This window comes from Centroberyx gerrardi, chromosome 4 (genome assembly GCF_048128805.1).
Source record: "Centroberyx gerrardi isolate f3 chromosome 4, fCenGer3.hap1.cur.20231027, whole genome shotgun sequence".
Taxonomy (NCBI): Eukaryota; Metazoa; Chordata; class Actinopteri; order Beryciformes; family Berycidae; genus Centroberyx; species Centroberyx gerrardi.
The window spans coordinates 32,111,418-32,183,506 of record NC_136000.1 but is presented as its reverse complement, the minus strand read 5'-3'; the positions used below and the strand labels follow the sequence as shown (position 1 = coordinate 32,183,506).

At 40.5% G+C, this 72,089-nt stretch overlaps 1 protein-coding gene across 4 annotated transcripts; it reads right to left on the bottom strand.

The window, feature by feature from the left end:
• Window positions 1-14,840: 14,840 nt before the first annotated feature.
• On the bottom strand, window positions 14,841-71,757 carry LOC139927816 (A-kinase anchor protein 13-like). 4 transcript variants are annotated; one of them, XM_071920102.2, is made up of 38 exons: window positions 71,208-71,757; window positions 66,656-66,732; window positions 54,227-54,302; window positions 51,033-51,160; window positions 49,272-49,470; window positions 48,964-49,159; window positions 47,798-47,857; window positions 45,154-45,213; window positions 42,933-43,122; window positions 42,344-42,452; window positions 38,803-38,845; window positions 38,106-38,217; window positions 32,931-33,093; window positions 30,477-30,544; window positions 29,898-29,955; window positions 28,882-29,062; window positions 28,228-28,334; window positions 27,967-28,113; window positions 27,654-27,763; window positions 26,588-26,731; window positions 26,226-26,351; window positions 24,269-24,386; window positions 24,014-24,134; window positions 22,757-22,887; window positions 21,905-21,981; window positions 21,559-21,625; window positions 21,346-21,460; window positions 21,025-21,107; window positions 20,406-20,597; window positions 20,122-20,277; window positions 19,665-19,735; window positions 18,968-19,012; window positions 18,113-18,163; window positions 17,805-17,999; window positions 17,346-17,627; window positions 17,072-17,191; window positions 16,583-16,820; window positions 14,841-15,940 (listed from the first exon to the last, which is right to left on the bottom strand). In XM_071920102.2, the coding sequence occupies exons 1-38, from the start codon at window positions 71,671-71,673 to the stop codon at window positions 15,888-15,890; spliced, it is 4,935 nt and encodes a 1,644-aa protein (XP_071776203.2). In that variant the 5' UTR covers window positions 71,674-71,757; the 3' UTR covers window positions 14,841-15,887. The 4 variants fall into 4 exon arrangements, with proteins under 4 accessions (XP_071776203.2, XP_071776205.2, XP_078139108.1 ...); XM_071920104.2 differs by having other exon boundaries at window positions 18,113-18,160; XM_078282982.1 differs by having other exon boundaries at window positions 20,406-20,594.
• Between the last annotated feature and the right edge of the window lie 332 nt (window positions 71,758-72,089).

Genomic DNA, 72,089 nt, shown 5'->3' with positions numbered 1-72,089 from the left:
CCACCAAGTACACCCTAGCAACCACCTAGAAGCGCCCTAGCAACCACCTAGTACAGACTAGGAACCACCTAGAAACACCCTAGCAACCACCTAGTACACCCTAGCAACCACCTGCAAACACCCTAGCAACTGGTATAGCAAGCCCATGCATTTTCTCCAGGAAATGTATTGCAGTCTATATTTGGACTTGAGACTTGACTTGAGACTTTTGTCTCAAGACTTGAGACTGACTTGGAACTCGAGCAAAATTGACTTGGTCACACTTCTGGTTACTACAGATGAAAAGAAAAATATGCATATTACTGCAAAAGTATGAAATTATTTTCTTGATGTTTCTAGTTTGTGTTTCCAGTATGGTTCAAAAGGTAAAACCTCTTGCTCATGTTTGCAAGTGCAATTATCATCCTTAAAGTCACAATATTAAGTTCTGCCTTCACAAATGTGTGTTGAAAGAAACCCACGCGATTGGGGTTTGGGGAATAGAGGATAGGTATACAAATTTTCTATCTAATTCATATTATGCTTCTTTAAAAACAGAGTTTACAAAGCTTTACATAAAAAACTACAGGATAAAGAGAAAAAGGAAGGAAGGAAGGAATAAAAAAGATAGAAGACAAATTAACCAAACCACAGTCCTCTGTAAACAACTTTCTGTCAATGAGGGGTATTATTATTGTTATTATTATTAGACACATATTAGATAAAAACCTGTCTACAATGTGCTTATATATGTGTGTGTGTGTGTGTGTGTGTGTGTGTGTGTGTGTGTGTGTGTGTTCACCTCTCACGGAGCAGCCAGATGTTTATATGGAGCATTATCGGATGGATATATCTCCTCCAATCAAAGTCCTAATCCATCTCCATGACAACCACTTTATCACCCAGCCAGGGGTAGATCCAAGGTTGCCATGACCACCAAATTTAAAGAACAGGTTCAGAGTCAATAAATAAGGCCTTTTCAGCCTGGGACCCAAACTGAGTGAATGTAGTTTCTTACCTTGGGAGCCAGACACGTTAAAACAAACTAGTTGTAGTTATTTAGTTAGTAGCCTAACTCTTACCATGTGGGGACCAACCATAAATTGGCCTCAAACCCTTGCTGGGTCCCTAATCCATGGTTTAAGTATTATTAGGGGTCCATGGACCACAGTTGCTGGAACCCTATTGTTTTTTTTCCGGATTCCGGACAGCGAAGACATGCAAACAGTAAGTGAGGCAATTTCTAAACGCTTGATGCTTGAGCAACCAAACTTAAGAAACATATTTGCGATGGACCCCAAAGTGTGACAGTCCACATTTGGTCAACTTTACTCCCAAACCATGAGGCCTAGGATCAAATCTTTTCCCCCCAGATTTGGGCTCAACACAAATCCATTGGTTTTGATTTCAGCCTTGACAGTTTTCCATCATTTTGATTTTTATGCAAGACCTTTTTTTTTCCACTATTTCTCTTGATCCAATCTCCACAAAATTTTGCACACAGCATGTTGGGTGTCCTATATAATGGCTATTACACAGAATGTTGATACTAACCATTTGGGTGTGACATGAAAACAGGAAGTGAGGCAAAATTCCTAAACGCTTGATACTAGAGCAATCAAATTTCACATGCCTGTTTGAGATATGCCCAGAAATGTGTCAGACCACATTTGATCACGCTCCATAGCGTCACCATCCAGCCAACCTTGCAATAGATCTTTTTTATTTCTCCTACAAAGTTGCCTCAATCTCCACCAAATTGTACAGGTTTCAACTGCAATATCATCTTTGTATCACTGCATTTTGATACTTGTAACCGGCCGTGATGCACAAAAGAAGTTGACAGGGAAGACATGCAAACAGGAAGGGATGCATAATTCCTCAAAGCCTAAATGTTCGAGCAACTAAACTTGATATAAATGTTTGATTGAAAACTTGAAAATCATTGAGGCAACTTGTTTTGCAGGTTAAAAACACAGTTACAACAGTAACTTTCCCCCCGTCCAGGGCACAACATGAAAGGTGGAACCCTCCCTCCTATCCATGTAACCTAACAAAAGAAAAGAAACCAAAATTGGTATATGTTTATCTTACCTCCCAAACTAGACCAAAAACAGGAGAAACAGGATCAACACAAGTGGCAGCTTGCCCCTATGGTATCCAAACAAAGACATAACTGATAACAAGTCTGAGTGGTCAACAGGGAAGCAATTAAGAACCTAAATATATATTGATCCACAGGAGTGGAACATAATGTCTGAGTACTAGCAGCAAGAACAATCAGGCAAATGGGTTGGGAGCTGTGGAGGAAGAGTTCTGCTCCGATCTGCAGGGTGACTGGCACTCCTTTTATACTGCAAGTTGTCACCGGAGAGCCAATTGCCTGCAGACGCATCTCCGCCCATTTCCCACAATTTAGCCAGCCAGAGAACTCAGGCACACACACACACACACACACACACACACACACACACACACACAGATGCTCAGAAAGAGAGAAAAACACAAAAGAAAACAGATCCACTGACCACAAAATTACGGTCGTAACAGCAGACCACACTTATTTCAACATTCAACAGACAATCATATCACATGGGAAAAGTTGACTCACCTATTAAAATAAAATGCATACTGTACAGTAGCAATACAGTTTCAGAGTTTCAGTGATTTGTTGACATCAACCCTCAGGTGACACGCACATACTAGAAAGTGCATACAATACAACATGTGCATGTCAAAACATCATGAGCTTATTTGCGAATATTAAATCACATGGGATAGAAAATGGCTGATGCACTGCTCTCTATGGGTTGAAACTTTATGACAGTGCATGTTGCACTTCTGGCTGCACCCCAAGTGCAACATGCTTACACTTTCAACCCATAGAGAGTTAGAGTCTTCTGCACAATGTGATTTAGTGTTGATTTCACATCATCCTAACAGTATTACTGTTTTTTTGTTAGCTGGCTATTCATGACTTAGTGATGGTAGGTTGGGGACTTGAACCATAGGACCATACATATGTAGGCTACATATAAGCTCTGTTCGAAACCGTTCCCTATTACAGAAATAGTGCACTATATAGTGTGTCCGCCATTTTGTACTAGTGTCCAAATTGTTAACCGTTAATTTGATTCACTATATAGTTCAAAAAAATATAAAATACCCACAATGCACTGCAAATTGTAGTGAACAGACAATGTACCCTACAATTTCTCGTGTATACCACAATGCAAGGCGATCGTGCCTTACAGAAGAAAAATAAGAGTATCTAGCTAGTCGCTAGCTTGTGAGCTAGCTAACGTTAGCTCACAAGCTTATTGTTTGCCAAACTAAAACAGCTTGCTACCACATTAGGAGACAGCGCCGTAGTTGATAAAACCACACTTGTACATGATTAGAATTTCAACAATTTATTTGTAATTTAACATTCAAAACTTCCTAAAATATCGTTACCTGAGTACATTTCAACCATCTGTCATGATGCTTGGTTTGTTTATGAGATGTGGGGCGCGCCCAGGTGCGTGACACAAATATCCAACCCATTTTTTGAAGCAATGATGTTTAATGTAGTGTCCGAAACTTTGTTCGGTCGTTGCCCATATAGTTCACTATATGACAAACACTGCATAGGGAATAGTGAGTGAGTGAACGAGTGAACCATTCCGAACACAGCTATAGTGTCTGGCATGTAGATGTGCATTGTAAAATATACACATATATATATATATATATATATATATATATATATATATATATATATATATATATATATATATATATATATGGGGGTAAAAAAAAAAAAAAAAATGGAGGTACTGTATAAGGAGGTACTAGTGAAAACATGGAAGTACTGTAGGGAAAGGTACTGTACTAGAATAAGGAAGCACCGCAGTGGAAAACATGGGACTTACTGTGGGGAGAGGAAGCGCTGTAGTGAAAACATTGAGGTACTGTAGGTATGCGCCACTGCTGATCAGCGAGCGCACCTTTTAACTCTTTGGTCATAATTCACCTTGTAATGGACAGCACTCTGAAACTCGCCTCATCAGCACGGCACCGGATCAATTAACAGAGAAGAAAGAGAATGGAGCGGGGGAAAGAGGAACCGCAGGAGGGAGATGCAGCAAGTGACGGAGGGAAAGCTACACAGAAAGACAAAAGCTTGATAAAGATGGGAAGAGGTCCTCTGAAAGTGAAACGTGTTGATGCTTAGATCATGTGTGTGAGATAGATAGCGATTGAGAAACAGAGCAACAAACAGAGAAACATGCTGCAATTTGTTAGGGGTGTGTTCAAGGAGAGCCAGGACCCAGATGCAGAATCGAACAAAAACAGTTTCTTTTCAAAAGTTAACAGAAAATCACCTTGACGGGAAAAAACGAGACCATGAACAGGCAAAATAACTTAAAGTGTCCAGGAGGGAAAAAACTCACTAGAAAACTGGGACTGGAGTATCTACAAGAGATACGCTGAGGAAACACTACGACAGGAGATCGACAGGAGATCTTCACGAGAGCGAGGAGGCATGAGACACGAGCATGTGCGGGAATCATCTGGCACTGGGGAGAATTTGGAGCAGGCTTAAGAAGCCGGGCTGATTGCGGGATGAGAGACAGGTGTGCCTTGTGAGCCTCACTCCCGTGGAGATCGGCCCCGCCCCTCTGCATGTACCTGCTGAGGGAGAGGGAGAAAGGAAAAGGATTAGGTGGGCGGGCAAAACACAAAGAGCCAGATCATGACACAATTCACATCACGTGTGGACAAAAAATGAATGAAAAAGGTCAACAATACCAAAATTATAGAAATATCAAGCTATGCAATATATATATATGTAATAAAACATGAGAATATGAGGAGGAGGTAGTGTGAATTTACAGTATATATTCTACAGGATGTGCAATATGTGCATTGTACTCTCATGATACCTGAAAATAAATTATGTATTGTCCAGGTCGCCCCTATCCTTTCCATTATTCCTGGTTTGTCTGCACACAGTCAGCATAGTTGGAGATATCAGGGCTCGTTTTCCTTCCTTCAGAAGTGCTGCCATTCATTCTTGTACAGTTTGAAAAACAACTTCCTCAGCACCAGGTAATTCATCATAGTAAACATGAAGCCTTCATTCGATTTTGTCACATCCATGTCTTTTTATTTAGGGCATGTTTTTAGCTGGGACAGCAGTTACTTTCAAGCTAGGTTTGACATTGTAAAGCTTTTTTAAAAACGTCAATGAAAAAGGCCAACACACGGACAGAAATTAATTAGAACAGTTGGAAGATAGAATGTACAAAATCAGCCATGGCTCAGCAAGCAAATTTCTCCTCTTCTCCTCCAATCAATACGTAATTGCATTGATATTCACTGTCTCTTCGCCCTCTCTCGACCTCTCACTCCTTTCCTCCCTGTTGTGCGTCTCGATCCAAATCCATTTTATTACTAGAGTTTCATTACTTCAGGTATTGAATACCCTCTTTCTCCCTTGGTGTCCAGTGCTGAAGGAGGCGGTGGGGGTGCTGAATAACCCCAGAAGGAACTTGGAGTGTAGGCAGCGCGTGGACTAGCGTTGTTGATCTTGTTGGTGTTCACCTCAGTATGACCAGTTGAGCTGAAATGTCGCTGACCTCCTATGTTGCCCAGTCAGCTGTCCTTGCACAGAACCCAAGAGCGCAAGCAGCTACACTGGTTTTAACATGCTACCTGTAACTCATCAGAACCTCTTTGGGATATTTGAAGGTGTAGTTTTCTATGCTGAATGAAGGTGACTGGAGGTTTAATGTAGCTTACAATAACTGATGATAACAATGGGCTCAGGGTAAAGGTAAATTTTAATCGGTCTCCCCTTCACATTTTTTCATTTCAGTCAGTGGCTTCAATCAGGAAACTGAACTCTCGGCACAATAGAAAGGTGACTTTATATATTCATTTATAGGCACAGAGCTGACAAATCAGATAACAAACTAGGCTACAGAGCAATCGAACCCAGAGAAAAAAAGGTAGGTTAAAATACAACCTATCATCATTCATTCATTGGTTTCAAACGGGAAACTGAAAATTTGGCACAATAAATGAAGAGAACATATAATATATTGATTTTCTATGTGTATATCAAGTGGCCAACACCACGGGTGAGTTTTGAAGCCAATGCGGAAGTGGTGGCAGATGCAGTTCTTCTAATGTCCGCTAGAGTCTGGCTCCAGAAAAACTCGGCCCAGTCAATGGGACCACAAGAAGTTCTGGTCTCAGTAGCTAATTTCACTTCTAATGTGTTTCCTTCTGACGATTTTCAAAATAATTGTGCCATTAAAGCTGGGCTAGGCAACTTTCTTTTTGTATTATTTGGCGAATATTTCATAACACCTTTTCAGCTATCAGTAATTCAGATGGTCTGAGAGAAGATCAGGCCTCTGTGATCGCCCTTGCCTCTGTTCTCAGGCTCTCCAAAATCTCACCGCTCCCGGTAGGCCTCAACCAATCAGGTGAGCTCTCTGCGAGCAGGCGGCAATACTGCCTATCAATCACACGTGCACAGAGCTCAGTGTAGTCCTGAACACCCTGCAAACTGCAGAGAGAAACCTAATATATCCACAGAAGAGATGACACGAAACAGCCATAATCCAAACTGAATACTGGGACTGGAATAAACTTGTGTAAGAAAGCGAGTTATTTTTCCCACTAGGCAAGATCTCAACGCACAGTTGCACCTTGCAGATGAGGTTCCACCAAACACAACAACAGATGTTGGCACATGGCAAGCAGTATGATTGCTTGATTGCTCAAACAATCAAGAGAAGCTGAACGTTGCCCACATAAAGGCGTTCATGCGGACCATTTGACTTCGTCTGCGTAGCCTCTCCCAATTTAAATGAATGATTCTGTGTAATGCAGTAGGAGTACTTAATCAATAAAACTATCCTCCACCCTCCACCCCCTCTCATCAAATAAAGCTGCCTTTGTCTCCCTAACTGATATCCCACTGGTTTACACTTTTGAATGATCCCTCCCCACGTTATGTCCCGCCCTGATATCCTGTTTCAGCGGGAAATACATCAAATTGAGGAAGCAAGACGCTGTTTCATTGTGACTTTAAAGAGTAACTAAACCCCAAACCCAAATCTGTGGTGAAGCCTGACATCTAATGGTGAAAAGTAGGGTACTGAACTGACCATCTGCTATTGGCTGATCTTTGTGCCAGGTGATGTCCCCACCTGTTGTACTCTATAGAAGGTGACATCACCTGGCACAAAGATCAGCCAATAGCAGATGGCCAGTGCAGTACCCTACTTTTCACCATTAGGCGTCAGGCTTCACCACAGATTTGGGTGGGGTTTAGTTAATCTTTAAAGTTCAGACGATTGAAACTCCCACATATAGGCCACTGGCAGCAATGCCAATGATGAATAGTATCTCTCCAATGAGCCTGTAGCCTGATATGGCATGACTCATGAAATCAAACACACACACCACCATCCATTGCCTTCACTGACAGTGGAGCAGCTTCTAGTATTATCTCTTGATAATAGACATCACAGCTTATTGTCTTGCTTTTCTGGTTTCTGGAGTTTCTAGTGTGAGAGTTCTTAAAGTAGATTGATAGTAGTATTGATTGAACTGTCCGATATCACAGGAATAACAGGTACATTTTGTAGCATGGACTCCCTTCAAGCTTTAAACAATTTTTGGATGTAGCAATGCTAGTGTAAGAGGCAGTGAATAGTAACTCTCTGTTGAAGCTGAGCTTGTACTCTGATATGACATGAGTCATAATATCAATTTACACACTCAGCACTGGTGTGATAGCCTCAATGGGCTATTCTGTGACACAATGTGTGTATAGGGACTGGGTGTGGGTGTGTGTGTGTGTGTGCGTTTGTATGTGTGTCGGTCTTTTCACTGTGGTGTCCAAATCAAACATTTTGTTTCAAAATTAGAAGTACACCATTTCAAAAACGTAGCATCTTCTGTCAAAAAGTGGCTGCTGGTATAAAAATTTAAGTTATTAGACAACCTCAGTCATTTGCCTTCCAAAAATGATTTTTTTTTCTCAATATTATGACTTAGTATAGTATCTCATAATTATGACTTAGTATCTCATAATTATGACATATACTAAGTCATAATTATGAGATGCTAAGTCGTAATATTGAGAAAAAAATTCTTCATAAACACTTCATAATGAAAAAAATATATTTTTTTAACAGGTGGTGGAAATGGGCTTCTATACAAACTAGTCCATACCCGGGGATGGGCGCACTACAACTCCGCGCAGACTTGCCAAAAAGGCACATAAACAGCGTAAATTTGGGAAAATGGAAAAATCAGCTCCGTCAGTCCCTGCCTATGCCAATGCTCAATGCCCATGTGCAGTTTGAGATTGATTGGCCAACCGGTTGAGGAGCAAAATGGATGCGGACAGACAGACGGACAGACAGACAGACAGACAGACAGACAGACAGACAGACGGACGGACGGACGGGCGGACAGAGTGTTCCTCATTCTGTAGTAGGATGAATAGAAAATCCCAGGAAAGTTGTCACTGATGCAGATTGTTTTCCTCATTAGGTACAAAATAATGTACTTTTGTTTAGAATAAAGTAAGTTGCATAATTGCTTACTCACTTGCTTACTTACTCTAAAGAAGCCAGTGGTCACAATGTGCTATGCTATGACAGAATGTCACAGAATCTAATTAGTGTGCTTGCCGTAGGCATACTTAATATTATTTTTCTTCTTCTTTTTCTTCTTCCGGACAAAAGTTCTGCGCGCTACTCCTACAGTTTTTACACTACATAGACATATGAGACATCAAAACGTGCGGCTTATTGAGGAGAAGTGTGCTATTACTTTTCTAAGAGATTCGTCATGTAGTTTTTGCGATATTCACGATTAAATGCAATTTTTTTGGCCCATTCACTTACATGGGATTTTGCATAAAAGTATCTGTAGCTCAGAAACCATAAGAGCTACAGTTCCCAAACTGGGTAGATAGGTTCAAAGTGTCCCCTTCTACTCTGTTTAGGGTTAAAAAATTACACCAAACTAGATTTTCCGCCATTTTGAATTTTTCCAAAACAGGTTTTTCGCTACTCACATATTTTGTCCAATCTTCACCAAATTTGATACACAGCATATCTGGACCGTCCTGCACAAATGTGCCGATTTGTTTTTTGATATTCCGTACCGTTTTGATGTTATTGGCTTCCAAGGTTTGGTCAAATATTGTGGGCGGGGCCTATGTTTTAAAAATTGGTGTAACTCATGAACGCATCAGGCATCCAAATTTGGTACAATTCTGCACGTATCATGTCTCAGCCAACCTGTAAAATTTGGTGTCATTTCGACAATTGGGGGCGCTACAGCAACCTGTTACATTTTAAATGATCGTAACTCAGTGACTAAATCGTGGAAACACAATTCTTTTTTCCTTGGATTCTCTTTGTTCCATAGCACCCTAGCAACCACTAGTGACACCCTTTAACCACCTAGCAAAACCCTAGCAATCACCTAGAAACACCCTAGCGACCACTGGCGAAACCGCACCCGCAACTTAGCAGCACTCTAGCAAAGATCAATTCAAAGTGACTGCTGCTTGGACGGCAAGCACACTTTAAATTTTCTTCAGAAAATTTTGCCTTTTCTAGTTTGTGTTATCACAGAATCCAGTTTGTGGTGGAGGAACATCATTTTCACATAATTCGTGTCCACAGCACGTAAATATGCATTTCAGAGTTTGTGCTCATTTCATAATTTTTTATGAGATCACATTGCCCTGAAATTGCTGTCCACCCTGCATAATGAGGTAAAAGGTTAAAAAAAAATAATTTCTGCAATGATTTTACAACCAGCAGACTTTTCTTTCAGTGTACACTGTGGTAAGCTTTCATCATATTATGCTGGTAGTTGGTAGTGGCCCCATATTTCTCGCAATATCTCCTCATATTTCTCTTCCCCATATCTCTTTTCTCCCTCTTTACCTCATGCTTTCTTCTACCTTCTTCCGTTTCTCCCTCTTTCCTAAATCTTTCTCCCACTTTCCCACTCCCTCCTTTAAAAAGCACCGTCTTTCTTTTATTGCATCAGAAAATAGATCCACACAATATACCACAGTTGACAAACAGCCATAGTTATTTATTGAAGAGGAAAAATTACTGTACATTTCTAATATTTTTTATGCCTCCAAAACAAGGAGAGGGCAGATAAATAAAGCCTTATTATTTATTTATAAAAAAAAAAAAAAATCATTGATCATCCAACAAAACAAATTCCAATACTTTGGAAGTTCAAATTTGTACATAAAACATATTTACACAATTTGTTGCTTTGCCCTTTTTTTTCTTTGTACATGAAATAACGCAAAAAATAAACTTTGTACCTACTTGTTTTTAGTACAAATAAATTGCAAAAAGCTCTGGCATACAGTGCAAAACTGTAAGGTCTAATGTGAGTTTTTAAAAGCCGCTGTGAATAGTTTAGTAATAATCTAGTGCATTTTTAATGGGAACACAGACTAGGAGAGGAGAGATATTCATGTTTCACTTCCTGGTCAAACCACAAAACTCAGTGAATGTTCAACAGTTGACAATCATATTTTTTTTTATCTGTGATTGAGTTTATCTTGTCCCACGGACTCATATGGGAAGTTGTTGATTTAGTTTTGAATTGTCTAAACTGCATGTGGGGAGAGTCAAACCTTTCAATGAGAATAGTCATTCTTATATATTGTCTAACTGGGATAATTTCTAGTGAATTAAATTACAGTGAAATTAAACTATTCCTCATTTTTCTGAGGAACCCCTGGAAGCCACTGAAGGACACCACTTTAAGAACCACTGGCCTATGGGGCTATGGTTGTCTGGATCCAGGAGGAGGGATGGAGGCCACGTGTAAATTAGTCTTTAAAGAGTAACTAAACCCCGGCCAAATCTGTGGCGAAGCCTGACATCTAATGAAGTGAAAAAGTAGGGCACTGAACTGGCCATCTGCTATTGGCGATGATGTCACCTTGTTAAGAGTACAACAGGTGGTGACATCACCTGGCACAAAGACCAGCCAGTAGCAGATGGCCAGTTCAGTACCCTACTTTTCACAGTTAGATGTCAGGCTTCACCACAGATTTGCATTTGGGGTTCAGTTACTCTTTGAAGTGATCTCCCTCTTCGCAGAATGACTCTGCTAAATAATTCTGGCTAGAATGATTTGGCAGTAGAGAAAAAGTAAGTGCTGCTGTCAAGCAAACATCCCAATAGCTGATCATTCAGTTTTTTTTATTAGAGTGAAGAGTGCTGTTACTTTTTGGAGAAGCTGAATACATTCTGACTACTTGACAAAACCCGAGGAGCACTTCATCCATCTTAACGTCTGACTTTTGTTCGTCTTTCTTGCAAAAACCAAGAGGGGCAGGTAGTTTCAGGTAGTTTAAATCCAAAACCTAAAACCAAATCTAAAACCAGATTTACCAAACACGTGAACACAAATACATAACCTTGCAGCATTTGAGAAGAATACCAAGTATCTGTAGGGTTGTGTCATGGTTGGGTAAGCTAATGCTTTTCAAGTGAAGGATAAGAAAATGCTGACAATACGTCCCAATTCATATTGTTAAGACACTTTCAGTAAATGAATCAAAGGAGTGAATGAACTCATGAAAACAGTTAGGATACATAAAAGAGATTCATGTAATAAATTAATCGGGCTGATTAATGTAGCATCTAATTAGATATTTTTCTGGTAGCATCGTAGTCACTGGGACTTTCTGATCCATTCCACAACGTCGGGTCATAAATGGAAGGCTAAATCAGTATTAAGGCACAGCTATAACACAGTTCTCCCGTTCAATTCCTGCATAATACAGACAAAATATATTGCGATTACTTTGACATATTGCAGTTGCAGTGAGTGGTGATACATTAGTTAAAGTCCAGTTTTAAAACTAGTGGTTCAAAACACCAAATAGCTTACAATTGTAGGGGAAATATTTTCTTTATATTGTTCAGTCTTAATTCCAATGGTTTTGGTCAGTTCAGTCTAGATTTGGGCTTCTTCTCTAAAGCAAAACAAGAAACCAGAGAATTCGGTCTCTGTGTGGATTTTTTCTTTTTGGTCATTACAATGGAAAATTAAATGGTGGAGTAGGGCTAAACACTGCTGATGACCAAACAGAACAATACAGAGGGAATGAGAGAAGGAGAGATGGAAAGAGAAAGAAGAGAAAAGGGAGAGAGAGAATTGGAGTGAATGAGAGAGAGAGGGGAATGGGTTGCTGTGCTTTCAGGTTTTGGATAAATCTGCTCCTCTCAGCAGAAAGGCAGAAAATGACATGGGTGGGTTGAAATATTATTCTTTCGACTGCAGGCTCCTATGAATTGCGTCCCTGCAGAGGGCAGGGCGGAGAATAGGAGGAGAAAATCAATGTGGTGAAAATCTAGAGCTATGAGCTGATTATTCTGGATGGAGGATAGGGGAGGAACAGGAGCCTTGAGGCATCTACTGTGCGTTTGTGTTATCAATACTAGAGCAGGAGGAGGAAAGGGGAAAATACAAGAAAAGAGATGCAGGACTTTCATTAAGAGAAAGGATTTTGAGTTTTGAAGTCGTAAGTATTCAAGATTTGCAGCTGTTTTTGCTCCTTGACTCCAAATGGAATCCGGGTTAAAAATCAGTCGGATTTTGGTTGGAACTGATTTGTCCTATGCAGAGTTAGACACAATACAACTATGATATCTACAATGGCCAGTGAAATCAGAAGGCGGGCTAAAGCATCAAAAGAAGCTGCAGAGGGATTTGTTAAAGTAGAAGAAGGATTTGAGAATCTCAAAAAAGAGGAACTTTTCTTAAAAAGTACCAAAACGTTTGGTCTCTCTCATTTCACTCATCTATCAGCTCACTGGCTTAGTGGCTTATGAATTGGCTTTCCAATAAATGTAAAAAAAAAGCCATTTGTCTATACTCTGAAAGAATAGTCTAAAAAGTAGAAAATATTGGCATATACCAGACCTGGGTTCCATTCAGACTGAATTCAGATTGATTTTTTTTTTCTTTCTAAAATCAAAATATTGAAGGATTTTTGGCATGAGAAGGAGCCCTATCCAACATCTTCCTAAAAATAAACATGCTATGTACTATCATTTGTCAGAGAGTTGCAGTTTCTATCTATTATGATTGATATTGATTGAGGTGACAGTGAATTGACCACAGTATGGCTACACACAAACCCAACAGTATTTTTTTTCTCAATTAAAAAAAATGTGTTTAAAAACTTGCTTTTCAATGTAAACTCAATGATTGTCTCTAACTTTAACACCATCAGCATAGAAGACTTACTACAATATTACTACAAAGTCTATGTACTTCAAACATCTATCTAAAGTGCTTGTTAAAACCTTTCTAATCTAGATCCTATTGCGGTGCTATGGAAGAGGATTAGGGCCACATGTGAAAAATGTATTTGAGTTCTGAGTTTAAAGTCAGAATTCTGACAAAAAAGTCAGAAATCTGAGATTAAAGTCAGAATTCTGAGGATAAAGTCAGAATTCGGACTTCAAACACAGAATTCTGACTTTAAACTCAGAACTCAAATGATTTTTTCACACGTGGCCCTAATCCTCTTCTGTACGGTGCAGTGACTGAAACATAGAATCCAGTTACATTGCCCTGATTGTCACATCGAATCATACCGTACTGCAGTGATTAGGGATGCACCGATGTCACTTCAGTGCTTCTACCGCCTACAAGCACTACAGTAAGCTTTAAGTATTGAATGATACAGAGTACCACTCCTATCCAGTACTCATACTGGACATTGTTGACATACTGTAGGCCAGACACAGGGATAATTATATAGTAATAACCCATTTTTCTATATAATGGGGATCTAACATCCATCTATGTGTAACAAAGAAAACCAAGTCCGGTTGCTATGATTTCTGGCATGTTACATGTGGCTTTCAGTATTGGTTTATATTCTAAAATACTGACGCCCTCTTTGAACCTGGTATAAGCCTGGCATCCCATACCAGAATCAGTTTCATTTCATCCCTCATAGTGATTGTCACACAGGGGGGTGTACATTAATGTACTCTTGTTAGACTGGATTGTCAATACACTGAATATTTCACATTATTTTCTGTGATTGAAAGGTTATTCGAACTATGCTCATCCAATAAAGACCAATAATTATGTAACATTTCCTGTGAACAAACTGTATCTATGCACTGATGTTCAATTTTGATGTTTTTCTATTTATCTGAATTGATAGTTCGCATGGTCCTTCATGTACTGAGTACGTTTCATGACTGAAGGACATGGCTATCTATAATTCAGGCTGTTTTGCAGAATTCCTGAGAAGCTGGCTTTTTGGAGATAGGAGGTTATTATCTGACAACAGTACTATGGAAATTTGCTTTAAGTATGTATTTCATTCCACTGTCAAGCCATATGTCATTACATTCAACAGGAAAGTGGCCATCGGATACTTAAGGCACCAATACCACTGACTCTTTGGCTATCATTCCCACTCTCACACTGAAAACAGCTTTCTTTCACCAACTCTCTCCCTTTCTCTTCCCTTACCACTCGTCCATAGACAACGAGACAAACTCGTCTCTAGACTCAGCCATCTCTCCGGTGACTGACTTGTCATTGATTAGTCATGTCTGTGTGTCCATGGTTCATATCCTTTCATATCTGTCTTGCTGTGTACGCTGACGCTGCAGGTAAGGGGTTACGAACCGTTACAAACACCATGCCAAACAGCATTTGCTGCGCCCCCCATCCCCACAGTAAACCATCATGTCTTCTTTGTCAACTTGACAGGTAAAACAAGAGTTAAAACAAATGTAGGAAACAAAACATTGATGTCCAACTGAAAGAAAAATGTTATTTTTATGCAATTTCGCACAAAAATCACACTTCTGGCCAAGGGTTCCTCGACTTTTTCAGCCTGGCACCCAAACTGAGTAAATGTAGTCTTTCATCCTGGGACTCAGGGTCATTAAAATGTAATAGCCACTCATCATGGTGAGGTGGGGACCCCCCAGCACCATGAGCATTTAAAGTTAGCATCAGCAATATGACAAAGAAATAGCCCACTAGGTTATTATTGCTTCATTTTAAAGCTAAGGTTTGCTACAGTTCAAAAAGTCTAGAGGAGATTTGACTCAAAGCACCATAGTCTTCACACCAGAAGGACAAGTTTTAACGCATGTCCAAAGGTCTCTTATCTCTTCACGATAGCTGGAAGAAATCCAAAATCTCAAAATTTAAAAAATCCAAAATTTCCTATTGTATTCCACGCGTTGCCTTTGTTTGATCCGTCCCTCCTAGGCTTTCTCTTCGTATCTCTAACCCATAGTAGGTTATTCGATCCCTCAGTCACACAGCAAGGGATATTATTGGCACATTAGTTGATCAAAATCCTGACTGAACCGACGCCTCAAACTTAGTTCCGAGAGGGATCCGGCATCTAGTTGAGGAGATCATCATCATCATTGTCTGGGACTCATACAGGTAATTCAGTCTCTCGTCCTGGGAGCAAGGCTTATTAAAACATATCACTGCTCTTGCCATGTGGGAACCCAGCAGAAGTAGGCTTACCATCCATTACGGGTCCCAGCCATAGTTTGAGACCGGCTGTCTGACAGGAAGGCTTGGAGATTGTCCAGAGACAGGAAGGCTTGGAGATTGTCCAGAGACAGGAAGACTTGGAGATTGTCCAGAGTCCAGATTGTCAGTAAAGGGAGATGTGGCCATTTTGCATCCTTCTTGAAAGCGTGCAGTTTAATCCGACTGGAAATTCAAAATGGTGCCAGTGAAAGGATTAACTTGCTGCACTAGGTGGTTGCCTGGTTCCTTAGGAAGGTTTGAAGTTCAGACAGAAGATCAGCAGAAGATATTCCCACTGTCCCAAGTCCTCAGCAAAAGAAGATGTCTCCATCGTTCTGAGGATCTGACATCACTGTGCCTTCTAGAGAGACAGAGACAGATGGGCACAACATCAGCCTGCGTTCCACTACTGGGCTAAAAAGGGCTCGCTTGGGCCTTGACATTAACCTGGCTTTCACTACAGGTCCAGACAGGGAAAGCCAGGTCTTTCTCATTAAAAGAGTAACTAAAACCCAAACCCAAATTTGTGGTGAAGGCACAAAGATCAGCCAATAGCAGATGGCCAGTGCAGTACCCTACTTTTCACCACAGATGTCAGGGTTCACCACAGATTCGGGTTTGGGGTTTAGCTAGCAAAGGCCTTGCATCCTGATTGGGAACCGGAAGTAGGCGTGTCTAATCAGAAGTGGGCTTGGTCTTAAATGGTTTACTATTGCCAGGCACATTTTTGATTCATTTAAATATGTATTATATTAAATTGAATTTAATATGTTCTGATTTATCATCAGTTCACAAAATATCACAATTAGATGATCTATGAAAAACCCAACCATCACCACCACCCCAACAGCAGGACACTGAACACTGACTTATTAAGAACCTAGAAAAATACAAACAAAAAATCTCATGTTTTTTTAAAGTCATATTTCATATTATTATATATTAATAAATCCTTTATATTTTGTCTGAATATAATTTGTTCATAAAATCTTGTGCATTGTACCTTTCTGTGTCTGCTCTCCACCTTTCCCCTTCTTCTTCTTCTTCTCTTTCTTCTCCTTGGGTTTGGCCAGCTGGAGGAGTCGGGTAGGGAGCTGGGACTCCTTCTCACCTCCCTGGGGCTTGGAGGAGGAGGAGGAGGAGGAGGAGGAGGAGGAGAAGGGGTTGAAGTTTTTGCCCATCCTCTTGGAACCGATGCGGAGGAAGGGTTCTTTGGTCGGGGCAGAAGACGAGAGCTCCACCTACAACACACCCAGAAAGAAGACGGTTCTTCGAGGGTTCTTTGGTTAGCTTGGTGGTTCTACATAGAACTGTGATGACTGAAACAACCCTTTGTTTTTTCTTACAAATGTCTTTTAATACTACTGATCGGGAACAGATGTGGAACTGATCTGGAAAGGGTTCTTTACAGAACCATAAAGGGTCTTTATTTACAGCCAAACTCATCCGTTGTCTCCCTTAGCTTTTCGAAAACAAATCAAAAGTTTTGTACCTCTTTCTGCTGTTCTGCTGCTTCTCTGGCATCGAGGTCCAGAGAGCCGGAGCTGTGGAACCTCAGAGAGTCTTCAGAGGTGGTGGAGGGGGTCCGCTTGTACCTCGGAAGCTGGCCCGACTGCAAACAATGGATAGAGAACAGACAAATATGAAGACATGGCATGACAGGATCTGTGATTGTTATAGTTATAGTTATCGTTCTAGATGTGAATGGGCTTTAAAACTCAAGCTGGTTCTCTTAAGGACAGCAAAACAAGTACACCAGTGCTCACCTCCTCTCTCCTCATGGCCTCCATTCTCTCTGTGTCTCTCCTCAGGGCCTCCTTGTCTCTCTCCAGCCTCCTCTGTGCCTCCCTCAGTCTCTCCAGGTCTCTCTGGTACTCCTCTTTCCTCCTATGGAGCTCCTCTCTCTCCTCCTCCAGCTCCTTGCGCCTCTTCCCGGCTTCCTCCTCCTCCTCCCGCAGCCTCTCCTCCCTCTCGGCCAGCCCTCTCTCCCTCAAGTCCCATTCCTTCTCTCGTCTCCTCTTTTCTTCTTGGTGCGCGGCCTGTTGTTTCTGAAACAAAAAAACAAAGTGTATAAACATTATGTCACTCAATTATTATATTACATTATTGCCACAGCCCTAAGTAGAGCATATAATGCACTATTTTATCAGTATACTGTACACCCATGATTCACGTGCTAAAAACAAGCCAGACTGAAGGTGAGACATGTTGAAGTGAAACCAAACCTGCAGGCTGGCCGCCTCCTGTCGCTGTCTCTCCAGACTCCTCTGTTTCTCCTGCTCAATGAGGGAGGAGGGGCGGGAGGAGGAGGAGGAGAGGGAGGAAGAAGAGGAGTGCCTTGACGAGGAGCTGGTGGCGGGCCGGTCGTTCAGGGCCTGGCGCTGGTCCTCGATGAACGAGTCCTGCTGGACCACCACAGCCTGGGCAGAGGGAGACGGAAACTGTTATCTGCATACTAAATTATAATAAGCAGGGATTCTGAACATGGCGTCTAAACTTGGCTGAAATAGGGCTGAAGGTGTGTTTCTGGTACCTGCAGTGAAGTGAGCAGGTCATGAAGACTTCTTACACTGTGCTGGACCTGCTGGATAAACACAGCATTATATCACATTACAGTTTCAGTGCTGAGGAAAAAAAGGGTAGATTTTCAAGTTTTTCAGGTAAACCTACCCAAACAAGCATTTGACTCTGAACGTACAAGAGGTGGCCAAGTTCAACGTCAATCCAAATGAGCTCAACATTTTCACACCGTGATATTATGGCACGGTCGAAAATTCAAATTAAACCTGCAATAAGCGATATCAGACCTTACAACTAGTCCTGAAACTAATGTGTGCTATGTGGAGATTTCATTGAGACATAATGATATAAACCAATATCCACACAGCAGCAGCTGTGTTGTTGTTTTCACCTCTTTTCTAAAGCTTGTTGTCAAATTCCGCTCCGGAATGAAGCTCCTCCCGGCCCATTCAGTAGCTTTTCTTTTTTTTAAAACTAGCTTGTCTCTTCCCTCGCTGTTTAAAAGCAGCGCTCACCCCGTCCCATTCCTGAAAAAGTAGCAGCTTTTTGCTGTGCTTTATTTACAAATGTGTTGCGGTTTCTGTCACCCTCTAGTGGTCGGAAAATCGCTTAGTGCAGCTTTAAAACAGCTTTGGAAACTGTTTTGAACTGATATCAAAAAACTTCTTAGTCTCTAATTTTACAAAGCGGTGCAGAGGTAGCAGCTAAGGACAATTTGGACGTCGTCTCAACTTTCATTTTGATGCTACATTTACAGGCCGTCATACTGTATAAACACCTATTCAGCGTCTAAATATTTGCTGGGTAATGCATCTTGCCAGAAACTGAAAAAGTGGCTATGATTTAAATGGGAAGCAACCACACTTACCTCATTGTTTCTCTTGAGCAACACCTGTAGGCTGGTCGTGGCTCCCTGAGGTAGAGACACACACTTCATGTTGCAATTTACAGCACATACATGATACATGATATAACAGTATGGTTATATGGATATATAACCATACTGTTATATCACGTAGGCAGAGATTACATATAGAGTGCGATTAGAATAGCTTTTTGTGTCATTGAGATATTAGCAAGACATGGGAAATTAGATTTGGGTCGGTTTTAATCTCCTTCACCACCGCACCATCTCTGACCATGGCATGCACATTTTAGACACATTTTACTCATATAGTAGAAATTAGAGTTGTATAGTATAAACTAGATATATGACACAGATATTATACTACAATATTTGCCAAAATGTTTGTGATTGAGTTTTTCCAGGTTTCAAGTATTTGACATGAAAAAAGGTGCTTGTTCATAGGTAAAAAAAAAATAAAATAAAAAAATCCTCTATTACAGCATCTTGTCATCACAAATTTTCTTTCAAACTGATTTATTATTAGTAATGATTCATTTTACCTATTTTATCACAAATGAAGTCTGTCGTAATAAATAATTTATCTAGATATCGCTCCAGATATCGATATTGTATTGAACAACAATGTAGTACTTTTATGAGTATTACTTAATTACTTAATATTAATACTAGTATAAAAACACAACACACACACATATACCTTCTTCAACACGCTGTCTGACTCGGTCCTGCGAAGGTCCAGTGATTCATCCCCTTCTTCTTTCTCTCCATCTGGGGAAAGAGAAGAAAAGAGTGAGGGAAAGATTGAGGGCATCAGGAAATTAGCATTTTTTTTTTTTTATTACAGAAGGCGATTATCAATGGACATGTAGGATAAACCTTATTATTCTTGTTATTATACTTGGTTTCAATGGCATTTTAGTGTCCCATGATGGTCCAAATTGCTGTTTCAGAGGTTTTTTTCACCATGACAAAAAAAAAAAACATTTCTGAATTCATTAAATTTTTTGCAAAACTTGTGCCTTGAAAATTTTCAAATTAAAAGGTAAAGGGGGGTTAAGTGTACAAGTGTTGACGTATAGGTCCAGTATGTGTGCACCAACCTGCATGCGAGTATAATGCATCAGTGTGTGTGTGTGAATGTGTGTGTGTCTTACTCTTGCCGCTGTTCATCTGGTGACTGTCGAAGCCTCCGAAGGTCTCGGCTCTCCTGGGCAGACACACTGGTCCCACACCGCCCCCTGTTAGGCCGACTGGAGTACTGCACCCTGCTCCACATGGGCCACTGTTTACTAAGGTATGCAGTGTCTCAACTAGAGAAAGAGAGACGGAATGATACAAAATGAACTCTCTTTCTCGCTCTTTCACACACAACTCTCTCCGAACGTCTCAACTCTGAGGCTGAGCGGAAACCTCGTCTGATTGGGCCGTCTCCACTCACCTTCCCTCAGGGCGTCCTTCATGATTGGCTCTCCCTTCGTGACGCTGTCAGGCATGGCCCTGAACAGCATGCGCTCTCGGATCGGTGGGCTGGTATCGTCGGGGGCGGGGTTACAGTCGCAGAGGTCTCTGAAGATGTGGACCTTCTCCACCAATAGGGAGATGATCTGCTCGTCTTTCCTTCGTAGCACTTCTGGAATAATAGGCACACACAAATAAACTCATGAAGTCAAGAACAATAGAATAGAAATGGATTATACAACAGTAGACCTGAAAAAGAACAAAATGCAGTGGAGCACAATAGAGCAGCAAAGAACCAAATGGAATATAACACAACAGAATAGAATCAAATAGAACAGAACAGAATAGCAGAGTAGAATAGAACAGAACAGGGAGGAACTGAATTGAATACAGTAGAATAGAATAGAATAGAACCAACTATAGCAAAATAGAATAGAACCAAGTATAATAGAATAGAGCAGAACAGAATAGAAAAGAAAAAAAGAATTCAAAAAAAGAATATAAGAATATAGTACAGTAGAATCGAACATAACATAACATAACATAGCAGAATAGAGTAGAGTAGAATAGAATAGAATAGAATAGAGGTGGGTAGTCACCTCTGATCTCCTTGGCTCTGTTCTCCTGTTGCCTCCTGTCCTCCTCTGTCTCACTGGGAACTCCCTCATCCTCATCTTTCTCCCTGTCAAACACGCACACACACACACACACACACACACCAAAGTCAAATACACTCCCAGTCTCAAATGTTCATGTATTTATTAAGAATGTTCCGATAAAGTGTAGCTCAGTTCAGCTACAAGTATTGACCATCTGAAAGCTGAGTGAACAGTATTTTCTGTAGTATTTAACAGACATGGAGTCAGTAGTGGCTGTTTCAGTGTGTGTGTGTGTGTGTGTGTGTGTGTGTGTGTCTTTACATGCAGTGCATGGCCTCCTGTATAATGGCCATCCAAGTGTTGCGTTCATCCTTGCTGCTAGCCAACACCTCCACCATTTCCGGTTTCTCTGTGCCAGCTGTGATCAGAAACAGACCTGGAAGGGAGAAATCAGACGATGGGTTAGAGGAACATTCATCACATCACAGGCTCAGTTCGCTTTCATTTCACTCAACTCAAAGAAAAGAAACAGACCTCGTTCCTCGTTCGCCACCTCCCTGACGATCAGCTTCTGTAAGGAGATAACTGTAGAGCGCTGATCCTGAGGACAGAGACAGAGTTCATTCAATTCCCAACACAGTCGCATCTTTAAGAAACAATGATTAGCTTAAAATACCTAGTAGGATAACAGAGGATCACATTGATAAGAGGTGAAACGGTCATTAGTAAAACAGCCTTGCACTATACAGTATGTTGACTGTATCGACTGTGCTTTGATTTCCCTTTGTTTTAATCTAGTGTTTTAAATAGATGCAGGGGAAATTCCTGCACAAAAAGGACAATAAATCATAAATTCTCAGTCTTTCCGATCACAACTTACCAAAGAGGCAAAGATGTATTTCTGGTCTTTTTCCTGAAGAAATACCAACACATCTGACAGAAGCATGGCGTGGACATCTGGACAGAGGGCAGAGAAACACGGGACAAGGAAGTCAGAGGACAGCAGCACTCTGGATCAAATTCTGCTTAAAATCCTTTTTTGAGCAGTATGTAACTCATAAACGGAAAGAACTTCGATCCCATCTCCCTTTTCTCACGTGCAAATTAATTTAGATGATGTTACACAATGGGAGAATGTACTTCTGGATTCTTCATGTATTAGTCTGCATGGACTGCTTCCATACAGTACACATATTATGCATTTTACAATAAATCAAGCTGTTGTACCTGCTTATTTATGTAATATGTTGTGTTTGCTACTGTGTTCACCATAGTGGGGATGAAGGCAGCTGATCAACTAGGCAGCCAGAGAGCTGAGATCACATTCAACTCCACTGGTCATTAATGAATAAACTGATCATTACAGTGTAACTAAACCCAAAACCCAAATTTGTGGTGAAGCCTGACATCACCACCTGTTGTACTCTATGGAAGGTGACATCACCTGGCACCAATGACCAGCCAATAGCAGATGGCCAGTTCAGTACCCTACTTTTCACCGTTAGATGTCAGGCTTCACCACAGATTTGGGTTTGGGGTTTAGTTACTCTTTAATGAGGTAATGTTCACTAATTAGGTCTATAGAGCATCGTGGGACTGGATATAGCCTGGACAAAAGATATTTTGGTGAACTGACGCATGGAAAAGCAAATAAATGAACAGACAAGACAAACGCAAGACAAATGAAGAGCATGAACAAGAAAAAGGAATGGGGCAAAATAAATGAGGGAACCTTTGAGGCGTCCGGCGGAGTTTTTCAGCTGCAGCGCTCCGTCGTGAAGCAGCCTCCTCCCTCTGATCAGGTCCTCTTTGGCAAACATCTGACCGCTCTTCATCCTCATGATGGACTTGCTGTCGGTGCGACTAGGAGATAAGGGAAAAATTTCCATTTTAGTCGTTTCGCCGGTTCTCTTTACCATAAGTGCATCAGTAGAATAAGCTTCAGTGGAGGTCAAAGGTCAGGGCCTTAAAGGGTTCATGTTTGTGAACAGATTCAACAACAGATCCCACTTTTAAGACAATTAAGCACTCTTGGGTCCGTCGTCATTCATTCCTATTGTTGCTTTACACTAAAATTAGTATTTACGAATGAAAGTAGATCCGGTCTCCCGAACATAAACTATCTCTCCTAAATGGTATCCCTCCGCTATGTTCTCTTCTATCAATAAAAATGCTATTTGGAGAAATTATGTTATAAAACGTTGGACCCACAATTGAAAATCAGTAGCAGGATCTGTTGTTGAATCTGTTCACAAACGTGTTAAAGGTCCCATATTCTACACTTTCCAGTGTGTTATTTTATGTCTTGAGGTCCATTCAAAGCTGTGTGTGTGATGTCATGTACCAAAAACACTCTCAATCCATTTTTACACGTTCATTTTCCAGCATCTCTGAGCCTTACCAAGAACAGGCTGTTTATGTCGCTGTGTCTTTAAGGCTCATTAATATTAACGACCCCTCTGTTCTGATTGGCTAATCGTTTCAAGAGTGAAACTTGAGACACCGCAGCCAGGCTGCTACAGGTAGGGAAAACTCTCCGGTAATAAACAATGACAACCGCTCGACTGCTTTGAAAAAAACACTTTGTTAGTCTATTATTTCTTACAAAAATGATAACGAGCGAACCTTTGTGACGCCACAAAGTTACGGAAGTCCAAACGGCTCGTTTAGAGGCTCGCTTTTCTAATATGGATTGTGTGGATTTAGTTGGCGACCGTGCGTTTTGATACTTTCACCATGTTTAGATAGACCATCCAACTCCTTTATAATCAAACAGGCAAGGGAAATCCTGTTTTACACGATATGGGACCTTTAAACTGAACTGTCCCGATGAGGCAAATCCCACCCCTTTGGTACGAAGCGAGCTATTACTCTACACTACAAATGTTTGTGGTTCAGTCTGGTTATGGCAGGGTCAGAAACTGTCAGAAATCCACCATTTAGAAGACAGTACATCCAGTAAATCTGGCCTGTAGTAAGACTGGTATACCTGTAGACATCCTTCAGCCGCCGCTTCTTCTCCTGCTCGTTGACTTTGCTGTCCACCGCGGTGATCAGCTCCTTAACACAGCGCAAGGCATCGGAAACACAGCCGTGGTCTTCATCTGTGTCTGTAAGAGCAGAGAAACAGGAGCGATGAGGTCAGTTCATCTAGTCTTCTACTCATCGACTCTTCTACTTCAAAATGTCTAAAGAAATTAGGCCTTGTGCATTTCAATTCACTCTGTTTTTGTATCATCCTTACCTTTCGTGTGCTGGAGTATCCTCTGGAGTAGAACTGGATATTTGGTGATCCTCTGGGTGACCAATAGAACACACTCTGGAATACTGAGCCTCCGCACAATACTGCTGCTCATCATCCTCTGCGAAAACACAAAGGTACAAACAAACACACACTTAAGCGGAAAGGCCGAAACAAGAACTCACAAAATCTGCTTTCCATGAACGAATACTTGGACGTTTTTGCGACAATCGACAATCACAAAACATCTATCGGGAGATTCTTCGTTTCCTTAAAGTATATTTAATATATACTAAACAAAAATATAAATGCAACACTTTTGTTTTTGCTCCCATTTTTCATGAGTTGAAATAAAAGATCTAAGACTTTTTCTATGCACACAAAAGACTTATTTCTCTCAAATTTTGTTCACAAATTTGTTTAAATCCGTGTTAGTGAGCACTTCTCCTTTGCCAAGATAATCCATCCACCTGACAGGTGTGGCATATCAAGATGCTGATTAAACAGCATGATTATTGCACAGGTGTGCCTTGGGCTGGTCACAATAAAAGGCCACTCTAAAATGTGCAGTTTTATCACATAACACAATGCCACAGATGTCGCAAGTTTTGAGGGAGCGTGCAATTGGCATGCTGACTGCAGGAATGTCCACCAGAGCTGTTGCCCGTGAATTGAATGTTCATTTCACTACCATAAGCCGTCTCCAATGTTGTTTCCAAGAATTTGGCAGTACATCCAACCGGCTTCACAACCGCAGACCACGTGTAACCACGCCAGCCCAGGACCTCCACATCCGGCTTCTTCACCTGCGAGATCGTCTGAGACCAGCCACCCGGACAGGTGATGCAACAGTTGGTTTGCAAAACCAAAGAATTTCTGCACAAACTGTCAGAAACCGTCTCAGGGAAGCTCATCTGCGTGCTCGTCGTCCTCACCAGGGTCTTGACCTGACTGCAGTCCGTCGTCGTAACCGACTTGAGTGGGCAAATGCTCACCTTCGATGGCGTCTGGCACTTTGGAGAAGTGTTCTCTTCACAGATGAATCCCGGTTTTCACTGTACCGGGCAGATGGCAGACAGCGTGTATGGCGTCGTGTGGGCGAGCAGTTTGCTGATGTCAACGTTGTGAACAGAGTGCCCCATGGTGGCGGTGGGGTTATGGTATGGGCAGGCATAAGCTACAGACAACAAACACAGGTGCTTTTTATTGATGGCAATTTGTATGCACAGAGATACCGTGACGAGATCCTGAGGCCCATTGTCGTTCCATTCATCCACCGCCATCACCTCATGTTGCAGCATGATAATGCACGGCCCCATGTTGCAAGGATCTGTACACAATTCCTGGAAGCTGAAAACATCCCAGTTCTTGCACGGCCTGCATACTCACCAGACATGTCACCCACTGAGCATGTTTGGGATGCTCTGGATCAGCGTGTACGACAGCGTGTTGGAGTGGACCAACATTCCACAGGCCACAATCAACAACCTGATCAACTCTATGTGAAGGAGATGTGTCGCACTGCATGAGGCAAATGGTGGTCACACCAGATACTGACTGGTTTTCAAAAAATGCATATCTGTAGCCCTAGTCATGTGAGATCCATAGTTCAGTGCCTAATAAATGTCTTTTTTCAAGATAAAACTGCACATTTTAGAGTGGCCTTTTATTGTGACCAGCCCAAGGCACACCTGTGCAATAATCATGCTGTTTAATCAGCATCTTGATATGCCACACCTGTCAGGTGGATGGATTATCTTGGCAAAGGAGAAGTGCTCACTAACACGGATTTAAACAAATTTGTGAACAAAATTTGAGAGAAATAAGCCTTTTGTGTGCATAGAAAAAGTCTTCGATCTTTTATTTCAACTCATGAAAAATGGGAGCAAAACCAAAAGTGTTGCATTTATATTTTTGTTCAGTGTATATAGAGGATATCAACAGTGTAATCAGTCCTGACCTTGATGAAAGCCTGGAAGCGTTTATCCTTGGCGTGTAGCTCTTTGTAGAGGTTGACAGCTTCGTTGTGACGACTGCAGAACTTCCCGTAAACTTTCTTCATGCGCTCGGCATTGCAGCCAGAAAACTGAACAAAACAATAGAATAATAGAGCAAAATGTTATTATAGTTGCTGTAAACCAGGAGTCATCTTTAAAGATAAAACAAACAAAAAAAATCATGATTGTCATAATAGTGATAACTGAATGACTTATATATTTTGACGATTAGGGCTTATTTTTATGGTTTCCTTGAAAGCAATTTGATAAACTCCATTTTTAATAACTCTAAGCCATTTTTAGCCAATTTTCTCATCTTCCTCACCTGATTGACAAGGACGTCACCAATAATGCGGATGAGGAAGCTGTTGTCGTTCCGGCCCTCAGCCAATGAGGCTCTCTTTCGCTCCAGGAGGAGGGTGAGGAAGTGTGTGTGTGTCTCCAACAGGTCGTCTAGCATGGGGAAAACCTAGAGGAGAAAAGTGAAAATAAACCAGATTTTAGTGTGAGTGTGTGTGTGTGTGTGTGTATATTAGATATATAGATTAGATATATTAGTTACATGGCTTGTCAATACAGTATATCTTTTATTAACAATGGGATCTGGTCCAGTCGGGGTGATCCATCTCTGATATGATGGATATGATGCAGTTTGACTAATTACATATTTATTGTAGAATAGATCAATACTACACCGGTTGTCTACGGGAAGCCCTTAAAGCAATATTCCACTTCACCAAGATCAGATGCAGCTGGACGAGTTTGTAGCATTCAGATTTTTACTTCCCATTCATTTGAATGAGGCCACGAAAATAGCCTGAAAACTGACATTTAACACGTTGGTGAACAGATTCAACAACAGATCCTGTTACTGTGATTTTCAATTGACTGTGGGTCCAACATTTTAAAACACAATTTTGCCAAATAGCATTTTTATTGATAGAAGAGAACATAGCGGAGGGATATCATTTATGGGAGATAGTTCCTGTTTGGGAAACCGGATCTACTTTTATTTTTAAATACTAATTTTAGTGTAAACCAAGAATAGAAATGCAAAATGATGGACCCAGGACTGCTTTATTGTTTTAAAAGCAGGATCTGTTGTTGAATCTGTTCACCAACGTGTTAAATGTCAGTTTTCAGGTTATTTTTGTGGCCTCATTCAAACGAATGGGAAGTAAAAATCTGAAGGCTACTAACTCGTCCAGCTGCATCCGATCTTGGTGATTAATTTATATTCTGGTTTTCATGGTGGTCAAGTGCCAAATAACCCCCTTGTTAAAACTAAGTGGAATATTGCTTTAACATGAATTTACTCTAATGGGACATATTGATCAGATTCCACACAAGCGTGCATGAGTAAGCAGGAGATTGCTGAGCACGCTATTTACCTTGTCCAGAGTATGAGTGTCCATCTGCAGCTCTTTCTGAATGCCTTTATAGTAAACTTCAGCCATTATCCTCAATGTCCTCACATGATGGAACTCTGTCTGGTACAACTCTATGGGAGGGGAGAGAGAGAGAGAGCGAGAGAGAGCGAGAGAGAGAGAGAGAGAGAGAGAGAGAGAGAGAGAGAAAGTCTATTATAAATGTACTTTCTATTATTGTGGGATTCATGGTTTGCAGAGGTTTCCACACCTCTGCTGTCTAGTTTCTAACTTTCTAACAACAACAACTATAATATTGATGATTTTTTTTTTTTACCATAGATGACATCTTGTCTCTTGATTTCGTCTTTCTTGAGCATCTTCAGGAACTTCTTGTCCATCGTGGCGCTCCAAGAATCGGCCTCTAAATCTTTCACCTCACACTCGAACTCTCCCATCAACTGACTGTCCATCATCTCTGTACCTTTAAACACACACATGCACATACATGTCCCGAAATTAGTGAGCAAGTGAATGACCGAATAGGTGAATGAGGTTTTCACTTATTTGTACATTGTGTGTGTGTGGTTGATCCTACCTTCATCGGTGAGCGACTCAGTCGAAGCGTTGACTTTGCTTCCGTGATGAAGAGAGTCAGTGGACTGGGACAGAAACTTCAGGCCTTTCAGAGGAACTTCATCTAACCTACAGGGAACAAACCCATCCAAAAGGTTTGATTGATTGGTTCAAGTAACCACACTATGTGTTTGCTTTTCCTAACATTTTATATTCTTCAAAAGGAAGAGTCATTTTCAACAAATCTATAAGTGGAGTTTGAGGAAACGTTAGAGTAGTTGATGGTGTGTATAGCTGATAATTTGTGCCAATATTTGGTATCTTTAAATTTTGAAGCCAGAAAAATACGAATACATCCAGAATTGTATTCTTGTCAGGGTGAAACAGCATTTAGACCATCATAGGACACTAAAACTCTCCATTGAAAATATACATATATTTTTTTTTGGGTTACCAACTCCTTAAGGCAGGGTGACCCACCACACCTATTCAATAATGGAGATTCTAATATGCATTACTGCCTTTAAATGAAGACTTAATATATAGAAAACATTACGAAGCAATTGAACGAATAAAGAAAATGTGTAAAAAAAATTACATTTCAGAACCTCCATCATATCTGAGGCAGATGGCATGACTGGCAGATAACTCTTCTATTTAATAAAAGGCATCTCACCCTGCTATGTTACTGGTGGAGATGCTCTTGGCCAGGTTGCTGTGTGTGTTGAAAGACAGAATGCTGGGGTTTCTCCGCGGAAACACCATGGAGACCTGGTCCTCAGGGCTGGTGAGGACGGACCAACGTTCCCGTGACGACGACGACGATGATGAGGATACCGACGATGCTGAAGACGTAGCTGGTTATGGACATAAACAAAAAATGCCCCTTAAGATCAGCAAATAGAACTGTGAACTTTTAACATAACATATGCAGATGTGGCTGTTGGGACTTCTTCAGTGTTATTCCTAGTTTAGGAAATATTTCATTTTTTTTCATTTTTCCTTTACTTAATCAGGTAGTCTCATAGTCACAAAATTTACAAAGAAAAAACACTGTATCATTCAGTCAAGCCTTCCACAACAAATAACATACATTCTAAAAAGCAATTACAAACATCATACAAAATGTGAGATATCATTGCTTTAAAATCTTTGAGGAAGGCAAGAAATTTTGGCAGCATTTTCCATTACAGTACACAAATTACAGAGTAATTGCTGTGTAATTACATAGAAATTATAAGGATGTAACTGGTAATTTCTGGTAATAATGAGTAAGTATTTGTAATTATAATTTGTAGGTTAAATGCTGGTAATAATAAGCAAAGTATGACAGTAATTATTCAGCAATGATTGCACAACTTACTACTCGTTATTACTTGTTATCGGCAGAAATTACCAGCATTTAACTGAGAAATTACACATTATAACTACAAATTGTTATTTGTTACTACCAGAAATTACCAGTTACTTTATGATAATTTCTATGTAAATACACAGTAATTACTCTGTAATTTGTTTATAGTTTGTTTGTGGCCAGTGTAAAACTGAATGTGTGGTCTTACATTTACAACTGAATTTAAGAGAACAGGTTGATTAATTCTGAATTTCTAATTCCCCATGGGGATCAATCAAGTTTCATTGAATCAAATCAAATCAAATCAAATCTGTTTGTTAGTTTGTGTTTGTTCTTACATTTACTCCTCAAGTTAACAGCTGACCCAGGAACAGCCTCTGGCACCAACGACTGCTGCTGGAAACAAACACACGACATTATTAAAAGGGAGCTATCACTCAAATGAAGACCTCACATACTGTATGTTATTCCCGTGGTCTTCGTCAATCCAATCACTCCTCTCGTTAAAGGTTCACGTCTCGCTTCTCTAGTTCTGTTGGTCAATACTGATCGACTGCCCTACACCATAGGAATAACAAAGATGAGTTTTAAAATGAAGTGCATTCCTCTTAAACAACAACAACAAAAAATCTTGTGAGAAAGTGGGACTGTGGGATATGCAGCTGAATGGGGAACAGGTGTGTGTGTTCTTGTACCTCTGTCATTATGGGGACCAAATGTCCTCACGAGGATAGAAAGATGTGGAAAGTCCTCCAAGTATAGAAATACAGACGTGTGTGTGTATGTGTGCACTCTTGGTACTGTAAGGTACATTGGATAAAAGGTGCCCACTAAATGCTAATGCTATGTCATGTCATGTCATGTCATGTCATGTCATTTCATGTCATGTCATGTCATGTCATGTGTTCCAGACCTACCTTCATTTTGCTCTTGGTGCAGACAGCCAGACTCTCTCTGCAGCTCTTATGGACATGGACACCACAGTCTGCAAACAGTCAACACGCATTGATCATTAGAAGCATACCTTCTAATCTTAATTCTTAATTTAAAGCTGCAATATGCAACTCTTTTGACTAGAGTAACACTAAATAAATGGGATATATTATACATTATCAGTCTGTGTCTGTCTCTGAACCTGAGCGTTCATGCCTAAATCCCCCGTTTGCCTGGATTTGGCTTTTCAATGATGTTGGGGCGTTTTGGGGCGTATGCTATTCGCTGTGGGTGTGTCGTACGGGTGTGGCCAGTGGCGAGCTGGTTGTGGCTATCAAGGTGAGACTAGCAGCAACAGAGCGGAAAAGTCATAGCAACAACAACTATGGAGGAAAGCAGTATAGGACAAGAAAGAACAGCAAAGATAAACGTTCAAAACCACGGTGAACATAATTTAATTCTGTCTCTGCGCATCAGACAAGAAGTTTTTCTCTATAGTAATAGTGGTCTAGCAGTTATGTCAAAGCCACACACACACACACACACACACACACACACACAGGGTGATGCAATAGCCTGCAAGACCGACGGAGAGGATAGTTGGCCAGCAGAAGGCCACCCATCTCATCCATGTCGCATTTTTCTTTATTTTTACTATTTTCCACATTTTAGAATAATAGTAAAGACATGAAAACTTTGAAATGACACAAATGGAATTATGCAGTGACCAAAAAAGTGTTAAACAAATCAAAACTATCTTATATTTTAGATTCTTTAAAGTAGCCGCTCTTTGCCTTGATGGAAAGGCAAAGGCTTTGGAAATAAATTCATACATAGGATCAACTTCACTATTTATATTTGCCTAAGAAACTAATTTCAAGCATTTAAGCGTAAGCCTTTAGATCAAAATGGCTTTAAGATAATGAAAAACATAGTACATTCAATCAGGTGTCCCCAAACTTTTGACAAATTCTGTACAGTATATGTAATTTGTTAAACAGATATATATGGTTTATGGCTCATTAATGATATTTATCTGAATTTGATACCATCGATCCTTCTACGCACAACCTATCTTCTATAAAAGTCCAGTGTATGTGGTATATATATATATAGCTTTCAGGTCATTTTAGATTCTGAAAGGTCCCTGAAGACTTGTGGGAATCTACATAATTTCCCCTTTCCCTGCAAGACAAGACAACGGCAAGACAACTTCCCTCTGGCTGGCGACTCCATATCATGCACTGCACAATGCGTTTTGCATGTTTTTAGGGTGGATTATTGTGATATTATCGTGATTGTGAAAACTGCCGTGTATGACTGCAGACAGACAGCGACAGCATCATTTCCTGCCTCTTCAGACCAACAACTTCCTGTTAAGTTATTCTCAGGGATTTCCATACTTTTTTTTTTTTTTTTTTGATGGTTAACCAATAATTTTTTTTTCTAAAGCTTAAGTAAGTTTTTTTAATTTTTTTATAAATCTTTTTATAAGGAAGGGATTTCCATACTAATAAACGGTGCTGAAAGAACGTTTTAAAGAAGTTTCATCATGATCATTTTGATGCTGAAAAGTCCTGTTGATCTTGTTAAAATCACATGCTGTACATACTTAAGATACTTTCTCACCAGATTATATCAAGTTATGTCTCTCCATGAGGCAAAGAAATTGCTCCATCATGGCTGTAATTTAGACAGAAAATGATGTATGATGTTGATGATTATTCTGCATCATGACTCATTATGAATATCCTTGTGATACAGTATAAATGCAAGCCTTGGGTGTTGCCAATTAGGAAATGGGACTCTGACATCATCCATTCAAATTTTCCAAAAATCCAAAAACACTCATGGTAAAAACTTAATCTCAATAAAGCAGAAATACTTTTGAAAGGATATAAAACGAGAAAAAGTAATGGATTTCTAGTAAGTAGTTTCTTAAAGTTGCTTGTGGCGTGGATACTTCCTGCTGCTATTAGATAAAAAAAAATGCATCTACAAAAAAAGTCAAATGTGGAGTTGTGAGGATTTCGCACTCAGTCAAATCAAGGCTAAGTTCATTCTAATCAAGGAATGAATGAGAAGCCCAGAGATAAAGACGAAGTGGGGACGAGGGGAAGTGAGAGAGATAAATCATAATGAAAACAGAAGAGAGATTACTTCATGTGGACAAGACGGGGACAGGCCGCAGAGGAGGAAGGAGAGAGGAGGAGGAAAAGGAGGAGGAAGGGAGGAGGAGGAGGAGGGAAAGAATAACACCAAAGAGGAAGGAAGGAAGGAAAGAAGGAAGGAAGGAAGGAGGAGAGTGGGAACATGAAGCATGTGCCAGAAAGCTCTTTAGGCATTGAGAGATTCATGGTTTGGAGGAAGAGGGGGAGAAGGAAGAAACGAGAGGAGAAGGAAGAAGAAGAAGAAAAAGAGTGGCAACTCTATCTTACTGTTACAGAGGAAGGCTTCCTTGGTGCCGAGAGGTTTGGTACACTGCTGACAGGCTGCGGAAGAGGAAGGATTCACCGGCGTGAAGAGATGACTGTTCACCATCTTCCGTTCTCTCTCTTTACTCTCTCGCTCCTTCTCTCCTCTCCTCTCCTTGTCCTTCTCCTGGAAAGAAAAAAAGAGAGAGAGAAGATTAGCTTAACATCCAACGTACACCGGGATACCAAGATTAGCTTAACGTCAAACTTCAGTCCAGTCTCTACGAATCAGTAATCCCTTAAAATCACCTTACATTTTCATTAATTCACATTACTTCATCCCTTAATTCATGCAAAATCCCCTTAAAATTAAATAAGGGAGTTATTAATCGAGGAGATCCCATCAAAACCTCCTTAAACACCCCTTAATCTTTACTCCTTACTTTCTAATTTAATGTAAAATACCAGGGAGACAGGAACTTTTCCATTAATAACTCATTAATAACCCTGTAAACCATGCACAAAAGGCCTGAAAAATCCCTTAATGAATATTAAGAATAAATCTTACTTTAAAATACTTTTTTAAAGCTATTTTACTTTTAATGGATAATTAATGTTTATGTAATGGAGAAATTAAGGACATTTCAGGGATAAAATTACACTGCTGTACCATAAAGCGAGCGCAGGTGGGCCTCAACATTTTGCTCAAACCTAAAGAAAGTAATTGTCAAAGACATTTCTTTCCTTTCCTGAATCAAACTTTGAAACTTTGACAAGTAATCGCACGTTTCCCACCAAGTTTATGCTGTTTGGGTCAAGTCCAGGAAGTCACCTGGCTGAAATTCAGCAATAGTTCAGAAATATTGTTAACGCTTTATATTTCTGGGTCCACAATTTCCTAATTATTTCCTAGAAAGGAACTGTTCATTTCTTATGGGAGGGGAGAAATTATAGGGAAAATAGAGAAAGTTCAAGGTAGTTAAGTTCCTCCAATTTCTTCTGTTGTTTCCAAGACAGAACCTAGTAGTTATATAGAAAATTTTAAATTAACTAAAATTAAGAATTCAAAAAATATGATGATAATTGACCTCTGCCTAATATTTGTCTAATAAATAATTTATGGTTTTGCAGTTCTTTCCAGGTAATTATTTTAGAAATTGACAGTATTATTATTATCCACTCCACCAGACTACTGACATTTTCTATAGAACTACTACATCATTTCATGGTTCTTTCCAGGAAAGAAATTAACAGTTCCTTTCTAGGAAATTATTAGGAAATTAAAATAAAGCGTTACCGAAATATTGTTAAAAAGAAATGTTATTAGCTTTTAAGTTTATCATTCGCAAAACAATTTGAAATTTGTGGATTTCATCGGACTCTGGCTCACCGAAGCTCTTACGTCTCCGGCTTTGTTCGAATTTGGCAAGGGCAAGCCAGGCTCAAATGATCAAGTCCAAGTCCAATTAAACAGTAATCAACAGTCCAACACTTCACTTACACTTATCCATTATAGTGAGGTGTATGTATAAGATCACTGTTTTATTTGTGATTATCAGGGATTTGGCGTACGGAATAGTTGCACTGCAACTCTATGAACAAATACCAAGATCAAGCATCCAGCATCCAGCCTGTGATCTATAGTACCTTATGACCCCAACATTAGTCAAACCTTAATTACTAGGCTCCAAAAGTGGCAGAAGCAGTAGCAGTTTTTCAAAAGTTGAAGCTTGTTGAAGTACTGGCATCTACCTTACTTCCTTTAAGTACTAGTTGCCAGTACTTAAAGGAAGTACTTAAAGGAAGTAAGGTAGTTACCTTACTTCCTTTAAGTACTGGCAACTACCTTACTTCCTTTATTATTTGCATAAGAAGCAGAGACACTCAAGACTAATGTTGATTTGACTTATTTTAACTTATTTAAACTTCTAATTCCGTATGATCTTTTTTATGTTTTTTGTTTTTTTATTTTGCCCACTTTTAATCTCTAACCACTTTACCATTCTTATTTATGCCTTTTTCAAAGCACCTCTAAACTAAACTCTGCTTTTAGATTAGTGCTATACTGTATAAATAATATACAATATTATTCTTATTCTTATTAATAACTAGTGAAGCAGGAGAGGGACAAAATCATTCCCAACTATGAACCACAACATTTTGGGAAAACAGATCAGAATTGTATTTTATTGTTGAGAATTGCTTTCTATTTTTGTATACTACTGAGTAGCCTACTGAGTCCTAGTTCCAGCCTAGAATAGAGTAGAGTGAGACCAAAATAGTACATACCATGGTTAAATAATTGTCTTTCCTCTGTGATATTCTGTTATTGGCCCTATATACAGTGTGAGCTATAATCCAGTCAATGCAGGAAGTAGTCATTTCCCATAAGTAAGGCTACTGTAGCGTCATACTGTACTGCTGCTGTCTGGTTTGCTGTAAACACAAGCATATTATGGTTCGGTTGCCTAGATACAGTCAGAGCATCAACGTGGACGGAAACTATCTTCACTATGAATTTGTGTTGAGTGTATATGTAAAGTGGGTCAGAGTTATGAGGCTTAAAATAGCCGTGAAGCTTCCAGTGTTGCGAAAATGAATGAGAAATTATACAGAAAAACCTTTAACATAACGGTGACTCAACCCTCCCACCATCTTCCCACCAGCTCTGTCTGAACACACACATACACACACGCAACCGTGAACTTTTTACTGCACACAACAGTAAGTTACTGCTACTCCGCTGCTCTCCCCTCCAAGAGGAATTACTTGCGCGATTCAGCTTTTGTTCACTTTTCAACTGGTGGAAGGTGAGAGGAATGATCTGAAGATCTGATGATGCTGAATCTGATGATGAAACTTGACTTTACAGGCAATACACTGTATCTGTTGAATATGCGTGAAGAAATATTGAGGATGGACAGGCTGCAGGAGTTAATGTAGCCTTACAGAAAAACCACATGAATTTCCATGTTTTTCCACGTGTCCACATGTGGAAAAACTGTTATCACATGTTATAACATGTGGAGCACTAGAAAATGCTCCAAAACCACACATATTTGTATATGTTCCACATATTGCCCATGTGATGTCATGTGTTTCACAAATGTGAAATTCATTTGATAAATCGTCGTCATCATTCTCGTTACTACCACCAGCATCATCCTCATCATCCTCATCATCACCACGTAATCACCATCATCACTACCATCTAGGGATGGGACGATATATCGAAATTCAATATATCGCAATATGAAAATGTGAAAAAACATTTTATTCCGCTGTAATAATCACAAATGAGACCCTAACCCTAACCCTAACCCTTGCCCATCACAATTTCACAAGCTCTCCATCCAAATTATATTATTTGCACTTTGTAATGACATTTTTAAATAGTTGTATAATAGTTACAATCACCATTGTATGTTTCACTGCATGCTGAGGTACACTTCATCCACACACACAAACACACATCATCATCATCACCACCACCATCTTCCTCCTACCTCATCCAATCTGGTTTCTCCTCTCCACTTCACGGAGCGACTGAACCTCTTACACAGCATGGCTGACTTCAGCTCATCCGTCTCTCCGTCTTTCTCCCATCTGTCTTTCTCTATCGTCCCTCCTGTCTTTCTGTCTCGCTGTCTCTCCCTCTTTCTATTGCTCTCCCTCTGAATACTCTAAAACCCTGTCTGTGTGGGCCTGTCTGTCTCGCTCTCTCTGTCTGTCTGTCTGCTGTCGTTTTGACGGACTGTCACTGTGTACATGCCGCTGCTTGTCTGTCTGCTTTGAAATCAGGAAGTGAGCTAGCTAACATCTGTATGTATACACACACACACACACACACCGCAGCACTGTATTGGTTCCTCTTTCTCTGCACCGTCTGTCATCAGTTTCCTGCTGAAATTTTGCAGCTCCAAAAAGCCGCTGTTTCAGGGATACGCCCGAAAAACCTATTAATTTTCCCCATTGACAGCGATGCTATTTTTAAAAATGACATGTGTAGACATGCATAAATGTACCCAGAGAATAACACTCACTTCCAATGTAGTGCCCAGTAAGTTATGAAGTGCATTTGGCATCAGAGGAACTGATATTGTTGAAGTCATGCAGGAGGAGAGAATTAAACCACAGAGCTGAGTTTATGCTTCCTGTTATAATCTGCTGCTGATGAGGCAATCTACCCTGCTGTGTTTGTGTATGCGTTTGTGTTTAAATGTGTGAGAAAGAGTGAGAGAATGCTGTGTGGTTCAGTATGAGAATGAGATATGAGAATATAAAGGCTTTGCAGTTGTGTCACAACTCCCTGCAACAACATCTAGCACCGTAATGGAGGTTCACTATAGAACTGGCAGTGCGCAAATAATGCCTAAAGATATAACAACCAGGCTAGAAAAAGAGAAATACCTGAAAAAGCTTGTTGTGGTGTGGGTGTAGATCCATTCAGTGCCGTTCTAAGTGAAAGTGAATAGTCTGATAAAGTAATTTCCAAATGTAGGTTACTGTGACACAGTCTCTACTCCAAAACACTCTGAGTTGTAGCTTGAGAAGAGTCAGCTCAGTCAACCTGGACAAACTGTTAGCTAGCTAACTAGCCAGCAGGCTAATTTAGCAAAGCAACCAATGTTAATGTTAATATGGCACTACACTCGTCACTGCTAAGTAATGTTAGCTCAGGGCTGCTAACTTTGGTCAGCTGAGATTTTCATGTCATGGGCTCGGTCTGTATTTTCAGAAAGTGAATTCTTTTCGGCGATTCTGCAGGAGAGAATGAGCCAATCCACAGTCTGTCCTCACTGAGCCAATATGATCTCATCATCTAGGGAAAAAAATATCACGTGCTAGCCGATGTGTTTAGACTAACCTAGTCACTTTCCTCAGACTGAGAGAGGGCAACCCTGTGTTAGCTATGGTGTAAATCAGATGTGTTTATAATAAGACAGTGATGGTTAGCTAGCTGACATTATCTAAACACAAAGTCTATCAGATGTATCAGCGGTGAAATGATCAGTTCCCAGTCAAAAACAGCACAGAAAATAACCATGTCTATTCAGAAATACCTAACTTTTCTCAACCGTTGTTGCTAAGAGCTGAGGACCTCCAATATGGCCGCCAGAGGGAGCGTTATGTCACTGTAAACACGCACACAAAACCCAACAAACAAATACACAGAGAGACAAAGGGTTCGTCTCTCACCTTGCTTTTCTTGCTCATCTTGCTGCGGAGGTAGCTGAACGTCCTGCTGACTTTCGTCCCTCCTCTTCCCTCGGTGTCGCTCCGCAATGGGCCCGGCTCCTCCTCTGAAATACTGAGAAACACGGAGAGCGTTCATGACGCCCTTTCTGCTTTCACACGTCAGTTGGGAGGTAAAGGGAAATGATGGGGTGAGACAGAGAGGGATGGTGGCATGTCACCTGAAGTTTGTGAGCCACAAAAATGTATGCTTTTTGCCTGAGCTACATGTGACCACAGATACTGAGCTATGTACAATCTGGTGAGCTGATGGTAGGTAGTACAAGTAATGGCTAACGAAGCAGTAGCTAGTGAGCCAACAGGAGGAAAAGAGTTAAAATGAGGGCGTTTTTAAACATATAGTTGGTTTGGTTTGAATCAGGTGAGTTGTTGGTTCCCTCGATTTACACGTGTAGTTTTGACCCTACTTTGACCATTAAAAGATCCTTGTACTCTTGTCATTTGGGGTCAAATCAAATTTACTACATACAGCAATGTAACCCATAGTGTTTTACAAGCATGACTAATGTTCAGCGTCATGAAAAAGACAGGCAATAGCAAACAAGATAACCAACACCGTAAAGGGACGCAACAACAAGAGAAGTAAGGTCCACCAGAAACCCAGGACAATGTCATTAGCATTGTCAGGTTCCTTTCTTACCTGTATTCTACTGACCCGGAAGTACTGGAGAATGAGCCCGGCCCTACAGGAAGCAAACAGGAAACAGACATCATCTGATCAGAGACAAACACGATTACATTACATGGCGATAATGTATAAGTGATGTCTGCAGGAGATAGAAGCAGCATCGGCCGATACGGATCACCGATTACAGGGTCTATTTGAAGCCTTCTATTCATCGTGTAGCATTATTTATTTATTTAACTATTCTTAACAACATTATATATTAAGTATTAAAATTAAGAGATGAGAAAGTATCATGAATTGACAATTGAGAGAGAGCGAGACAGAGAGCGAGAGAGAGAGTGAGTGAGACAGAGAGCGAGAAAGAGCACGACACACACACACACAGAGAGAGAGAGAGAGAGAGAGAGACAGAGAGAGAGAGCGAGAGACAGACCACACAAAGAGACCACTTCTGTTTGGATCTCTTCCCAACTCGTCTCTCCCTAACATTTTTGCAAATGTATTGTCTTTTTCAGACACCTGGTAGAACTGCCAGACCAGTGAAGCCATTTTAGCAGCGCGTAGAGAAATTGTCTCGCGTGTTTTGCGTCATCTGATCGGCTTTTATAAAGACCACCGATCAAACTATTTAGAACGAATATCGGCTGATAACAATCGGTGGCCGATCGATCGGAGCACCCTTAAATGGAACCAGTACATGCCATGCAACGGTCTGACTAATTTTTCATGTCATGTTGTGTAGATAATATGCATGCAAACCTCATCACTGGATCCATCACCTTAAATAAATTAAAATTTCTATTTTGTTAGTTCTGATTACTTTTACTAGGTTTGAGTCCCACAAAAGTACGGAAGAGGATTAGGGCCACTTGTGAAAAATGTATTTGAGTTCTGAGTTCAAAGTCAGAATTCTGAGATTAAAGTCAGAATTCTGACTTTACTCTCAGAATTCTGACTTTGAACTCAGACTTTAATCTCAGAATTCTGACTTTTTTCTCAGAATTCTGACTTTAAACTCAGAACTCAAATAGATTTTTCACATGTGGCCCTAATCCTCTTCTGTACAACAGCCAATATGCCCATGACTTTACCTTATCTTTGTACTTCCCAAACTCTCCCATGTATAAAACGTATACAAAGAAAAAAGACTCATAATACACATCAAGTTTGCTAGATGCTGTTTGGAACAGCAGCTACATTGGCTCAAGATGGATCTCGATGATTGGAAAATGGCAGCATGGACTTCAGAGCCTGTTGATATTCACTGATGGTGAAGGGATGGATGAAGAGAGAGGACAGAGGGACAGAGAGATGGAGAGACCGACACATGTAGAGCAGAAGGGCCTGTGTCCACTACACATTGAAAGGAAAAATCCACCATTGGATACTCTTACACTGCTATATATCACCAATCTGTGGTGTTCAGTGCATTCCAGGAGTTATTTTGTATGGTGTAAATCGCTTTTTCCCTCAACCTGCCTCGTCTCCTTCTACTTCAGTTACTGATTCCCAACATTTCCCAGAATGCCTTAAGGAAACGCCCAGAGGAGGGGCGTGAGCTTGCCGCATTCAGCTGTTGGTTATACGTGTGTAGGTGGGGAGAGCAGTGGCAACAGCATAGTAAAAAGCAGGAAAACATCAAGAACTTTACTTTCTTTTCCAGTCAAGAAAAAGTGAGAGTGGGGCGAGAATTACTGCAGCTGTGCCCCTTACTCAAAACACAACATGCCTTGTGGCCGCATTGCATTCTGGTCTACTGAGGCTTCTGTCTGTGTAGAAATTGGTCTCTCTGCCTCTTCTACGATGGATTTCTCCCTGTATGATTGTTGAACGTCGGTGCATAATGGCAGCTCTAGAAAGAAGCTCTCGCTCTTTAATTCTGAGACTGACACCAAAACCTGACGTTTACTGTTGATGTTTTAGACACCTGACACATTTTCTGGTATCAAACTCCATTGTGCTGGAAATATCTTGACGTGACAACAGTGTTAAAGTGTTTTAGGATGGGTTTTTCCTTTAAAGAGTTGAAGTAGCCAGTTCAACTCACTGCTCTACTAGAAACACTATCCCTTATGTAATTCAGGAGCGGGTTTTGGGAGAAGCTTGATCGGAAAGAAGCACAGCCATGCTGACCAGCAGACGACTTGTGGTTTGGAGGCTGGAAGTGGGATGTCGGATGTTTTTCCGAAAAGTGCTATCCAATGAAACAACTCTCTCAACACTTTCAAAACAACCAAGATAACTGCATATGTATAGTCAATACAAATCTCGAGAGTGACAACTACTGTCTTTAGTTTAGGTGTATTTTCATTGATTGTTACAAAAAAATATATATATATATACAAAAAAAAAGGCTATTGGAAATGCTGCATTGCTGGTTCCAAACCCATTCAGACTGCCTTTAGCAAGCCATCATCGTCATCATGTTTATTCTTAATGCAGTTATGTAACTGAGCATTAAACTTATCTTTCCTAACTTGGTTTGGTTTTACTTATGTTGGATCGATCAGAGCGATGCTTGTAGCACAGCTGTTTGTTTAAAAAAAAAAAAAGAATGACAGATATGACAAAAAAACCCCACTCAAATTTACTTTAAGGTAATGGGATTTGAAGGATTCAAAGGTATAACTGTTGTTAATATAGGTCCAAAGAGGGGACTTCAATTTAGTGAAAAGGATCAACATAAAGTAGCACTCTGACATAGGTATCACATGTAGGTCAGCGGTAAAATGCAGGGGGGTTTGGAGGAAGGTCAGAGGTCAGTTACCAACTAGGTGATCGGGATAGGGCTGCTTCAGACCGAGAAATAAAATGGATAGGACAGTCACTCGTGTAGAATTCACGCATTCCTGAATAGTCACTTGGTTGGTACACTTAAGATGGCTGCCACAGAACCATTTTTATCCAAGGAAATACGTGTTTGTAGAGTGCAGAAGACTCAGAAAGCTGATGTGTGACCATGACAAAGGCATTTTATGGTTGAACTCATTGTATACACATACAACTTTGCTGAAATTGCATAGTGGCCATCTTAGTTGTAGTGAGGGAGAAACAAATAACAAAATACACCAGGAAGTGCTTTTTCTATCCATTCTGATTCTACGGCTTCAGCAAGAGGTGACCACATTTTAGTGAGCGGCTATTTTTTTTAGGCAACATTACAAAGTAAGGACCAAAGGCACGCCAGGCATTCTGGGATTCATAGTACTTACTCCCTCCCTCCTCTTCCTCATCACTGAAGGAGGAGCCAATAGAAAAGGAGCGTCTACTTTTGGGGAGGAGTGGGGAGAAACTGAGAGAGAAGCTGATTCGTCGCTTTGACCGAGGCTGTCCAGTCGCTGAAGGGCATCGGTGAGGGGGGGGGATGGCAGCGGGATGAACGAGGAAATCGAAAAGTTCATTTTTATTGCAACAGTTCACAAATAAATCTGAATTCAAAACTGCAGGAGGGAGAGGGGAAGGAAAAATAAATGAAGGGAACAGAACAGAACAAGCTCCGTAGAATGAAGGACGATGATTAAAAAGGAGATTCTGAAGATAAGCAGAAGCTCACCATCTGTTTCGCGGTGACTGATGGCGACCATAGAGATGGATTTGGTGAGGGTTTGGTGGTGGAACATGGAAGGACAGCTGGTTGTCATTGACAGAACCTGATGAGAGCTCTAAAAAAGACACACAGGGAAAAACACAAAATCAAGCCAGAGATGGGTACAAAACAAGCATACAAATCACTAAGGATGATGGATGAAAGGATGATAGCATACTGATTTTTGGACTGAAACTGCTTTCAGACAATGTTTTACACCGATATTCAATGTCTTTAAATTTGACCATTTTCAACAAAAGTTTTACTGAAAACCCTAAGTATCTTCCTTATATCAGATGCTAAATGCTTGCTGAGAATGTGGAAACCAATGAAAACATTCAGTGTCAATAGACCACAAGCATAGTATTGATCAATTCTACAATAAGTATGTAATCAATCAAACTGCATCATATCCATCATATCAGAAGTGGATGACAGGGATTGGACCAGATCGGATTTTTAATAAAAGGACAATATCAGCTCGATGTATCAGCTGACTGATATATCAGTCTACCCAGAGCACGCACACACACACACACACACACACACACCCAACCTGACTATCGATGCTGCTTGCGTCTCCCTCTTGCTCCTCCTCAGTGAGGGAGACCAGCGAGCCTCCCCTCTCCTGGCTGTCCAGACGTAAGCCCCTCCCCATGGCCCTCTCTTCCCGATCGGACGCACCCAGGCTGGGGCATGTGGCCTGGCCCGCTCCCCTCTCCACCTCCAGACCCTCCAGACTGTAGCTGCATGGAAAGAGAGTGGGCAAATGCAGAATTACAGTTAGACAAGTTTTATTAAAGTACTGTTATGAGGCTTTGTACCTGACCCATCTTCTATAGGCACTGACTGTATTTTCTGTCTATTGTACCACAACTACACTCAATTCAGCCCAGTTTGCCCCAACAAATATACAAGTACATGATCAAGTTTTTATTTATTTATTTTAATTAGGTCAAATGCTTTAGCAATAGCTTTCATGCTGCACCCCGCACTAAAACCAAACCTGGGGTGGTCAAAATAACCCCGACCATGTTCCTTGTTATTGTAACATATTCCTGTGAACCGTGGCTTTCTGGTGAAGAGGGCTTGCGTTGTGTGCACCCTGTACAAATACAGGTTTTAAAATTGAATAAAAAAAGGGAAGAAGAAAGCAGAAATATTGCCTCAACAACATTGCCCCTAGTTCACTGTCAGGGTGAGCTAAAACCATTCGCTGACCGTGAACAGCGATTCCTAATAACTGCATGCGACAACATGTGTCGTAACGAAGAAAATGAGGCAGAGATTTTTGGTTATCTTTTCTTCTGATACGTGATATTTAGTAAAAATGAGATAGAAGCACCTCAATATTATGAACATAATTATTCAACTTATCTAGCAAGCAATGTATCCACTGTTGAGGCTGTATAACTGCAATGAGATTATATTACTCTGATACTGTTTTAAATCCGTCTGTGATAGATAAGCGAATAAGTTAATAACGTAGTTCCAAAGTCTTGCCTTACCAGTTTGCATCAGTAATGACAATCACGATACTGGTCATTGTGAACGGCAGCTATAGCTAATACAGCACTGCTCTCTCTACGATACTGTAGCCTGTGTCACAAATATGACAGCGGCTGAACTGCGCTGCTCTTGCTATTGACTGTGGGAGGTCTTCCTCATTGTGCTCTGACTTCCTATACTGCGGTAGCTCATGTACAAACACCACACACAAACAGGCTTCACCCACAAAAAGCTCAAAGAGAGTATAACCAAGTCATAAGGCAAGCAGACCGCATGCCGCACAAACATGTACAAAGTGTTTACATCTCTTCTTTATCGATCCCTTATCAATCGACAAGTGAAATATGTCGTCCCCCGTGAATGATGCAGGCATCCCTTGGGCCAACCAATAACAAGATGCATTGTCCCTCCAAGTTTCAGCAAAATTGGACTGGTGGTGCAGCAGTTGTGGCCTTTCCAAGTTTGAAATTCTGACCTTTAACTATAGTGCCTCCATCAGGCTGATCAGTCTACTTTTTAAACGTTAGGACACAGTGCCAAAATGCGTCCTCCCTCCCAATTTCATTGAAATTGCACCAGTGGTGTCTAGGATATTATGTATGCGTTAAAAATTTTGATTAATTCAATTTCATTTTAGCACCCCCATTAGGCCAATCAGTGTAATTTGTAAGGATAGCTAGACGCATATAGCAAGTTTTCTGTCAATTGGACTTACGATGTAGGAGTTACAATTTTGACCCTTCATTATAGCGCCCTCATTAGGCCAATCAGTGTAATTTGTAAAGCTAGCTTGATGTGTGTTTCGTATCCAGTGGACTTATATTGTAGGAGTTAGGGCATGTCAAAGTTAGAAATTTTGACCTTTAATTATAGCGCCCCCATCGGGCCAATTAGTGTATTTCTTTAATTGTTATCAACTGAGATATCATGTTTGACGGATGGATGGACACAGTCGAATCCCCAATCCCCAATGACCATTTTGAAAGTTATATAAATCTGTATAAATCATATCTAACAAATTAAGATGAACAAGTTTAGGTACCCCCTGCTCACCCCCATGAACATTATAGAACATTATAGTTGCAAATTATGCATTACCTGGTCTTTAAAAGCGTTTTATATGTCCATGTATTAAATACAGTATATGTTTTGGCCTGGCATTTAAACATCCCTCTGATGGAAACACTCAAAAATGGATCTGGATGCAAATGCATCATCAGTTCCTTCCTCAACACATAATCAATAGCTTATCAACCAATACTGTTTACCTTCTGTTGTCTATTTGCTCCTGATCGGGACGAGGCAGGTTGGACGGACACCAACTCATACTGGAAAAATGGAGGGATAGAGGGATGAATGATGGATGACAAAATGAGAAGCATGGAAGAGAAACAAAGGATAGATGTGGGAGAAGGAAGAGATTAGATGGTTGATGGAGGGATGGATGAAAATCCGAGGGTCGATGAAGAGTGGGATTGGATGAGATGGAAAATGAGATGGAGAGAAGAAAATGATGACATAATGAAAGCTTGAGATGAGAGATGGGTCTAAGTTAGAGAACAATAACGGGAAACTAAAGGGCTGGTGTTTTCATTCAGTAATCAAGATTCAATCATTTGAAAATTCAATAATTTGTTGCCATTAGGGCTGCAGCTATCGATTATTTTAGTAATCGAGTATTCTACTGATTATTCCATCGATTAATCGGATAAGAAATACTTTTGCTTTATTAAAGAGCACTAGTAAATATACAAAAGAGAAAAGCTGTCCGCACGAAGCTGTCCATACGACGCTGTGATTTACTGAAAAAGAGGTGAAATAGTAATTATTGATATTTATTACTAGGCCTAAATATCATACAAGTTCATAAGACTGGCTAATGTACATTTATTTACTATGTTGAAGGGTTGCCCTACACCTGCTGACCCTACTCACTGCAATCAAACTAAACTGAATATACCTGCTGTATTGGATTAGTGCATTTTAGGCTCTAACTGCTACTTACACCACCTGATATTTTGAGTAGGTGTGTGTGTGTGTGTGTGTGACTATCATAATATGGTAATAACATGAATGAAGCTCAGGCTTTCACAAATTGACTGCAGCATTTTATTTTCTGTGGTTATTTTCTTGAGCAAAACTTAGCTAACTTAGGGACATCATAACTAGCCACCATATTGATTTACGTTCTTAACTAGCCATTACATATAGCCATAATTAACGTACATTCTTTACTAGCCTTCATCCCATCCCGTTTTAATATTAAGTGCTGACTCCGCCCACCCGGGCCAGTTTCGGCGTACGCCGGGAGCAATTACAAGTGGACCCTATCCTACAGTCCCTGCTCTCAGCGGAGGGAAGGAGCTACACTGTGTGTGGGAAGCGCTGTGATCATCAGACCTCTCTGGATTAGACAAGCAAGTAGAGCAAACCGCCATCAGCCGTACCAATTTATTGCCAAATGCTTTGGGGTTCAACACATTAACATTGCTTCCCATGGTCAGAAAAAGTCGGCAGATTTGTCGCTAGTCGCTTTTGAGAAATAGAGTTGCCAGGGGGGTCTGAAAAGTCGCTAAGTCTAGCGACAAAGTCGCCAAGTTGGCAACACTGGATCCCAAACTTTGGACACTTTCTGTTGTTTTCTCTGGCCTGTCTCTTCTCTTCGCCCCTCGCTATTTTCTCTTTCTTTCTCCAGCGCGTTGTGCAACAGTAATAATCATCCGTACGAAACACAGTGAGCGTGTATATAGTTATATGGATTAAACGAAGCTTCGATGCAAAGAATTTGCATCGATGATTTTTAGTAATCGAGTTACTCGAGTTTCTCGAGGAATCGTTTCAGCCCTAGTTGCCATATCAACCAAAGATGCTGGGAATTTCTTAGTGTGCTCAGGATAACATTTGGTTATTACCCCCATACTCAGTTTAATATATAGTAATGCAATACTACAGGAGAGCAAGAAGTGACTAGTGCCACGATAGAAACTAATTACACTGTCCTACTTCAATCAGTCAGATGTGTCATGGCTGCTGAGGTGTTGATAGCTCTGCAAGCCTCGGAGGAAGCGCTACTGCCAAGGTGTGCCGTGCCGAACTTGATACATCTGAGTCTTGCTACGCCATATTGGATGGAATCAAAGCCGATTTTCCGTTTCCACCGTCCCTCCAGCACCCTCAGTCCTTCCAGATGTTGTTGGCCGGTTCTTTCATTTCATTAATGACTTTTCCAGTGAATACCGTGCATGGGACTTGGGAGCGCGTAGCTCGGCTCTCTTGTGAACAGACGTGAGAATGGAAAGACAAGACCGAGGAATAGTTCTCCTCTGGTGATAAAAGGGAGAGAATGCAAAACCGCACCCAAACGCTCGATTGCTCCGACGCGCTGTTGACGATGTTTGGGCGTGTTTTGAGCTTGGAGCGTTGCTGGTAAATGGGCTTGATATCTGATTCTGGATTGACGTTACTTTTAGCCCACAAAACTGAAGCGCACATTCATCTTAGCCAAACAAAAGCTACACCATGAAATCAGATGACGGAATGTCAACAGCGCATTACTACATTCTCGTCTTTTAGACATCATTTCCATCATAAAGAATGCTTGTCCGCCTGCGCTGCTCTTGTCGTCAGTGACTAGTCTGAGCATGAAAAGAGGAGGAGTTGAATTCAATAGCAGAATTACTGCCATCTGTGGAAAAACCTGGAAAGTGATTCATTGACTATATCAATGTCTTTTATAAAGATCCTTTGACAGAATTTTATGCTGCTATTTGTCATCAATGAGGAGTCTAATAACTTCTCGATGGAATAGGGGTTACATGACTATACCTGGAAGAAGGTGAAAACCTAAGATGGAGTGGAGTGATGGGTAGATAGATAGATAGATAGATAGATAGATAGAGATGAAGCATCTACCTTCTCCTGTGGAGGGGTGGCTTGGCTCTCTTCACCTCCACTGACAGGCTCTTCAATGAACTGAAAGAAGGGAAATAGGGATGGAGAATTGTTAGAGGAAAGGAAGAGAGGGATGGACTGAGAAAGAACAGTTGAATAACAATGTATCTAGTTAAAACTACTATGGGGACAGTGATAATTTTAAAGTCTGTGTAATGGGACAGAAAGGTGAATTTGGCGTTTCTAAAGGGACAGAGAGCTAAAGTTGGTCTTTTCAACATCCAATAAAGACCCAGTATAAACTGCCCCATGTTCATCTTGTGATGTGAAATCCATATTGTAGTGTACAAGTCAACAGCAACAAAAAAAGGTAGCCCACTGTCCCAATACATACATTATAGATCATATGTGATTAAATGAGTGTTAATAGAGGTAACTAATGCTTCTTTTTAAACAGTCTCTCTCTTTTGTTCGAGACTTGCTTTAAAGCTCACTTTAAATTTAGGATAAGATGGTGTAGTGATTAACAACTTCTGGCCTACTGTAGGGTTAATCTCACCAAAACTTAATGTCATTCAGTACTTTGAGAAGAGCTGTCTGAAAGTGCATTGAAACTTCTCAAATAGATCATTCCTGCTCATAAAAGTTAGTTAATTACTGCTAGTTTATGTGGAGAGTCAAAGACTTGGTGGGCAAATGCCAAGCGCACATGAAGAGGGCTTCATCTTAGCTGTGGTTTCACTTGGAGAGATTGTGGAGACGATATCAAAACAATGTAAAGACGCCATATTATGAGTGGAGACAGATATGTCTTGAGTAGCTGGGGTGATCTGCATTCTGATATTGTCTATTTTATTTACACAGAAGCTTAAAAATTCACAGAGAAGAGAAGCCTAGAATGGATGATGTCAGAGAAATAATGTGTCCTAGCATTTTTAACTTCTACTTTTGTTGCTAGAATAGAAAAAAATCTACCTTCAGCAGTGTCAAATTTAAGTGTAAATCAGCCCCAAAAAATCTGTGCACATAAAGAATTAGCCTGTTTCCATATTTGAAAAGACAGAGAAGTAGTAGGGAAAGAAAGAGAGAAGACAATGGAGATTGAGATGACGACAGATGGAAAGAGGAGATGTGACATGACAGTAATTGAGTAATTTATTTATTCAACAAAGTGTGTCCACGCTAACCTGCGCTGTGTCACGTCGGCCTCTCCTGCGGCGCTGTTCCTCCCCGGCTCCCAGCTGTGACGGCGGAACGGAGACAGGGAGCGGATAGAGGCGCGCAGGATGGCGGAGGAGACAGGGTTTTCTGTCACCTGGTCTTTCTTCTCCTCCTCCTCTCCTCCTCCTTCCGTCCCTCCTCCTCCTCCACTGCCTTCTCCTCCTAGGAATCGCGACAGAAAAATGGACGGATGTGGAAACAAAACTAAAACCTCACCGCCTACCGCTGCTAAAAAAAATACATGACAGAGGAAACGCTGAAATACGCCCTTTACCTCCTTCCCCTGTTTCTGACTTCCAGGGATCTGCAGAGCTCCAGGGGGCCTCCGCGTTGGGTGTGTCCGCTGACAAAGCACCCTGGCTGGGCAGAGGGGAGGCACTGAGAGGCCCCTGCGTGGAGGAATCATCTGTGGAGGACCAGGAGACACGTATCCCTCTGTCTCTGCTCTCTAGCCCAGGGACATGATCTTCAGGCTAAGGAGAGAAAGAAGAGTACATTTTTTGGTGTTAAAGGCAGTATTTTGTTTAAAAAACTGTACTACTCTAAAGCAAAACCATTTTTTCTTGTAGAAGTTTTGACAAACACTCCGTCAGTCCACAAAGACAAGTCAAGAGAAAGGGCCTGTTGTCAAAGCATAGAAGAAACACACCCACCCACCCACACACACATTCATATTATTATACTGTACTTGTGAGGACCTTCCATTGACTATTCGTGCTAATAAAAATAGATAATATAATATTATATTATATTAAATAATTCATTAATACCATTACATTCTATACTATTCCTCCAAAATTGAATATCTTTTTGGTGGGGGGTATTTTATTTTATTTCTTCCAAATTACATCACATTTCTAGACTGTAATAATAATTATTATTAACAGCCTAGAAGTTTGATCTTACTATTCAAGCATTGGAGGAAATTGTCCCCACATAAGGATTTTCCTCATCTTTCTAACCTTGTGAGGACATTTGGCCCTCATAAGACTTGTTATAAGCATTAGTTCCTAAGCCTAACACACACTTGGACAGAACTAAACCAGAGGAAACGGATTATCAAGGTAGTAACAATAACACACACACACACACATAATATATGTCTCCAAGCCTCAAGAATCCCTTCTAGCTACCATTCCGGTCCAAATCTCACCATATATTTTTAAAGATTGGGGTTTAGAGTCAAACTGTCAAATTGTCCAAATGCCGTTTCAAAGGATCGTGCCAAGAAACGGTTCTGGGGGGAAAACTTTGGCTTGCAGGCAGCGGAGTTTAGCCTAGCTGACAGTTTAATCTGTGGAGTTGCAGGATTACAAGGTGGAAAAAGGCCTCTTCTAGAACAAGTGAGTCACACTGAGATCACACAGCGCTGGGCAGATTACACTCAGAACAAAAAGCGATCTATATAGTGCCAGAAAATGGTTCTTTGGTGCTGTAAAGAACGCTTCTGTATAACATCATGCTCAAATGGTCTAATAAGGACGTACAAAACAATGCTACATGCTTATGGAACCACTTTCTGGTACTACTTTTTTTAAGGGCATGTGACCCAACTTCTATGCAGCTGTCTGGAGCAGCGGCTGCCAGGTATCTGGTTTTCCTCTTGTTTCCGTCGAGCCGCAGAGGGGACCAGAGTTTCCCAGTCTGTTGCATAACACTGCTAAAAGGTTGCACCATCAAATTTTATTTTAGATTAGGTGCATAGGTAGGAATCTATGCCGGCGCTGTCATTTCTAAATCTGACATGAAAAAGTTCCCAGGTCAATGCCAGCTGCTGTCTTGACGTGAAATCCATCTGAAAGAGGTGTAACGTGTATGACCGCAGATTATGAGCTTATGGAATTTGGCCCGCTGCGGTACACTGCACTCTAACGGCCATTAGATATTTTTAGGTGGGAAATACACACAGCCTTGGCTTGTGAGTGGGACTTGGATGGAAGTTGTCCATCTTTAGCAGGAGCAAAAGCCTGGATGTAATGTGGGCATTCTGTGTGTGTGTGTGTGTGTGTGTGTGTGTGTGTGTGTGTGTGCATACCTTTTTAAAGACAGCGTCATCCAGTTCCGCGCTGACTGTCAGACTGTTGCTGACCACAGTGTCTCTCTGCAACACACACACTGACACGCACTCCTCCTCCCTCTCTGGATGGATGGCCGGATGGAGGGCTGGAAAAAGACGAGGGAAGAGGGACAGATGGGGAGGGGAGAAAGAGAAAAATGGGGAAATTTGAGCAAGCAATCAAAGCAAGTAAAGCACATGATTTTTTTTTTTTTTTAACCTTTGTCTATCCACTATGGTTTTGCTGATTAACACCTTATTCTTATTCTTAAAGAGATTACGGCGCGCCGCTGCTGTGCAAGAAGTGTTGCAACGCCGGTTGCAATCCACCGAGACAGGAAGCTGACCTCATATCACCCAGACCACATAAAAACAGCCTGCGTGTGTGTGTGTGTGTGTGTGTGTGTGTCAGTGGGCCTACTGAAAGTGATCTCATCTATTATGGCTGGCGATGGCAGGAAGGATGTTAGTTCACGGCAATGATGTTGAAGACTTCATTTAAATTGTGCAAGCTAAAGCTAAATAATGAACTCAAGGAACTCAATTTTAGTATAATATAATTAGTCTGGGTTTCAGAGGAGAGTTTTAGTGTCCCATGATGGTCTAAATGCTGTTTCAGAGGCTTGGTTAATTGTCAAACAGCATTTACCCAGATTTGATGGTATAAATGTATCATATACATTATCAGACTAATGTAAGTTATTAGCAGGATCTTTTCAAAGCAAACATAAATCAACACTGCTGTATTTCTGAATTAGAACGGGCATTTTTATGTTTGAATTGGTGGTTGTGCTTTTGTGGTGTTTAGCAACTATCCTGTTAAGTGTGTGTCAATCCCTGTCGGTGAGCTTCAACTTGCCACTTGGCATATGTTGTCATATTTTCCCAGATGGTTCCCCTTGACGCATTCATAATTTTGCAGTTTTTGTAACCGACACCCCTGCAATCCCAGGCACCAACTACTTGGCCTCTTTAGAACTCTTAGTTGCCACGTGTAGTGTTGAAAAGTCCTGTAAACGTATAAAATATACATATATAAAAGTGGTGATTGTTGTTCAAAGCTGGCACATACATAGCTGTTACTTCAAAGTTTAAGTTAATTTTCATATGGCGTTTCCATTATTGTGTCCACCCCTGTAGTTTCCATGGTTTGTTTTAGCTTACTTCAGTGCCAGATGGGCGGGGTCGGCCACATGGGACAATACAATGAGAGGCAAAAAGTTTAGACAATCACAGCAAAGTATATGAAAGTTAATTTTGCGTACTTTTCTGTGACTGATAATGATATGGTAAACCCCGCCCACCTGGCAATCCAAACAGGTCTAAAAACAAAGAAAGAAACAAACAAAAAAAACTAATTATTTGCAACTATTTGGCCAGAATTACGTACTGATGGTCAGAAATGGAAATGTGGCAAACTTACTCTGCATGTGTGCAAGACCAATAATTCTCACTAATGATATTGTCCTCTGAAAGCCTCCATGCCCATGAACCAAACAGAAGCCTGTGTATTATAACTGTATTATACAACAGACCGTGCATTATACACCAGACATCAATGTAGAAATGTCTTAATTTCGATTTTTTTTTTTGTTGAAGAGACACAAACACAAGAGCGGAGAACAAATTCTGGCAGGACGATGAGAGACGATGACATGATCTTGTCTGCACTGATGTCACAGAGACGTTTAATGTCATCACTATCTGTTCCTGTTCATCTTGTGTGTGTGTGTGTGTGTGTGTGTGTGTGTTGCAGGGTTGAGGCATTCCATCTTAATTTCCTCCTAATTCTAACTAATGTAATTCCTGCAGTTCCACTTGCAGGCCTTTCCCCTCTGTCTACAATCATATTAGACCGGGAAGACACACCCACCGGTTTCTAATCCACAACAGGGAAGTGTGTTCTTCATGTGATTCAGGACTTCAGCCACAACTCAACATAATCATAACCTTCAGGCGACTTGGTTGATGGGTCGCTCTATTCTGACTAGGCTTGGGCCGATATTCGATATTATCCAATATCATGATATTTTGTGAATGTCGTGATATTTCCCGCGATATCAAATATCACAATTGTACAAGCTTTTAAACTTATAAACCTATAATCTACTAGTGGTAGGATAGTAAAAAAAACAAAAATAATCATACTTGAAGTGAAAAATGTGTCTTTTTAATTCAAGTGGGTCCCCTTTTTCCATAATCAGCCCGTTTTTCTGGAAATAGAAATAGTTTCCTCCAATGATTGAATAGTAAGGTCAAATTTCTAGGCTGTTAATAATAATAATTATTATTATTATTATAGCCTAGAAATTTGATGTAATTTGGAAGAAATAAAATAAAATACCCCTCCCAAAAAAACAACAACCTGGGAACCCCCCTGCGATAATATCGTAAATCGCAATATTTTGGCAGGACAGTATCGCAATATTAACTTTTGGCCCATCGCCCAAGCCTAATTCTGACTGATTGTGGGCATCTATGCAGTGAAGTTGTTAACAGGCAATTCATGTTTTTTTTGCTGCTTTGATATTGCCTTTCATAGCATTACATATTTTTTCCCCCTATTAGTTATTAATTAGTTTTAGTAGGCTAAAACACAAATATTATAAGAAATAGTTTTTCTCTTTCTCAAACATAAAAACAAAGTGCAGCAAGACTGGTGCTCTCTTCTCAGTACTAATGCATTCACTCATTAAAAATAACAACTAAAGTGCATATTTTCTGAGATCCAATAATGATGAAAACAAATGAGAAAATGCCCACATTTTACAGGGTCGTTAAAATTGCATACCCACTCCTAGAATAGAAGTCCCTCTGATCTTTCCCTACTTCTCCCATTCAATGAGAGAAATTAGTCTTTTTTTGTCCTGCCAGTTTTTTGAAAGTTGGTGCAACTGCCATCTTATCATCAACAGTATCAACTTATTTTTGAACAAGCTATTTCTTTGTCATCACTCGCCACCTTTCGTCTCTGTCTGTCTCTCTCTCTCTCCCTCCCTGTCTGCTCTCCCGTCTCACAGCACCGCCACAGCACAGTAGAGGTACTGATCTACTCTACAATAAATATGTAATCAATCAAACTGCATCATATCCATCATATCAGAGGTGGACGATTCTGACAGGACCAGATCATCACCCATATGGAGTTTCATGGCTGACAGTCTTAGTCTTACCTGTACATGGTGTTACTGTTGTGTTGGCTTCAGGGCAAGGCTGGAGAGGGTAGAAAGTGTCCCTTTCCCTCTGGATCTAACAAAGAGAGGAAGAAGAAGAGGAAGAAGAAGAAGAAGAAGAAGAAGAAGGATAATGGATTGTTAATGAATAAAAACTATCTTAATCCAGTCCTAAATTGCGCACAAAGCTTTCTTTACAATATCAAATATGAGATTAGAACTTGTTTGTAGAAATTGTTTTCCACTTTCTTTGTTTCATTAATGCCCTGTAGATTCCATGAAAAGAATAGATCAACCAATATGTAGAACCGTTTTTGTTGAGTGCACCCAGTGTCACAGTATCACACCCACTTGTTAGTCAGCTGGACATGTGACTACTGCATGCTGCACACACACTCCTCCCACCCGCACATGCAGTGTGTATGTGTGCGTCTTTATGTTTACATCATGTTTGAACTCTTAGCGTGAGCATATCAAGATGTATGCAAGTAATCAAGACACTGCCTAACACACACATACACACACACACACACACACACACACACACACACACACACACACAGAGGTCACAAGCAGATCATTGTTCCACCCCTGCAGCTACACACAGCCAGTCCAGTGTAATGTCAAAGAAATGTAGGAGGGGGGTTCTCTAGGAGACTTCTGTATTATACACACACACACACACACACACACAAACACACACACACACACACACAGAGAGAGACAAAAGGAGGGAACCTCTCATTGGCAGTGTTACCACACCACAGGCAGACAGCCACATACACACACAGAGCAAAAATCCACATTTCTTAACTTTTTCGTCTTTTCGTCGTTTCGTCCGTATTTTTAACATTTTATCTATTCTATTCATTTTAAGAATGTCTCTCCACCAGATATTTGAAACAACATGGGGACCAAAATCTGCATTTGCTCAAAAACCAACTAGTCATTAGTGCTGATCAATTCCTATATTAACTAAATGTAAGCTGGCTCTTTAGCTTCGGGCAAGGGAAACCCACTGGTTTGAATGAGGAATGCTAACAACGCTAACAAACTGTTCTTCGGGCCAAACTGAGCCGATGAACAAACTTTTCCCCACCGATGTGACAAGTGCCGTGGAAGTGATGCAGAAGTTAAAAAAAGCAGAGGGGAGGAGAGGACATGACCACAGATTAGATGAACTAACTCAGATTAGATTCAATTAGATAAACGGTTATCAAAATTCAGTCAGCAGAAATGTGCTGTTTACCGGAAATAGTCTGTTAATTTTGATATACACTGCCCGTCAAAAGTTTTGGGACACCTGCTTGAATGTACTATGTTCATTCTCTTAAAGCCATTTTGATCTAAAGGCTTATGCTTGAATGCTTGAAATTAGTTTCTTAGGCAAATATAAATAGTGAAGTTGATCCTATGTATGAATTTCTTTCCAAAGCCTTTGCCTTTCCATCAAGGCAAAGGGTGGCCACTTTAAAGAATCTAAAATATAAGATAGTTTTGATTTGTTTAACACTTTTTTTGGTCGCTGCATAATTCCATTTGTGTTATTTCATAGTTTTGATGTCTTTACTGTTATTCTAAAACGTGGAAAATAGTAAAAATAAAGAAAAATACAACAAAAAAATACTACAAACACACACACATACACACACACACACACACTTACACATGCATGCACAGAGGGGGGTCAGCTGTGTGCAACAGAAGAGCACTGGGAAAATGTTTTTGTATGGTTGCCTTGATGCTTTGATGCTGTGTGAGAAGACGCAGCCTTTAAAAATAAGATAAACCACCATGTTTCATGATTTGAGGCTTGACTTTAAATTATAGTCAAGATCCCAAGGTGTCCAAAGATACCAAATATGTCATGCTGAATTACAGGGACATGTGTATAAAATGATGCACAAACATCTAGATTTTTTTCCATTTGATGTGATGGTGCAGCCAGAAAAAAACATGGCGCTTTGGGTTTGAATATCTCACTCAATATAAGCAGCTATAGCTTCAATGAAGCGTTGGAACGAGCAGATACAGAATATGTATGTGACATTGTCATACGGTACGTTTTTTTTTCTAACTTTGAAGCCACTTAAGACGGAATTTAAGGGGAAACTCAGGGTCCAAGGGGTTAAATACTTTGGGAACCGCTGTCTTAACATTAACTTTAAGTTTGTTCTTTTTTTTTTCAGTGCAAATAAAGCAAGAGAGAGAGAGAGAGAGAGAGAGAGTTGGTGAGAGGCTGCTCTGCTTGGATTTCATCTGAGATCACCTCACTGTATTGTTTCTGTGCGTTAGGCGGCCCGAACGCAAACAAGTTTAAATAAAGCAAGGACATTTGGAAAGCAAGTCCAAAGCACCAGACCGAGCTAATGATGTACAAGGATAGGCATTTCAACAACGACAAGCCATTTGCCTACAACACAGTCAATGCTGATCGATGGTCGATCGATGGACCGACGGTCGATTGACAGCCAAAGGCGATGCATGCTGGCCAATCCCAATCAAGATTGCGACTGATATAGACAACTTTGCCCCCCCCCCAAAAAAAAGACAACCTACACCAAAACCAACACACAGAAGCGTCCCACTACTTCCAAACAAACTGTGAAATCTATCGTTATGTGTGATGCAATGTGTTTTCAAAATGTGTTGGGATTTTAAAAGTCACCCCACCGGTCTGTTGTGTAATTCCTGTAGGCCAAGCCATCAGAATGACCTCATATCTAGTTGTCTGATCATTAATCACCGACGCCAATGACTCCTTTGTCCACTTGTCTCAATAGAACTGTTGTCCCGGCTCCATGTTCTCCGCTCTGTCTATTATCAACATCCTGCAGAAAAGTCGGATCGGCGCAAAAAGCAGACTCTCCAGCACGTGGGAGACAACGGGCCTCATTTATCAATCCGCTCCCGTGCTGCTTGGACAGTGCAGCCACACTGAACTCTTGCTCCACTTCTATCAACCTCGCGGACACAAGCCGAAACATTTGTGTTTCTGCCGTTTCCCTGATGAATCCCACACGTCATGTGACAATGTAAGAACATGAGGACACGTCATGCTCTCACAACTTTCTTGATGGATCGCCACTGTTTGTTTTGCTCATGTTTCATTTTGGGCTTGCTTGTTGAGAACTTGTTGTGAATATATAGCACACATATTATATCCTTGGGTTCAACCAAATTGGGTTTTTGAAGGCCGATGGTGAACTTTCAATTCGGCAATTTTCATGTGCCAAAATGTTTTAAGGTATTCAGTTTTATTATTGTCAGGGTAGAAATGCCTCTGAAACAGTATTTAGACCATCATGGGACACTAAAACTCTCCACTGAAACCATTAGGTGGTAGGTGAAACTCTGGGATACATTACTGCCTTTACATGAAGAATTCATTGACAAAAACAAAATATTGAACAATTAAATAAATAATTAAATAAATAAAGTTTTCCAGACTGTTCTATGTTGCTCTGGTCAGGGCAGATCCTCCATCATATCAGAGGTAGACAACACTGACTGGCCAATATCTGATATTTGATAAAAGGCCAATATCAGCAAACTGATCCATCAGTCTAACCCCATTAGGTACGATGGAAGTTTGCATCATAAATGAGCTACAAGGATCTAAACTTAATGGGCAGTGCAGTACCAAATTACACATCTTCGCCTATTTTATCAAACACATCTATAAAGTCTTAATAACCTGTGTCTCTATAAAGTCATTTTATTTTAACATATTATCATATGATCAGAATATCATAAATATGCACATAAATGTTTTCCAAAAACGTGCAATGCTTGATTTTCAATAAGACTTCTGAACAAAATCATTTACATCTTGTTTGGTAAATGCTACTGTAACACAAAAAATGGAAACATGAGGTTTTTCTAGCTTAATTTGATATTTCTGAAGATTTTTAATGACATTTAATGACAAATTGTATCCAGTAGAGAGAGAGTTGAGGGAGACAGAGTAGACGTGGTCACTTAACTATTGTAAATCTATTGAATGTACTGCCAGTGGGGTTGGTGACATGTTTAAACTGCAGCTCTGCCGCACACCCATGAGATGGAAATGGCAATTCAACTGTAACAGTAATAATGATTTAAAAATAGAGGTAGAAATACCTATAGAATCAATTGCTCACTAAAGGAGTGGAGGCCTGGTTTTAGAACAGGACCTGATGTTTATTGTCTGTGAGTTTAACCATGACTTTATCTTCCACCGATAACCTTTCTAATCTGAAGCTTAGGCCAGTGGTTCTCAAAGGTCTGGGAACCCCCAGGTCTTTGTAGTCCCCAGCAAAATGAGAAATAGTTTAATTTCATCAATCTTATCAAATGACTGTATGTGGCCTAATGTTTGGAGATGTCTGTGATATGAAAATGTTTAAGAACCCGCCGCCTTGGGTCCCCAGTAGATCATTGGCTCCAACACTCCATGCTCCACTTCAGTATACACTATGTTGAGTCATAATAGGCTCCATGCTAACACTTTAGCATACACTATGTTGAGTGATACTAAGCTCCATGCTAATACTTAAACATGCACTATGTTGAATGATAGTAGGCGCCACGCTAACACTTTAGCATACACTAAGTTGAGTGATAGGCCACTAGCATTATCTCAGAAGTTGAAAATGAGAACTTGTGGCAGCTCTAAAGCTAAATGCTAAGTAATCTGATCTAAATGATATGCCAAGTCTGCAGGTTTGAGTAGGAGAAAGGTAAAATTACCACCAGATATGATACAAAAATAACGTACTGTTTTGTACTAGCCAGGGCCACTTCGTTTCCACATGAAGTGAAGATGGTGGGCAATGGGAGACTGTGTAGAGGTAAAAATCAATCTGTAGGCCATATAATATAAAAACACAAAAACAGCTTTTTATTACAGGTCTTCTTGCTTTGGATAATGCTAGTGGCCTACTATCACGAAACATAGTGTCTGCTAAAGTGTTAGCATGGAGCACTGGAGCCAATGATCTACCAGGGACCTATAGATGATTTTGGGGTTTATGTTGTCATCAATTAACAGCTAAGTTGACCAGCCAGACAATAACCAAAAAGTTCCTTTAAGTATAGTATAGATGCCTGTCGTCTCCTTTTGATTAGCCTATGAGTTCTGTTGTGTGTTAATCTACACAGTGAGAACCAGCTAGTGATACAGAGGTCCACTTAGCTGCCATGCAAGGTGATAAGGATGTTGATTTCTGTCTGGTGGTCATGGGATAAATTTGCAGACCTGATGTTCTTCAAGGAGGGTTCTTCCAAGAGGTTATGGTGATGGTTCTATACACCCATAATGACTCAAAGAAGCATCTGAATTGTTCATATAAAAAAAAACATTTCTTAAAGGGGTTTTTAAAGTACGAAAAAGGGTTCTACTAAGGGTTCTGCCTTGAGAACTGTTTCTGTTACTATATTGAACACTTTAAGAGTGTATGAACACACATTGCTTTTTCCTCAGATGTGGAGCACAGGATTGGACCCTGATTACATGTACTCTGACAGTGATTCCTGGTCGATACATGTCCACATCATGACAATTCAATGGCAGTGAATGGAGAAAGAAAACAAACACAATTCTCCAATCGTCTCTCATGGAGCACCAGAGCAACAGATAACAGAGAATCACTGATTTTGGGGTTATATCATCAAGAAGCTACACAACCCAAGGTACTACCAAAGTTCAACACCACTTTAAACAGAATCACTGCAGTCAGATGAAAACCCCTAAAAAAGTCTAAAAAAAGTTAACTTGTCAACCAATAATCAGCCACTAACTTAAACTTCAGACTGACCATGTATTTATGAAACATATACAATGGTCTTCACAGGCCAGAAGCAATATATTGGTGGTACTAGGACATCACAAGTATAACATGAGTTGTCCACACCCTCAAATCCACTGTCAGACATGAAGTTGACCTCAAATGACACGTCTTCCACGGTCTTCTGAGAGCAGGAATAAACACTATGAAGACGTCCTCCAGATGCAGGGAGGATATGAGCAGCGTGGGAACACCAGTCACCAACCATATGCCGCTGCATTTTGGTGTGGCCAGTGAGTCTGTCTCCTCTACCAGCAACTTCGGCCAGTAACTAACCATCATGTGGAGGTTTGCTTCAACTCCCTTCAGATGGTAAATAGTACATATTTCTTGCCCTGGAAAAGAGATATCTACCATTTGAAAAGTTAAGCAAGATCCCTCGTAAAAAAAAAAAGTCTGGCATGAATGTAAAACTCACTGGAGAATATTATTGAATATATTAGATATGTCGATGTTGCTTATATGACTGCAACATTTTTGCGAAAGCAATGATTTGCAATTTTGAAATGATCATCAATGAATCAGGTAATCGTTTTTCTCCAATAAGAGTAAGTAACATTTTGTATTTTCTTTTGTAATGGAAGCCTTCATATTTGTTACACATTTGAGTACACATATTTATAATAGACCCATGTCTTGTAGGACATCATCATCACATCTGACCTATGAAACTATAGATAAAGGGATTCCCTGCATATCAAAACCCTAGCTCCTACAAGCAATCACATTCCAAAAGGACTGGGAGAGTAGGCCTAAGTCTTTTTGGTGCTGTTGATTCATGAATACTGTAATACAACCTTCACAACATGGGGCAGAAGAACTGTCAGCTGTTGATTGTGGGTCTTTATTGGCCTCCATGTTGAACCACGTTAAAACACCATAAAGACAAAATAACTTTAGCTCGCTGTCCCGATTCTTAGGCTTTAACAAGACCAACTTACAGTCTCTGTCCCAATATTTGGGCTTCAAAAGACCAACTTTAGCTCTTTGTAACAATACGCTTGAAAAAGACCAAATTTAGCTCTCTGTCCCAATACTTTGGCTTTAAAAGGCCAACTTTGGCTCTCTGTAACAATACTTAAGCTTTAAAAGGCCAACTTTAACCAGCTGTCCCAATAGTTAGGCTTTAAAAAGACCAACTTTAGCTCTCTGTAACAATACTTAGGCTTTAAAAAGAGCAATATTAGCTTGCTGTCACCAAATTGTCTTTCACATATAAATGGCCTCGGATTCAACATGTACTTTCATGAATATTGTTTGTACCGTCTCAAAACACACACAGACACACCTACCTTAATTAACACCACATCCACCGTCCTCTCTCCTTTGGCACAGAGGCTGTACCTTCGCTTGTGTCTCTCGTACATGCTGGCGGTTTTGCACTGTCAAGACGCAAGAGTCATTCCAACTGTTGGGTGTGGATCGGTGTGCTAAAACCTGGACCACGAATTAGCCACTCCGCAGGTTCAAATCTCAGACAATACCAAACTGTTCCGCCTCTCTCTACTTTCCTGTCTCTCTTGACTGTAACACAGTCTGAAGAACGAATAAAGTCAATGGAGGAGGGTGGAGTGCCCAGAAAAAAACGGTTCGACTTGCAGTGTCCAGAAGTGAGGGGGAAAAAATTGCAGCAATAAAACAACTGAAAAGCCAAACCAAACCAAAGCAAACTAAAGTATATTAAGGTGAACTAAAGCTCTAGTACACAACCAGCATCTTAGTACTGGTAAGAGAGACAAAAAAAAATAAAAAAATGTGACAAATACATGGTTAATTTAAACCAAAATGAACGAATAGCACTGTTTTCCCTCTTCGTAATCGTAATAAAGAGAAACTACAGAACAAGAGGGAAAATGTTCGGTAAACTTAACTAACTTAAATTCACTGCCTTAGCACTGGTAATACAGATTAAAAAAACCAAACCAAAAAACTGTTGATAGTCATGCTAGGTCAAAAGAGAAGCACTGCTTGCCCATTGTCCAATGTATAATCCAGTAATGTCTCCATAGCTTGTGTTCCCTTCTCACAGCAGTTTAGGTCGGAAAATGAGACTCTCTGCCCACATCTGTTCATAACACCGGCCCCTCCCTCCATCCCTCCTTCCCACTCTCTCTTCCTTTTTCCCTTCAGTTCCTCCATTCCGCTCTCTCTCTCTCACACTCCACCCATCACATTTGTCCTTCACTTTAAAACAAAATTCCCTCTCATCCTTCTGCTACCTCGCTCGCAAGCGCTCTAACAATGCCGCTCTATCCACTGAGTGCCTCTCCACTTCTGAAAGACAGAGAGAGAGAGAGAGAGAGAGAGAGAGAGAAAAGACTTACTTTTATCTCCTAGAAAAGAATAAAGAAGTGAAAAGATCGTCTGTCGAATGGGTTAAAGAGATATTCAGGCTACTGTGTTTTAGGAGGGGAGAGAGAATGGATCAAGTTGAGAGAGAGAGAGAGAGAGAGAGAGAGAGAGAGAGAGAGAGCGCATTGAGGTTGCTATTCCAAGAGTGGTATGATTATAGTAGGAGGCTTGCATGCTTCATTTATAATCTACTCTTACTGTGTGATCAAAGCAAATTCAACCTTTTAAATTCTATTTGGCTGTGGTGCATTTTATTTTCCTCTCATCTATTCTGTTCTGTATTCTGCTCCATTTTAATCTATTGCAATAATTTGTCAGAGCTTTTAGAATCGTGACATTTTCTTATAGATAAATGTGCGTTTTGCTACTCTCTATCACTGACTGATATAACACAATAGGCAGCCTATAGCCAGTTCATGAAAGCTTTTACATTTGTTTGTTCCAAACACTCGCTGTCAGGTAGGTTTTTCCCAGGAAGAAATCCTCTGGCAGACAAGAAGTGATGTGTTTTACATTTCTGGATTGTTTGGAATAAACAGAAGAAAATTCAAACTTCAGCAGAAAATCCAAGGAAAAGGACATCACAGTACTGGACATAGCGTTTGACTAGCAAGTGATCTCCGGGAAGTGCAGTGCAGAAACACCACAGTAATGACAGCTTAGCACCAAAGATGGAGACTAAATAAAAAACAACAACAACAAAAAAACACCACAGCAATGACAGCTTAGCTCTAAATCTGGAGACACAATAAAAGAAAAAAAAAATAAAGGATCTCTAGGATTACCACTATAACTACTACAAAACATCCCAAGTCAAAATTCAAAGTAAAGAAAAAACAGCTATTCAACGTTTATTATTATCTTTTACACTGTTATAGGCTCATTTAAACATACTAGCGCTTTTTCCATGTGAGGGCCCATCATAAATCAACCATTTTGGGTCCTTACACCTACTTAACAAAACTAGATCCTGGGTCCTATGGTGAGATGAAAACATTGGCCAACTTACTAATGACCCATGCCGTTCCCTTGTATGCTGTTGAATGAACCTGGATCATCTTAGCTGACAGACTGCACACCACAGGAACATCTCTGCTCTTTGCATGAAATAGATGGCAGGTAATGAACAGGTGGACCTATGCGAAAGCTTTGATCCCTTATTGATTATTATTATTCATCTTATTTCACCTATTAAAGAGGCATTAAGTAATCAATAACCTTTATCGTCCTAACGGCAGTCAGTGTGGTCCACCTCTGATATGATGGAGGTTCCTCCCTCATCACAGCTGGTCAATATGTTTTTATTATTATTATTTTTATAACAGAATACGGCTTTCAGTGGAGAGTTTTTGTGTCCCATGATGGTCTAAATGCTGTTTCAGAGGCTTTTCCACCCTGACCAGAATACAATTCCTGGGGAAACACTGACTACTGGATTTTTGGGAACTTTTGGGCATGAAATTGGTCAGATTTAAATATACTGAATATTGGTACAAACAATATTGGCAACTGGCAGCTTCAATATAGTAATACTGGTATCGGCCTTCAAAGACCCACATTGGTTGAACCCTATTAGCAAGGCAGCTCTGTATATATAGAACACTGAGTGTATGTAGATGCTGTTTTTTAGTAGTGGCTGAGGGTTTTGGTCCACAAAAGTTGTTTTTAGTCCATAAGAGCGTGAAGTGTTGTTACTCACTAACTGGAACAGAGCAGTAACTTGCAGCCAATAAGTGGAAACAACCAACTCCATCTGTTACCAATCAGCCGCACACAAACACAGCTGTCACCATGGTAACAGCTGTACACCATCCAGTTGTGACGCAGAGAGAGGGATTCCAACAGAGATTGAGAGAGAGAGAGAGAGGGAGAGAGGGAGGGAGAGAGCGCAAGAGAGAGACAGACATCTGGAAGTAGTTATACCTGAACTAAACACAAGGTGGAAGCAAAGGACAGCATCAACTACATTGATATCAACAACCTGTGTGTGGGTGTGTGTGTACAGATACAATTATCTAGTCACTGACCAGTGATCTGTGATCTATAATAACTGCCAGATAATGCAATAATTTGTCAAAATTTAATAAAATGTCCCTGGGTTGAAAATAAAATAAATTCACGGATAATGTAAAAGTTCTAAGAGTCAAAGTTCTAACAGGTTTTATTGCAATATTTGTAATTTATTGTAATTTATAGTTTTATATTGTAAAAATATATGTAATACTGTATGTTGCAATGTAATAATTGGTTAATGTAATATTCTGAAGACTAAAGATGTCATATTATTGGGGAATTAGGCTTACATTGACAGGTTTTATTTTTTTATCAATTTTTATTACATCTTCATCCCAATTAAAGGGACATTTTATTACATTTTGACAAATTTGATATTATCCCGAACATTTTTACAAACTTGCTTTGATATGATATTTTACTGAATTTGCTTTTTTATTGTTGTATTATGTGCTTTCTTTCATTCAATTTCTTTTTTTCAAACTGACTGTTTTTGTTTTTGTTTATTTTATTGTTTATAGGAACCTTTTGTGTAGCACTTATTAATACTAGCTCTTTGAGATTTGCTTTTAATGAAGTGCATTATTATCATTTGTATTAAAGACTGAACTAGTCCCTCACATTGCTTCTGTCATCTCTGCTGCATTTTCCTGTTTATTTATACCTCCATCTCTCCTCCTCTTCCTTCCTACCCTCTCTGTCTCTCTCACATGACATCACCCGACGCAGGAAAACAAGACATGGTGAGGTAATCATGTCCAAACTCCACACACACACACACACATACAGACACACACAAACACACACACACACACACACACACAGAGTAAAGGCCCAGGCATGAACATTCCCATATCTCTTATTGTGACCCCAGCCAGTCCCAATGTCCAGGAGGCCAACTACTGCGTCATTTGGATCAGTGACCTTAGCCTGGCCAGGCCAAAAGGCGTGGGGAAGCAGTGTGGATGCGAGTATAGCTGGGCCCATGTTCATATCATCTCAAAGAACAAGCTTATACCCAACATTAGAATTTACAATTAGGCTTTCAGCTCCAGAGTGATTTACAATTAGCGAGCAGGTAGGAGATCAGTGTCTTGCTCGAGGACGCTTCCAGCAGGACACATGGCTGCTGATAGACACCCAGTTCCTGAGTGGCTTCAACTTGGGATGTTCCAGTGATGGGAAGGTAGCTCTAGGCCAGTGATTCTCAACCTTTTCCATATCAAGGATCCCTAATTTAGTTCACATTAAAGCCATGAGATTTTGTCTATTGGACCCAAATCTGACAATATTTTTATTGCCAGAATCCCATGACTATCTGTATTGTAGGCAGAGAGATAACAGTGAAACTATCACCAAAGCAGTCATTCTTCTACATTCTCTAATTGTGTTAACTTCTTTTAAATGAAATAATGGTAAAGTTCAACAATTCATCATTTGCTAGGGACCCCCTGGAACTCCCTCAGGGACCCCTGGTGGTCCCTGGACCCCACGTTGAGAACCACTGCTCTAGGCCACTCTGATGCCCTATATGCATTTAAGTACTGTGTTTGTTTTAGACTAGAATGAAATTTGGTTTTCAGTTTTCAGTTCTTTGCTTTGGTCCGAATAAAAGGATGAGTTAATTTGTTGTTTTCATGCATTCATGCAGTTTGATTTCACAGAGCAAAATTTCAATCAAACTGGTGAATGCAATTGAACCATAATTTATCAACAAAAGCCATGTGGGAGCAGCAATGCTGGAAGTGCTGAAAATAACCTACATCCAGGATCAAACTCATCCTTATTCCTATTATTCACAGTGTGTTTAACTGTGTTGAACTAAATCCACAATGCTACCTGTAATTGGGTGGAATCACGGTCAGATCACCTTTTCCCCTCTAAACAAGTAATAATCAAGAGTCTTGGTTCACCTCTTGATGTATTAAGTGTGTGTAAGATATGATTAGATGGTACATATTCTGATTCCGTTTTTCTAAATGCACTTCTTGCATTTATCCTGGGTTATCCTAGTGCTCATATCCACTCATACACTATGTGATGAAGCACTATGTGAGGAACCTATTTTGTAAAAAAAAACAAAAAAAAAACCCCAAAACACATCATGAATAGGTTTGCCTTGAGTTTATGAACTGTGATGCACTCAATCTATTCTACTAGGCAGTAGCCAGGAGTCCAAGACAAATTTCTCTCAACCTTAGCTCAGTTCAGCTATGCTGAGTTGCTCTAAACTCACCTCCAGAGTGTCTGTGCTGTCTGAGTCGGTCTTGGGCTGTTGAGGCTGTTCTCTCGCTGCTGGGAAAGTCTCTGGCTCTGAGGAGAAGACAAAGAAGATCAGTTCAGCACAGAATCCTATAGAAGACAAGGTGTCCCCCATTAAGTCCCCGTCTGGGCCAACAAGTAACAAATATGTCACCTTCTTTTGGGCTGTTGCTAGAACGCAGCGGTGAGATGCATCATGTTTTGCCAAAATCAGTCAGTGACGTCTGAGCTATTGCGTGTGACACATGAATGAGTGATCAAATGATGTAGTGCCCCCTCTTAGGCTGATCAGTGTAATTTTGAAAATGTGAAAATGCAGCGCTGAGATGCATCATTCTCCCAAGTTTTGTAGTAAACAAACGTGGTAACTTTCAGCAGTGAGAACTATTGCAACTACAACGCTAGCACCGCCGCTATAGAAAATGGGAATGCACACACACATACACACAAAAGTGCAATGTCAACAACATTCATACCGTCATTTTACATTTATATTTTAAGCATTTTTCTAACGGTCTTATCCAAAGTGACTTAGAATGACCACAAGAGGAGAAAAACATACGCTTCAATTCCTAAATCAGCAAAAACTGGCAACCAATTTATGGAGTGCAATGTACAGGCTTTACAATATTCCTCTGATCATATACTGATAATGTAAGAGTGAATGCTCTCAATAAAAGTGAATAACTCTCAATTTCAGGTCCTGAACAACAGTAATAGCTGATTATATAAACTGTGTGGAAAAAGAAAAAGCTCACACTCACATACTCGCAAATACAAGATTGTAATAAGAAGTAACACGTTTCGCTTGGGTTTCCTCTCTTACCTAATGTGCATATTCATATATATATGAAACAGGGAACAGAACATCTTTCAAAATGTAAAAGTGATATTGTCGGCTTCACAGTCACACTGATGAATTACCTTTACCGACTGAATTAGACATCTCCGGACATGTTTTCTATGCCATTTGGAATTGAATGGGCGTGAATGAGCGTGAGAGGTTTGGCAAAACTGATTTTAAACCATCTTCAACTGTTGCGCATGCATGTAAAAACAGTCAGAATTCACATTAAAGGGATAGAAAATGTATAAATGCACAAAAAACTCTGTGGTCACTGAAAATACATGTTATTGTAATAAATACTTTATCCCCAACAGCACAAAGACAAATCCACAAATCGCTGGATGTCACCGCCACAGATAGCATGGAATTTTCATTTATCTCATAAGTAAATAATAATAATTAGTGCATAACCAACTAGCCAGCATAGCTAGTTTAACGTGGCTCCCAGCACATTACACTGGAATACTGTCAAAAAATAACTTTACTCTCCTGTCACACATAAAACTTACATGTCTACCTGTTTCATGTCCACAACACATTTAGAAAAAATACTTTAATGAAAACATTGCTATGTGCTGTTTCAATTTACAAACCATAACCCGCCTTTAAGCCCACAGGTGGCAAGCATCTAACTAGCAATAAACTAGTTTTCACTTGTTTGAAGCTGTAATTTATTAGAATTTGACTCTTTGAGCCTTCTGAGGAAGACTCTACTGATGATGAGTCCTTGGGCTCTGATGAGTCAGAGGATGAGCAGATCTTCTGGTGGAAATAATTAGGGGGTGAAGTGGAAAGCAAGTCCCAGCTTCTCTGTGACCCAGCGGTCTAGCCAAGAACATGCTGGTGCATCACCATATCCAGTGGCCAATAAGAAAGGGCAAGGCATACCCAGTACCCTCCTGGTCAAGTAACAGGCAGACACTTGCAAGGGGAGTGCACTGCCATAATCGGCTGCATAATACAAACCAACCCAGAGGTAATCTACTTTAGATAGTCTAGAACTTGGGCCCATTTAACAATTCATGCAGAGCATTTACTCGTTACTGGTTTGTATGGCCAGGTGAGAACAATGCCATTTGAACTTTGGTGGCACCAAATGAAGCCACCTGAAAATGTGTCCTCTTCCAAGAGAACTGTGGTGTGGTTCGTTTTGTTTTCAAGCCCTGGTTCGCTTGTATTTGGGCAGTGTGAACCTAAATGAACCAAATACAAAAATGCAACAAAGTAAACTTTTCCACTATGGCTCAGACCAAAGAAAACAAACTGTTGAGTGTTTGCACCCTGAGTGTATGACGGGAGAGAACTGGACACGTTTGTCTGGGAAGTGAACCAGATTTATCATTTTCCCTCACACAAAGTAATAATTTATAAATGTAATATAATCTTATGTAAGAGAACACAACAATCTGAAAGAACAGGTTACACACATCTACCTGGCAACCCTGCCTGGCAATCTATTAAGCAAACCATCAAATTGTCAAAATCCCATTTCCCATGTTTCCTTGTTTGTGAAAGACAGGTAATAGACAAAGTATAATTTTTTATCATTATCACCTTGGAAATGGACAAACAGATAATTTTCATTTCAACTAGTGACTATTACAAAGTCGATAGGCTAGTCGAAAGGCACACCGATACCAATTTTACAGAAATTATACCAATGGCTGGAAACATTTTATAGTGCATCAAAGCACATGCCATTGAAGTACGGATATCAGGACAGCTTCATTTGCCAATCTGATTACGAGTACATCAGGGATGGATTGGCGTTGACCCTGATACTACAAATAGTGCAGTGCACCTCTAGTAAACAAATCGTTTAAGAGACTGGAGGCAGTAAAACTCACTGAGAAGCTTTATGCACACACAGAAATGCAACATACATTGGATATCACCAGAGGTCTGACCAAGTCAACTTTGCTCGAGTCCCAAGTCAGTCTCAAGTCTTGAGGCACAAGTCTCAAGTCAAGTCCCAAGTCTAAATGTAGATTACCAAGTCAAGTCCAAGTCAAGTCCATGTCATTAATGTCAAGTCTCAAGTCTAAATGTAGAACACCAAGTCAAGTCAGAACAAATCAAGAGTCCAGTATCAATTTAATATCTTAAAGAAAACTAAATATCTAGGACTTTTCAATGCAATATGGTTTTAATAGGATAAAAACTTGGTAAGAGCATCATGAGTTTGATTTCTATAATCAGTTTCAACTTCAATAAATTCAATCATTCCATACAAATTCAGAAAACAGAATTTAAATTCAGTCGTCTGCTGGAACAAATCTCATCACTTTCAATCTAAGTCATTTACACAAACACAAGATCTCAAGTCAAGACTTTAGAAACCTTTTCAAGTCATCAAAGTACAAGTCAAAGTCAAGTCCCAAGTCACCAGAACCCAAGTCAAGTCAAGTCTCAAGTCTTCTCTTCATGCATCAAGTCTCAAGCAATTCAAACTGTGACTCAGTTTGACTTACTTGACTCGAGTCACTCTGGATATCACACATATCTCTTTAAGAGTTATCTCTTTTAGTTTAAGTGTTGAATAACAGTAGCTGGTTTGTTAAGGATTTCCATTAAATAAAGTGAGCACTAAGTATTGAGCATGTCAGGATGAGGGGTGGTGGGGCTGCGAGGAGATAGAGGAGGATGTGACAGAAGAGAAAAGGAAAGAGAGCTGGCAACACACACACACAAACACACACACACACACACACACACACAGCAGTCAGAGTCAATGCATCATGTCTATTAGAAGATGATGGTGTGGCTAGGCATCTGGCACCATTGTCCTGCTATCAATAAAAAAGACAAAATAAGAGGCACACACACGCGCGCGCACACACACACACACACACAGTGGTTATTTTCATTCATTTTGTAGTTCATTTACACACTTAATAGTCACACATAGTCTGAGTCGCATTAAAAAGATGACCAGTTCTGAACATCCATACTTTAGTACTGTTAGGAAACACACACACACACACACACATTGCTTGTACACCAACATAAACTTGCAGAAATACACACAATGGATGACACACACACTCACGTGTAGACTGGACACTCAAACGCTCACTCATGCTGACGTATGCACACACACACATACACGCACATGCAACAACCATTTCTCAGCCTGCCTCAAATTTCGCTGTCCACTGTAAGTCTTGATGAGATCATCATGTTGCCTGGATACCGTTCCCCATACAAACAGTGGAGCAGGATCAACAACTGACACACTCACACACACACACACACACACACGCACACACACACACACACACAACGTCCCTACCCTGTTAGCGACATTATTCCGATGTGTCTCATGGCTTCCCTCTATTCATTCTGAATAACAATGGCAACAAGGCAGCTTAGACTATCAAAGACTCTTAATTATCAAGGGTGAAATGAAAAAGCGTTGCAAATATCAGACACAATAGAAACCATACAGAGTCCTATTATTATTGTCAATGACCCTGCGTGGACTATTGTTTTATGGCATTTCTGCTTCATTAGGGGGTACACAGTGGAGAGAGAGAGAGAAGAAAGATGGGTGATGGCAGATTTGGACCCATGATGTCTCAAAAATACATGGAACAAGTCATGGAAAAACACGGTCAGAAAACAAAATCAGTACTATTCAGACGCATAGGACAGGATAGTTCATTGGTGAGTCATTTACCTGTCTGAGATCTGTCTTGTGCGGTGATTGTCTCTCTCCTCGCGTCTGACTGTCTCTCTCCAATCGGCCTCTTGCTTTCTCTCTGCTTCCATCCATCCACTGTATCCAGAGTGTTCAAGTCTTTCTCCAGGCCTTGGGACAAACCATCCTCATTATCCGTAGGGATGGGGTGATGACTACCAGTCTCCAAAGGGGTGGTGGCAACAAGCCTCATCTCCTGGGACGACCGGGATCCGCTACTTTCAAGACTCACGGGTGCAGTCGGTTCCTGTGATTCTAGATTTGAATGCACCATAGGGGGCGAGTCGCAGGGAGTAGCGCAAAACGCTGTCCCGTAAAGAGGCAGCACAGAGGGAATGGCCTCATCAGCACGCCGTGTGATATCACCAGCATGAGCCCTCTCGACCTGGCCATCTGGGTGCGGATCACCTTTGCACTTCATAGCCTGACAGTCTGAGTTTGGCATGTCACTGACACCTTCCTCACCGCTCTCTCTTTCCTCTGCCTTACATTCTGAGTCGCCAATGTCTAGAATGTCTTGCGCACGTGTCTGACCGCCTACCTCACCCGGAGCACCAGTTACAGATACTGAAGAGTGATTGTCATCTGTTTCGTGTGTCTCATTCTCTCGAAAATGTGAATCTAGCCGGTGTCCATCGCTCTCTCCTTGTATATCACTCTCTTCCTCACAAACAGGCTGATCTTTGGATAAAAAGCCGGGACCGCTATGCTCTCCAAGTCTGGGATTCTCCTTGGAGCGAGAGCGGAATATGTCAGAGGCCGCTGGACGCTGTCCTGTGTCTATAATAGGGCAGGGGAGTTGGCTATCTTGATACAGCTGGATCTCTGTCTGCATGCGGCCTTGGCTGTCTACCTGGGTCG

Bases quoted from the DNA above. Each gene is read 5' to 3' on its own strand.
- LOC139927816 (XM_071920102.2), bottom strand. From the start codon at position 71,673: ATGCCAAACTCAGACTGTCAGGCTATGAAGTGCAAAGGTGATCCGCAC. The intron at 49,471-51,032 runs GTATGCACACAC...TTCTCTCCTTAG, and splicing joins ATGACGCTGTCTTTAAAAAG to CCTGAAGATCATGTCCCTGG. The intron at 30,545-32,930 runs GTAAGATAGAGT...GACTGTTTGCAG, and splicing joins GGAAGCCTTCCTCTGTAACA to ACTGTGGTGTCCATGTCCAT.